General features: G+C 41.1%; 2 protein-coding genes across 3 annotated transcripts in view; both read right to left on the bottom strand.

Moving 5' to 3' along the window:
• Positions 1 to 16,315: 16,315 nt before the first annotated feature.
• Positions 16,316 to 47,227, bottom strand: TXLNB (taxilin beta). The gene is made up of 9 exons (XM_013958927.2): positions 46,846 to 47,227; positions 44,847 to 44,938; positions 39,462 to 39,632; positions 32,363 to 32,557; positions 30,570 to 30,689; positions 24,805 to 24,879; positions 19,795 to 19,887; positions 18,254 to 18,349; positions 16,316 to 17,134 (listed from the first exon to the last, which is right to left on the bottom strand). The coding sequence occupies exons 1-9, from the start codon at positions 47,039 to 47,041 to the stop codon at positions 16,316 to 16,318; spliced, it is 1,857 nt and encodes a 618-aa protein (XP_013814381.2). The 5' UTR covers positions 47,042 to 47,227.
• Positions 47,228 to 70,220: 22,993 nt separating this feature from the next.
• Positions 70,221 to 72,089, bottom strand: part of CITED2 (Cbp/p300 interacting transactivator with Glu/Asp rich carboxy-terminal domain 2) — a 2,912-nt gene continuing 1,043 nt past the window's right edge. For both annotated transcript variants that reach the window (XM_067294767.1, XM_067294768.1), the window contains exon 2: positions 70,221 to 72,089. This exon is cut by the window's right edge and continues 112 nt beyond it. In XM_067294767.1, the coding sequence (XP_067150868.1) occupies positions 71,490 to 72,089 (600 nt within the window). In that variant the 3' untranslated portion in view covers positions 70,221 to 71,489.

Genomic DNA, 72,089 nt, shown 5'->3' with positions numbered 1-72,089 from the left:
CAGTTGCAGGAGAGGGAGCCTCAAATCTTCACTTCCTGTGTAAGGTTTTCTGCAGTCTGACTAGTCATCTAATCATGTGTTTTAGCAAACCTTTCTACCTACACTTACAGCAAGGGTTTTCAGCCTTTGCATGTTACCACAGAGAAGTTCAGGAAGGATGTAAATGATCAAGGCAATACAGATTTGCAAAAGGTAAAGCAAATACTGCCATGAATGAAAGAGGGCCACAGCTCAAGAGAGGTGAGATGGGATTTGGAGGTTGGAAAAACACTTTAAAGAGCTGACAGCAGCTATTTATATTTACTTTTGGAAGCAGATACAGTGGCTGGTTTGGGTAACCTTTAAGTTGAAGAGCTGTGTATTGTGATAATTGTGAAAAGCACTCTAGATAGCTGCTTCTTAAAATAAGTAAAGATTTGTTCATGAGGTGGAAATATGAATAAGCCACAAAAATCGAGTAATCACAGGTGAATGCAATGATTCCATATTATGTCCATTTATATTTTGCTAAAGGGATCTTAGGTCATGATTAAAGGCTTAAGCCAATGTCTAGGTGGGAAAACCTGATGAGAGCTAATATGAAAGGAAGCCTGTTCCCGTAGCTTGCTTACTGCAGTCTTTATCACTTTTTGGGGAGGCATCTGTTATTGACTACTAAACTGCAGAACTTAAGGTTTGATCTGGTATGGTAATTACTCTGTTGCTAAAGGAAACTGGATAGCGTTGTGAGAATATGGAGGAAAGAAAGAGTCACAGAAGAAAAGCTTTTCAAGCTATTACATGATATAGTATGCAGTTAAATAGGGGTGGCACAAGGCAAATTGAGTTATAAGCATGCCTGGGCTCATGTTCCTGCTGAAGGCATCCCTGATTGTATCAGAGGAGAGGAATGAACTATTCAAGCTGCATATGTATGTGGGCGTGTGTACCTAAAAATACATGTCCAGGTTTCACACAGCTGTATTCGCATTTGATTTCCATTCTGACAGTATTCTGCAAAACAACTTCTATTCAATCTGATGCTAGTAAAACATGGCCATATAAAACGAAACCTGGTTTCCTGTTAAGGCTGCAGCTGCTGCATTTTGTCATGACTTGATACATTAGTATTTTTTGGCCTTAAATACGGGGATTAGTTGTTGGGGTTTTCTGCGTATTCTTTTCATTCAGTGATGTCCAACTAAGATCAATGGGACATGCAGAGAAATTACAGCTGCTGCTATAGCTCATTAATCCAGAGGGACAGCCTGATGCAATGCTCACGTGAGTAAAGCTTGCAAGGCTAGACCAGCTGTGATGGCATTCAGGAGTAGCACTCAAACCATGTTAAGTTTTCAAGAAGAAATTTGTTCCTTCCTCCTCATGAACGAAAAGGTTTCATTTTTCTAACGGACATGCCTTGAGTGCTATATATTCAAGAATTTACGTCTGGCTCCCTTATATAATGTAACCCTGAAGCTACTCCCTTTTGTTAAACATGCACCGCCCTTGTTTTCATGTGAGAAAAACATGTGTCCAGATCACATCCATCTTACTGCTTCTCTGTCCCATTTTCTTGGCTACATACTCATTTAACAAGCATCTCAAAATAAAATAAAAGCTCCAGCAGAATCTTTTCAAAATAAAAATCTCCTCAGTTATCCAGACAGAGTTACAGAATAACAAATCAGTGCTGCCCTTTGTGTAATGCCTGCATGACTCTTAACTAATATAAGAATCATAACTCTGGAATAGAGTCTTTGGAGATAGAAGGTAATCTGACCGTAAAATCAAGCAGACTTGAACAGCAATATGGAATTGCCAAATAATTCAGTCTTTTTTTCTTTTTTATCAATGTCTGAGCTTTTAAGTGAGTTGGGCTCCAACCTAACTAATACCTTGTTTGGAATGTGATTAAGTAGTAGGCTCAATTTAATTGCTTGAGACTTACTCTAAGAAACATCACTGCTAGCAGATTAATTGTATGGTGTTCACAAACCTCTGAATCCCCATATGACAGCCTGATCCTTTTGTGTTTGTATGTTTAGAAAGCATAATTCTATTAGCGAGAGACACGCAAATGCTAGTTGAGGATATTCAGTGGCTCTGAGCTGAGCTCTTCCTTTCCTGTGTCATCCATACAACCTGCAGGCAGACAGTACCTCTGAGACCTCACACAATAGGAGGCTCAAGAAACTGAATCAAAGTCAAGGATCAACATTTTAATAACAAGGGAATTTTTTCCTTAAAGCTTTGTTTAAATGATCACTATGGTTACAAGCTCTGTAACCAGGATACTCTAGTTACACAAATAGTAATTGAGTTTAGCTTGCTTTTAATCTCAATTTTCTGCCAAAGAATATATTGAACTGTGTGGGAGCCTTTCCTCACTGTTGGGTAATCTTGCCATTCTGTGTAGTCAGTGGTAGATTAGCTGGCTGAGCAGACAGCAGAAAGGGAGCAGCTGAAGACCTTGGCATATATTAATGAAGGACATGAGAATCTAATGGTTAAGAGCAAAATACTGCACAAGCTGGAATTCACTACTTAAGTCAGTGCAGCAGCCAGATTTGTTCAGCATACAAGTCAAGTGTCTAGCAAGGGGCATTTCACAGAATCACAGAATGGTTGAGGTTGGAAGGGACCTGTGGAGATCATCTAGTCCAAGCCCCCTGCTCAAGCAGGCAGCTTTTGAATATCTCCAAGGATGGAGACTCCACAACCTCTCTGGGCAACCTGTGCCAGTGCTCAGTCACCCTCACAGTAAAGAAGTTTTTCCTCATATTCAGATGGAATTTCCTGTGTTTCAGTTTGTGCCAGTTGCCTCGTGTCCTGTCGCTGGGCACCACTGAAAAGAGTCTGGCCCCATCCTCTTGACACCCTCCCTTCAGGTACTTATACAACATGATAAGATCCCCCCTTGGTCTTCTCTCCAGGCTCAACAGGCCCAGCTCTCTCAGCCTTTCCTCATAAGAGAGATGCTCCAGTCCCCTAATCATCTTAGTAGCCCTTCGCTGGACTTGCTCCAGTAGTGCCACATCCCTCTTGTACTGGGGAGCCCAGAACTGGACGCAGTACTCCAGACGTGGCCTCACCAGGGCTGAGTAGAGGGGGAGAATCACCTCCCTCGACCTGCTGGCAACACTCTTCCTGATGCACCCCAGGATCCCATCGGCCTTCTTGGCCACAAGGGCACATTGCTGCCTCATGGTTAACTTGTTGTCCACCAGCACTCCCAGGTCCTTCTCTGCAGAGCTGCTTTCCAGCAGAAAGGAAGGGAATTTGTACTAGTGCTTCAATCTAATTCCTGTACATCAGAAGTTCAGAATACAGATGTTGTTGAGACTAAGCACTGTACAAATTAGTCTAATCATGTGTTTGGGGGATTTCTTATTAAAAATCAATTCTTATTCATTAATAAGAATTATAATATTAATGAGGACTTAGCCTCACAAATTCCCTTCAGAGCAGGAAAAGAATCAGAAATCTGATTCATAAAGTGAGGTGAGGACATTTGGATGAACACATGCAGAACAAAAGAGGTGATATGAGAATTAACATTTCACTTCCCCTTCTGGATTGTGTACAAGGGCAAATGATTAGAGGGAGGTGTGTTGTCATTTAACAGATTGGGGAAAGATGGAATTAGGATTTCAGCGAAGACAGGGAGAGGTTCAATCAAGGTGTTTGATTAGTAATTTACTGGCAAAATAAAATTTGGCATGGGAGGAACACTGTTGTCAAGTACGAAGGGCTTAATTTGATCTGTCTTCTCCATTGTTACTGTTGTTGGACTCCTTATGAGTCAATACATGTAGTATTAGGCAGAGCTCCATGCAAGAATGTCTTGAGAGAGGAGTAAAGTTGTTATGTTTTATTCAGATTTTACTCAGGAACATGACTGCACTCTGCTGATCTCCACCTCTGGGGTGGTGATGTTGTTGCAGTGTTACTGAAGTTTGTTATTTATGAGGGTTTTGGCATGCTCAGAGTCTGACTATCTCTGATGAAAATGTCCTGACAAGGGAGGAGTGCTGGCTAGCCCAGCCCTGCTCTGCTCCCAGGGTGTGTGAGCCCACCTGCTCTGTTGTCTGGCTCACCTCACCGCTGCCAAGTCTGTGCAAACACACCTATATCTTAAACAGCTGCGCTTTCCAGGCCAGAGTGTTATTCATCCTCTTTCCCTTCTGCTCATAGCTGTTTATTAGTGGAAACTTAGATTTGCAAGCCAAGGCAGAGAAAGTGGGCCAAATTTAAAAGTGGGCGTGCGTAATCTCCAGAAGAAGTAATGTGTAACTCTGCAAACTCTCATTTTCTTCTGATTGTTTTGACAGAGGTCAGGGCGTGATAAATGTGCATGTGAGAACTTGCATTGGTTTAACTGCATTGACTGGGAAATGGAAAGGCATGAGCAAGACCCAAAAACATCTGCACTGCACTTCTGAAAATCTGTAGTGTGGTAGCAAGAGACTCAGAGGAAGCCTGACTTTCCTCCACACTACCCTAAGTCTCTGTGACTGCACTGGCTACGCACTGCATTGGCACAGTGGAAGGTACTTCGGAGAGGCTCCTGCAGCCCATAGAGCAAGGGCACAAAGCACATGAACTTACCCATAGCTTCTTACCTTGCCTCTGGCTTTTGGGCCCAAGTGGTAGGCGCCTCACAAGTCTTTGTAGTTAAGTATTAGTTAATTACTGATCATCAGCATAATAATGTGCTGCGAATTTTAGCAAAGTTATTTCAATAAAAGTTTTTAAAACAAAAATGTATATCCAACTGACTTCAAAACAGTTGTCACACATTTATTGTTCAGACTTTGCTGGTTGGAATAGCTCTGGGAGATGCCTTGTAGGATACATTTCCTACAGTGGCTTTGCAGTGATAGGCTGGTGTGACAAGACAGTCTTTGCAGGCCTGATTGATAGCTTCTTAACCTTTGAGGATTAGAAAAGTTTTTTGCTTGTTTTTTTTTTTCTCCTGTTATATTCAACATGTATGCATGTGCTTTAACCAAGTTCTCAGTGGTGCTGCCTTTTTATTAATCTTTGTAACATTTTGTCTGGAAAGTAGGAACAGAATACGTGGACAAGTTCATACACCTGTATAAATGTTATTGTTAACAATTACTGCTCTGCTAAGGACGTGGACAGATTTGTCAAATCCTTGGGAGAACTTTATCACGTGTAGGAATCTGAGTTTATGAGAGTTAGAGTCTGGATAAGTGATGGTGTGCCACACACCCTGTTTGAGCTGCAGCTGCATGGGGTGATGGGTTTGCATTCCCAGCTGATCTGGACCAGCCCACCCATTTGCCAAAGATTGTTCCTCTACTCCGCTGGCCCAACTGCCCGTGTAATCATCCCCTGAGCAAAGTCAGGTCAAAACGATATGAGTTTGTTTGAGCATTTTCATAACTAAATCTGAAGTCACTGGATGCATTTTCATCAAGCTGGGTTAGGAAATGAGCAGTTATGCTGGCAAAGTCAGTGGGGATTTAAGCTGCGATGGAGTTCATGGCAAGACATGGTGAAGGGGGGGTGAATGAGGAGCGGTAGTGCTCCTGTTGGCGTAGTGGCAGCTGGAGCAGGAGGTGAGCGCTCGCTCCTGCAGTTCAGCCTGTTTGTGGGTTCCCTTGTCATGAAATCAGCCTGGAGGTGGGAAGGCTTGGGGGGAACAAACTGTTGTCTTCAGCTAACAATGGGAGGCTATGGAGAAGACGGTGGTGCATGTGGCAGGGTGACAGGCCATGGGCATAGGCTGCACCAAAGAAGGTTCTCGTTAGACAGAAGAAAAAATTCTTCACTGTGAAGGTACATGGGAACAGGTACCAGAGATGCTGTGCAATCTCTGTCTTTGGAAATATTCAAAACTGACAGTACAAGGCCCTGTGCGACCTTTAAAACTGGCCCTGCTTAGAGGTTCTTACCAACATAAATTATTCTATACTTCTCATTTTTATGGTATTTTAAATTAGATCAAAGTGGGTAATCCTACAGAGAAGTAAATGTTCATATGCAAGCTGGCACTGAAAATAACCAGCAACCAAATTCAGTGTCCCAATTTTCCATGCAGGAAACTGAGGCAGAAAGAGAATTGTTTTGTCCAAGGCACACGGTCCCAAGAGCAGGGATTATAATGCAAAGGTTGCAAAGGTTGCAGGTGCACAGCCTAGTGTTCATACCATCTCTCTCCCACTGCTGTGTACCAGTGATGACATGGGATTTACCAGGGCATAGCAAGGATCCCAGCTCCTCCCTGGGAAGAAGAGCACTAAGTGAAGCAGCAATGTTCAAGTTGCACTTTCTGCTGCTACTGCTGCCTACGAAATTGGAGAACATCCCTGTAGTTGTGGTATTCTGAAGCTGACAACATTAAAATGTCTTATTACAGCTCTGCAGGTCTGTATATTTTATAGATATAGTATAACATATACATATGTTATGTTAATTTATTAGTAAGATGTTAAAATGGGATATGTTAATTCACAGCTAACTGCGGATGAAGCTATGTTCCATCAAGAGTTTTGACTGGCATGTTTATAATGTAGACATAGAAATAGATATGGCAGAAATAAACTGAAGAATTGGAAGGCCTGGGTGGGTTAATAGAAACTATTCTGCATGCACAAGGTAAATGTGATCTTTTATGGAAGGAGCTGTTAAATCTCCTTTTTTGGGCAGCCAGCTGAACTTACCATGCTGTTGTGTATGAAACTTATAAACTGAGGTTATTTTCATCGGGATTTTAAAATGATGTGGGTGGATTTAATGATTCTGAAAATGATAGGTGAAGAGGAATGGGTTGACCTAGGCATGTGCAGGGACCTGTGACTAAGACATCGCTCATGGTGGCAAGTACATCTCTGACCCTACTTCATGCTGCTGCTTCTGTTGTCACACTTTTCTGAACAGACTTTCTAGGTGTACAGAATAGCACAAGTCAAAAGTGTAGCTTTGTGTGATAGTCTAGCAATCAAACAGCACAAACTTAAAACCAAAATTTGTCTGCTTCTGATGTAATCCAGATGTGACCACGAATTTCAGGAGGTAAAGCTGCATTACCAATTCTCAGAAAAGGCTGCTTCCAATAAAAATTGCATGGACCACACTGTTCTTTCCTTTCTTTGAAGCAAATGTCTAATTTTCTTTCAATTACATTCAGCATTTGATGTAAGGGAGAGATGGATCTTTTGTATTCAGGGATGTTGTCGTCTACAGACATTGTTGTAATAACCTTTTGCAGTATAATAAGCAAATAAAGTTACTCAGTACATTCACATTGCTGAGGAAATTTGCCAGTTAGAATCTGCTAGAATGACTGGGAAGATAAAAATAATCCTTAAAGTTTGAGCAGTCACCTTGCTGCTGAACCATGATCTATTCTCATGTTTGAGAATCCATGGCATCTGTATCAAAATACGACTGCTTTTATTTTTTTTTACCAGCAAAAGGCATAATACAGAGTTCCAAACTGTGGAGCTGGTCATTGTCACAGTGTATTGTATATTGTAGCTTCTTTATCTTATGAGTAGAGAGTCAGATTGAGATTTAAAGTATGACTTTTACTCTTCAAATTCTGTTTTCAGTCCATGAGTAGTGGAGATTTCTGCTAAAACAATCAATGGAAATGCTAGCATTAACTTTGAGAATAGCATTATGCTCCAGAGTTAACATCCAAATAAAATGAATGGGTTCATGTCACACAGCTACGTGTATTTGTCTCTTTACCATATAGATTCATTTAAGAGCAAAGTACTGATGAAATTTGTTTAGCCATTATTTTGACCAGAATTTAGGCAATAGTTTTATGAGATGCTATCATAAGAAACCAGCTGAATCACTGAAATGATCTGAGTTTAAAATAACCCTTCTTGGTGGGGGATATTTTAAACCTGAATCATTTGAGTGACCTGGTTCAAGTGCAGTCGCATAGTCGTAGCAGCACAACCGAGAGAGCAATGGGCTCAGTGCCTGGTGGGTGTGATGCCTTGAACCGGAGGTAGGGTAAGTCATGCTACTGCTAAAGCTGGCATTGTATTTTTAATTCCATGGAAACTGGTGGAAGCACTAGCAAAGAGATAGCTGAGTAAGTTGATGACTAGCACATCTTGACTCTCCCCTTGAGACTTGCTTAAGATTGTGTGTATGACTGCTGTGACACTTCAGGTGTTTAGCTTGTGACTTTGATTTTCAGAAACCAAACTAACTTGCAGTTTGTAGGCTGAAGCTTTCTGGTGTTTGGTTACCTGAGGGCATGGGGACCATCTAAACAGAGAAAAGCAAAATTCCAGAAAATTGACAAGTCTCAGCAAGTGCTGATTTTAAAAAAGCTATTGCTTTTTTTTTTGTAATACCCTCCAAAGGAATGGTTTGAAAAAGGGACGAAGCATTACAACACCCAACTTCAATGTACCTGACACCTGGTAAATCACAAAATGGTAAAGCTAGAAGGGATCTTGAAAGGTTCATTTGGACGGTCCCCCATCTGTGCGAGGTCTGGCTTGCTCTGTGTGCCTGAGTCACTCAAGCTGGCTCTCCCAGCCATTTTACCATCTTGGTGCAGTGCCCAGCCCTGTGTCCATGGCATGCTTCACTGAACATGTGTGTGTGATGGGATCTCAGGAGGCCTCGCACCAATTCCTTGGTACCTAGTGTACAACCCTTTTCATAATCAGCCCAGGGTGTGTTGTAGGGCGTCTTTTCCTTATGGCCACAAAGCATTTTCCTTATGCAGCTGAAGATGCAGCCTGCTCTGTGAGGTAGCTTTTTTGGTCTAGAAAACTGCTGAGCTTTGCATATTGAAGGTGATGTGAAAAAAGAGTGATCTGCCAGAGGAGCTCTTCATGGCCTTTCATGGCCTACAAAAAGCCTTTGGCTCTTCTCAGCTCCTGCACCGAATGAAACACTAGCATGCCAGCTGCATTGTAAGCCAGTTTTGGGACCTACATGGACAAAAAATTATTCACTTTTTTGCAAGGTTCATTTTCTGACAGATTAAACCCCAGACCTGCCCACAGATGCATCAGACGGGTGAGAGCACCAAAATAAGAGAAGAGGCTGGGATGCACAGCAGAAGTGGGGGGAGGAGGACTTCTTTAATGGTAGCTAGTCTTTAAGAACATAAAAACTGCTCTGCTGGTCATACCATTTCCTTTTGGTCCAGTATTCTGCCTCCAACTGTGGCAATAGGAAGATCAAACTTTAAGAACCTCTGGGCTAAAGCAGTATGTGAGCAGAATTTTGATATAGCTGAACTGACCTAGTAGCTTACTTATGCCAGAGTAAATATTCCCACTTTATCTGTCAGTGCTCTAACATGCTAGAAAATAATTCATTTTTCCTTAGTTGGATTATTTTTCTGTTGGCTTAGTGAGTTAAATCAGTTCATCAGTGAGTCTGACAAGCACCAGAGCCAGTGCAAGAGAGGGAACAGTCTGCAGATCTGTAAGCTGGGGAGAGGAGAAGACTTGTTATGGTGACAGTGAACTGTTGCAACAGCTCAAATTATATTGTCAGGCCTGACCTAAATCTTGCATGAAACGAAACCTGAAACGAGTCAGATTTTGTTCTATTTTTAACAATGTATGTTCAGCAAGCTGCAGTAAGCAGAATAGGTTTAGACTAGTCATTGAATAGGAAAAGTCTGAGAAACAGCGAAGAGCTGCAGGAAGTGAGTGAAGTCGTTCAGGAAATGGTTTTCTGTCTTTAATCCTTTTTGGGGAAAGGATGTTAGCTGGAACACTAGAGCACTTGATGTTTGGATGAGCTGTAAAGCTGAGGCCGTGGCCACTCGTGGTCAATAAAGATTGCTTTTTGGCACTTTTCCCAAAAGTAGGTTCATTAAATGCAATGTGTTGGCCAAATTCTAACTGAGTAAATCCATACTCTCTCTCTCAGGGCCCCTGAAATATCAGCTGGGTAAAATACTCACTTCGTAGGAAGAGAGGACTTGCTAATGGTCCAGTAATTCAGTACCTTGGACTGGATTCTCATTTGATATTAATGTGAGTAGCTCAGCTGACTCCAAAGGAGCTACTCTGATTTACACCTGCAAAGAGTGGGACCTTTATTTTCTGCTGATTACAGTGCCAGAGTTATCAGGGCAAGATACAAAAAATAGGCAATTAGGGAATAAACTGGTCATTGAAAAAGTTCCTATTACCAGACATTTAGTGGCTGGATTGTGCTCTGAAGGTTTACATCTAATGAAAGCCTTTGCCCTAACTTTCTGTACTACTGCTGTGTTTTGCTGCTGCTTTACAACCCAGAACAGGTGGCCCTTCGGCCCAAAGCGAAGTGATTCCTGCACGTTTATAGCTTGCAAAGCATTTTGAGATCCTCTGAGAGGAAAGGCAGTCTTTGTGATATATTGTGATGATCACTGTATAAAATGATTCATTCAAATAAGAGAGCTTCCTGAACATCTTTTTTTTCAGAAGAAGGACTATTTTACTAATTCAGGATTTATTTGCTTGGATTTAAAATTGAGGTGTTTTAGTAAAATCAGTGAACATAAGGTATTTTCTTCATCACTTGTTTGTCTCATAGCTTGTGGCCTCAAAGTGGGACGTCTTGACTCAACTTCAGTGTCTTCTTTTGTGCTTAGCGTAGCATGCTTTGCTAAGGCTAGCTTACTTTCAGGGTGGATTGCAAGTGTTTCAGCTGCATCTCAAAACTGAATCCTAACAACTTTGTCAGAGACAGACTTGCACTTAAGCCTCCTCCTCCTCCTCCTTTTCTTTCAAGCATAAAAAATATTTAAAATGGGATAAATAGAGAAAGTCACCTCAAATCAGAGATGCATGAAGAAAAAAAGCCAGGACTCAAATACAGGGAAACATGAAGCTTTCCCCAGTCTTCCGGTCAGGCTTGTATGCAGCCGTGACAGGGTGGGAGAGTGGTGTAGCTGTTCGCTCGTTATATGACACAGAGCACATGCCTCATTAAGCAACACTAATGGGTGTATGTGCATGCCTTCCTGACATCCACAGGGTGAATCCAGGACTGACCTAGCTAGCCATGGCTGCATTGCTTCAGTTCCTCTAGCAGGGCATGCTGGCACTACGTGGCTCTCCTGAATAGGGTCAAAGAGCAATAAATACTGTATAAAACATTCACTTTAGACCCTTGTCTATACATATGTGATACAGATATTGTAAGAAGTGGTGCTCAGCACTTATTTCCAGATCATTGCCTCTTTTGGCTCTTCATACACCTTTTCTTTCAGACCTTCTCCAAAGATATGAAGGAATGTAGAAACTTCCTTGCTGACGTAGAAACAAAATTGCTCACAAATGGTGTACATCCCAGCATCTTTCTCTGCCACCCCTCTCACATGGTAGTGGCCAGATGCGTAAGAGTCTCTGCCAGTTTTTGTTGTGCTTGTGGAGGGGCAGTTGACCGATGGCTTGGTCAGTCATCTGCATGCTATGAGCTATTGCTGTTTGGCTCCCTATGTTGGGTCAAGCGTGACAAGTGGCTGGGGCTCTGAGGTTATCTGAACTCTCAGTCGCGGGAAGCTTCAAGGCAATGGGCACTGCTAATGTTAACACTTATGGGTTTCTCTGGGGTTTGAGCGCTGGCCCAGCCCAGCACTGTCCTGCCATCACCACAACCATCGTCGCCTCCTGCATCTTTGAAAGGGATGTGGTAAGTCTTTTTTAAGTAGAAAAATGGCATTGCACAATAGTGAACCCTGTTAGTGCAGAAAATTAAAGGGAAGGGGAAAGCGCTGGTGCAGCAAATGCCCATTCTCCATGTCTGCCCTTTCCTGTCCTTCTCCCTATTTCATAATCCAGCTGGCTCTTGCTGACTTGTGCTGCCTCAGCTGGGCAGACTGACTCGGGGGCAGAGCTAGGATCAGTTTATTTCCATTCCTTATGTTTGCCCCTTGAATAAGCAAAGGTCATAGTTGAAAGTTAGTATGAATGACAATACAGAGACAGTTTGGAGGCCTAAGAGAGCAATGAGTGCTGTTATAATTTCCTTTAAAGTAAACAGAAAAGTCTAAATTCAGTACTGATGTGTTGCCCATGCAATGCTGTTCATTGCAGAGAGAGAGCAGCAGGGTGAATCCTGAGACTGGTGCGTATATAGTTGATTGCAATATGATTGACAAAAGTGAATTTAAAGATGGCATTAATAGTGAGGCTTATAATAAAAGTTGTACCACATTTTATTGTATGTCCCTGTTTTGAGTTGCTTATCATATTGCTGAAGTTCTGTCATCTGGATTGAATATTTCCATGCCTGTTTCTACTCATTTATTTTTTGTGAGAAAAGTGAAGTTAAAACAGATCAACCATTTCTGAGAACACAGAAATAATTGTTTTTGCTGGGCTGAAATGTTTCTTATTGCTCTCTCACCAAGAAGATTTATCAGTACTGTGGTCTGCCACAGGGATCAGAAATTAGGTGAGAGGGTCATATTAGCATTACGGATATAATTTTAGCTGTCATCATGAAAATCCCCTCGCACTTGGCTAAATTATGGGTTGTTGAAAAATGTTGTGTTTTACATGTTCAGCAGGGGAGCTGTTAAATTTTTGAGGTGACAAAGGTCAGAGATGCGGAAAAGGGAAATATTTTGGTTCTTCGTTTGCAGCTTTTGCAAATCAAAGACTGTTGCTAGTTGGAAAGCACCACAGCAGTGGATGGTGTTATCATCACCACCTTTCCTGACCCCACCCCAATAAATCTGTGCCTGGTGATATGGGAGCAACTATGTGAAATAAAAGCAAGACTAAAGGAGGCAACCACAGCACACACCAGGATTGACAAGACTGACAGTATTAGTAGGAGAAGGATGACAAGGATGAACAGCGAGGAGGACACATGTATCTGCTACTGCCTTTGAATGATCACTGAAGCATTTTGGAGTGACTGTGTCTTGAGTGCAGAGGTAACTGAGGGAGATGCAGCAGAGCTGATGTACAGATGGCAGTCCCAAAGGCTTTTCATGAGGACCCTGCTACAGTGCAGAAGCAGCTTTTGTATTGGGTACCAGTACAAAAAGAAAGCAAGAGGAAGCCAGAAATTAATGTTGAAGAGAGAGAGAAAGCAGGTTAACACACATATCTGTGATGGTGATGGTGGCTTAATCTGCCAGTCTGATACAGTGGATGAAAAACACAGCTACAGGATTAAATTTTACAGAGCTTCTGCCTGCACTGAGGGTGCTCTTGCCTCCCACAAGCAACAAGATGACATGTGTACCATCCCCATAGTATAATTGGGGCCACCCATCCTGGGATCAGCCAGGATTTTCCTTCTAATTTCTTCACCTGTCTCTTGCAGACCACACATGAGGCCAAGTCCTGGAGCTAAAAGCAGGGAGATTCTCTCTCCTTTGTATGTGAGGCTGTATGTATGTATTGAGAAGGAGGAGAAAACTTCCATGATAACATGCAGATAGGTAAATAGTTTGGGAGAACAGAAGCAACAGGCACCTGGGTAGAAACTCATGGAGTAATAGGTTTGCAAGTATGAGGGTATGGAGCCAGATGCAAGAATTAAGGGGCCAAAATGAGAAAGGAGGAATAGAGTGGGAGTGATTTTCCCAGACAGTTGTGTAATTATTCACAGGGGATGATGCTATAAAAATCAATCATGATTATGTAGGAGAATTTTATCTGTAGGACCCTTATCTCCTTACTTGCTGAAGTTGTAAGGTATGAGGCAAAAAACGCCACTATAGTGACTATAATGATTATGCAAAAGGGAACCAAGAGAATTGCAAGGACATCCTGAACCATGGTATTTCCCAGTTTCTGAGTGCTTGTCTTTACAGTTGGAACATACTAGATTATTGTTACTATGTATTTGAATATTTGAATGTATCATAAAGTACAATAATTAAGGGCATTCTAAGGGCCACTTAAAGAAAAAGAAGTTGGTTACACACAAGCAAATATTAAAATGGTAACAGAATCAAACAAGACCAAGAAAAAAAAAACATTTAATAGGTATATAAATTACATTAAGTTAAAAAATCACCCTAACAACAAACAAAACTTGTAGTGGAAACTAGATTTGAATCAATGGAAACTAAAGAAAGTAAATCAAATGGGTATAGCTTTTCCTCTTAGTAAGGGATTAGTTACAGGTTTACATTTTTAATGCTAGACACAAAAGTGGCTTGATTTTTGGAGATAGCCGTTTGCTTAGTGCCTTAAATATGAATGTTTGACAGAATTAATCTTGCCTAATTTAGACATCTAAGAGTTTTCATTTAAATCTAAGCTATTCGTATTAGGCTGGCTCTGGAATCAGTAGAGAGAAATAGCATCTTCAGAGAGTAAATCATTTCCTCTATCGTAGATGCCAGTCTTACCATCAGATGACTTGATCTCAAAAGATGTCTATTTTTCTCCATTGCTGATAAAGGATCTTAAGACAACCAAGTCTTGAATGATCCACTTTCAGGCAATTAAGAACATGAAATGAATCCCATCAGTCTTAGTGTCTAAGATAAGGCATTGGAAAACTGTAGCCATAATAGCTACTAATAAGGCCATATCAAAACAACTAACTGTTGCAGATTGTGCTCTGTATACTTGAATGGGTAGCTTTCCAAAAGGGTGGGCCAAGCAGTGCAGACACAGAGAAAATCAGCCAGAGTGCAGACCACGTTGGTAATAAGCAAAAATCCAAAACTCCGTTTTGGAGGGTCACATGCAACAAGGACTCTGTGACCCAAAGTCACCCAAAGATGTCATGCTTTCTCCTGGATCATCTGTATTTCAACTTCAGTTTGAATGAGTCTTTTTCTAGAGCTCTTCAGGGGCTTTGGGGGATTTGTCTATATATATGGGTTGGTTTGATTGTAACATTTCTCTTTTCAGCATCTGGACATCTCATTTAATCAGCCTTTTCAGATTCTTACTCTCTTCAGATCAGAATCTGAAAGGCCTAGACTGAATTTAGAGGAAGGGGATGAGAAACAGGAAATGACCCAACAGGATTTATTAACCTTCTCCCCAAAAGCCTTCGTACTTTCATTGCTTGAGACCATAGAGCTGTCTTATTCCCTTCCTTCTTCATCTTTGCTTTTGGTGCCAGAATCAGCCAGTTTCTGGTTTGGCAGTTTTTACAAGGTGGCTTAATTATTAAGCAATGGTGTGTTGGCAGGCAGATAAGAAGAGCTGGTTAGACGTGAGAGTGGATGAGAATGTAGCTGGTCCCTAAAGGTGTCCATAAGAAGGATTCCTGCTTTACTGGTACCTATTTGCTTCTCTTCCACTCCAACAAATGGGCAACAAGCAAGTGTGCTAGCCCTGCCCTGGGGTGCATCAGTACATGCAGCAGGGCCAGAGGAAAGTTTCAGTGAATAGAGGTTCATATGGCTGTGACCAGGAGAGACTGCGCTGTATTGAAGCACAGTCTCAGGGGTGTCTTCTGGGATTTCTTCTGGTGTAGCTCCCCTCTGCTTTCTGCTCTTGGCCTACAACCAGGATCTGCACCTAACTTCTGAACTTCCAACTTCTGAGCTCATTTGTGGGCTGGAAATAGATGTGAGCCCCTCTGTTGGGCTCATGACCCCAAATGATATGATAAGCTGGTAGGTTTCTGTTGGATGCAGGAGAGTTGTGACCCTTACTTTCAGAATTGCCATCAGTTTGGAAATTGTGGTTATCTTCAGTCATTTTGTGAGGAATCTAGGAAAATTATTTTTCCTTCCCCTGTGGTTCTGTTGAAAACTAAACCACTTTTAGAGCACTAAACAGAGACGACAGTTCAGGGTAAGGCTAAGAGTGTGTGGGTGTTCAGTTCATATAGTGTCAAGTGGCAGTTTATTCTTACAAAAATACACCTTTTGTTACTGCACCTCTCCTTGAATATGTCTGACCACATAGATGGTTTCATTATTTTACCTTGTGAACACAGATTCCTTTAATCTAATTTATTAAAATTGCTGTGTGTCCAAGTATGGCATCTTTTGTGCAACATCATACCAAATTGATACAATTAATTAAGAGACTTTAAAAATATGTATGTGAATTGCAATGAATTTTGAAACATGAAACTTCAATAATTTATAGTTATTTTGTTGAATGAGATGACTCATTATGCCTGGGGAAAAAAAGATCATGTAATTTTGTTATATTTTCTTGTCATTAAGAAAATACTATGCTTCAAGCAGATGAAGGATATCAAAATTTGCAGACCCATTATTTCTGGATAGTGGTAGCAAAGAGTAGTGTATTACTTATGTCTACAAATATATATGAGTGTTTTAGCATCCACTTTTTACTTTTATTTAAAAAAAAAGGTTTCAGATTTGGGGACAAAGTAGAGCTGTGATTTGTAGAAGACAAGCCTGAACACACCAGTATCTTCAGTCTACTGCTTCCATGTCTGTATTGCCTGCTTGCTCTGTGGACTGACCTTGAACAGGCTGCTCTGCTGGATCTTCCACACATTCTGCAACTTCTGGTACACTTTTTGTGGACACTGACACATTCCCAAAGGGAGTGGACCTGTTTTGAGTGGGTGTTGGCATGCTTTTGGCCACTGCTGGCATGTTTTCAGTGGGCTTTGGCATATGCCCAGTCGATACTGGCATGCTCTTGGCAGGCACAGGTGCAGTTTCTATGGGTGTTGGCACTCTTACAGGGATCATGGGCATGCTTTTGGTGGGCTTCGGCACATTCTTGGTGGGCATTGTTATGTTTTCAGTGGGTGCTGGTGTGCTCCCAGCGGGCGCTGGCACTGGCACGTGTTCAGTAGGTGTTGGTGCGCTTGTGCTGGGCTGCTCAGAACAGCATCTGGCCTCTGACCATGGGGTGACATGAGAGGCAACCTTGGGTGCCATGAGAGAAAGATCATTACATGTTCGAGTGTCACAGGTCTCTGCAGTGCTGTTCTCACTTTGGAGGGACTTCTCTGTATTGTGGGACACCATGAAAGCTTCAGCCAGATCCTTCAGCGTGTTCTTGTCAGTAGTGGGCAGCTCAACACTTGCCTTCTCGGAGGAGGAGGGGCTTGTATCAGTGTCTTCTTCTGAGATGTCATTTTCATTCGTCTCTTCAGGGAACTGGGCTTGTTTTATTTTTTTGTACAGTTCATTCCTCTCTTCATGCAGAGCTCTGCAAAGGTTCTCTAGCCTCTGGATTTTCAGCACAAAGCACTCATATTCCTTGGACCTCATGGCTTTCTGTGATCAAAGACATTCGATAAAGGCACAGACTGAGTTCCTGCACATGCAATTCAGTGATGGAATTGGCAATTAGGAAACAATTTCAGACCTGGGCAGCCCTCATAGAGCACTGAAAGGTAGTGCTTTCACAAAGTACTCTAAAATAATTATGATCTTAAGTATTGAAGTTTCAAGAGGAAATTCACTGCTGTTACCATAGTTTATTAGCATTCTCCATACAGATTCAGATCAATTTCACTCAGAAATATATGCAGGAATACCTGTTAATGATCTGTAGAGATGCAAGAACATACTGGATGTTTGTCAGAAAAATACCCAAAAGCTTCTCTGGACTTCCAGTGGGACTGGGCTGGAATTATGAGAAAACAGGCTGTATCATACTTTTGGTTTCTCTTGCTTCTAGGTTCGGTGACAGCAGCCTGAACTGAAGCACCTTCTTGCTTCTACACCCAGTGAGAAATCAAGAGATACAGATGTCCAGAGAAATAACAATAGCTCAGAGCTACAAAGCTAACCAGAAAGACCTGGTCCAAGTTCAGTGTAAGTTTGGGGTGAAACTTCAGGCAGCCTCTTACCTTATTTGAATGAGTTCCAAAATGCTTACTAATTTCCTCTACAATGCCTCTGTGACAGCATGTTTAAAACTATGGTGAGCCATAGTACTTGCTTTTGGCTCTTAGAGTTTGCCTACACAGAAAGTTAACAAAAGGTGTGAATTTATAGTTCATTAGCTGGAGCACATTAATTCCCTGGGTGGATGCTCTTATGCAGAAAGAAAGCAGCATTAAGTGGACTAATGCCAATTTACTTCAGCATAAGAGCATTAATAATCATGCATTTTTAGAGCACTTAAAATTCACTTAAAATTCAAAGTGTCATTCTTGTGGACATATTGAATGTCTCTACATACAGTCTAAAAGTCCCAGCAGCTGATTGTAATTGTGGTTTTTGTCATTTTCTTTGAAGACATCTCATTATCAAGATAGATTGAAAAAGGACCCTTAAACTAAAGAACAAACTTTTCATTGACTTTTGGCAATTTCAGGTCATCTCATCTCCCATCAAAAGCATTATGTGGCAGAAGAGGTGCATCATGAGAAAAAAAAGCCTGCTCACCTCTTCAATCATGTCCAGTAATGCTCTGTTACAGTTCTCAAACCTGGATTTCCATGTAGCAGTATCCTTTTCCAGCTTCTTCATTTTCTTTGTCATCTACAGAAGCAGGAAGAAAAGCTGATTCACAGCACTAGTTCTACACAGCAGATGAAATTAGGGCAGCCTGTTTACTTAAGTTTTTGGTTGTACTCATAACTCTATTACCAGCAACTGCTAAGTAATAATTTATGTTAAAGGATAGATTTAGTTTTAAATCTCTGCCATGCAACTTTCAGCCTATAGTCCAAAGTCCCAAAGTAGGACCAACTGATTATGTGGTTAAAAGAATAGCCAACATCCAGAGTACAAACTATTGCAAAAACAAAAGGCAAAGAAAAGGTGGCATTATTTTGTTTGTCTCTTTACCAGACCAGAGTGTTGGATTGCTGTGAAGTTAAGGAAGGGTTTACATCTTCTGAGCTGCCATTGTCAAGGAAGTTTCCTCTGGATTAGTCACCTCTGTACTACTTTCAACAGGTATCACTAGCTAAATAGCAGCATCTTCCCCTTTGATATTTTGCAGGCCAAATTCTCACTGAAGATAATTAGAGGTTGGCTGCGGCATCAGGGCATCAGGATTTTGGGTCCTGGTACCAGAGCAGAATGTTATTTATCTGAAAGTGGGGGCAACATGTGGATGCCTTTGGTTTTTGACTCCTGTTCCTTTATTTATTAATAAGTATGCTGGCTACAAGGAGACAGGCAGCTGAGCTTAATGGTTTATGTTGATTTATGTGCAGCATTAATTGGCCGTCACACACTGCCTTGGGTGTTTTGGGGAGTAAGGGGTCGTATCCCTCCAAGGTAAGGAGTCTCTAGTACAGGAGAACCTCTGATGACTCTTGAGCCTGGAGCTCAACCTGCATCATAACCCCAAGCCTTGTGATGCTGGGAGTGGTGTTGGTGGGTATCAGCTCTGCCCTCGCACTCCAGCGGGAAGACATGTAGTCAGTGTCAACCTTTCTGTACTGGCATGAGTCATCCAGGAGAGTCTCTGGGGACTCTGATTCACATGGGCTGACAAGTGCAGCTCCAGACACCCCCTTCAGTATCTCTGATGGGTCTGTACCCAGCCATCAGATTAGGTTTTAGGTAAAATGCTTATTCTTTCAGGCAGTTTTCATTTTAACTGAAGGGGAGAGTGAAATGTCCACCCTGCAGTGCTACAAGTTAAGCTGCTGTCAATCAGCAGAGGTTCACTGCATCAGTGGAAGAGGTGGCCCCAAACTTTCTTGGAGGAGCAGTTCCTGGATTTTTGCTACACTCTGTGTACATTATCCTTTGACAACAGAGATCAGAAATGTATGCAAAATGTCAAAATAAGATGTTAATATTTTGACATGGCTGAGTGTGCCTCACATCTTATTTGGACATTGATGAGTTTGTTGTTCTCCAAAACGGGCAGAAATGTCCACACCCTGGATAAAATTACTGCAGTGAGAAATGTCAGAATCTAAAAGGAGAGTTTCAAGCACAGAGTTCAGAAATGGGCTTTTACTCACTTTCTCCATCTCCTGTTTGAAACTGGCAAACACTTCATTGCTTTTGGTCAATGTTTTCTGAAATTCTTCAAACCTTTCAGAGTAGAGAGTGATCTACATTAAAAGGAAAAAAAAAGAAACACAAAATAATTTGAGTCTCCAGGAGGGCAAACTGAATGATGCTACCTTATTTTGGTAGAAGATGTCATGAAGCACAAACATCAGGGAACTGAAACTCTCTGCATCTTTATAAGGCTGCAAACTATTATGATTCCTCTGTTACAGAAAGGTAAACTGAGGAAGAATAGAAAGACTCAGGTCAGTGATTTTAAAAAGACCAGTAATTATGACGCACAATTTTTTCTGAATGTTGTACTTTTGGTGACATGTGGGGTGTCCAGAAGTGAAAGAATTCCCCAGAAGTGGAGACTTCTGAAACTGTTCCCCTAAGTAACTCTGTGGAGACTTTTCAAGAGAAGGCCAGCAAAGTCTGAAAAGATTTCCAGTCCCTTGCTTTTCTCACAAGCCCTGTATATTTTTCTGTATACAGTTGTGGCTGACAACTACAGGAAAGGACTATTAGGAGGACCTGTAGAACGGAAAACTCTAATGTGAGGCGACTGAGCCATCTCTGTGAGTGCACTGGGCTGCCGAAGAGTAGGCAGGGACTAACACAAGCTCGTCTGACCACTGATGCTGTGCAGGACCAGGCAGTGGGATCAATTTATGGTAAGAATCAGGGGAGTCTGGTGCCTAAGCTAGAAGTCAGCCTTGCTTGGCTGTGTAGACATATCCATACTCTAACTTTAAGCTGGGGGGTGTGAGCTCTGGCAGGCTTTAGGCAAGGAGCTCGATACAGCCTAGCTGCTCAGCTATTTGCCCGATTTCTTGGGTACACAATAAGCCAGGTTGGGTGCTGTGTGCTACCCTAGGTACACTGCTTTTGGTGTCCGAGCAAGCTGGCTTACTAGGGTTCAGGCATCCCTGCATCACACTGCGGGCACAGTTTCCCCTCTCACCACCTTTCCAATCCCTGCTCCGTGGCTCAGCATCATGGCCAGGAGGGACATTAGGCAGCACTTGATGAGCAAGCAAAGGGGCTGTAGCTGCATCCTTCCTGTGTTATCTGACCCGCAGGGCAGCCCCACTGCTGAGCAAGTACCCACATCGCGCCTCACGTGGTCACGGGTCTGCCTTCGAGCTGCATCTCTGAACTGCGGCTTGAGTAACTCTAGAGGACATCTTGTCAGCTCTGTTTTGTAGTGCGCGTGTGGCCCAAAGCTGCAGGCAGGGCCAGCAGAGGCAGAGAGAGCAATCCCCTGGCAGCCTCCTGTGCCAATTCCACTGCACTTCATGAAGCAGAGCAGAAAACAGATCTGTTGCAATGTGCCAGAATGTAAGACTATTACGACTCCATATTTTGCCATCAGTTTACCCCTGTGGTAGCCATACAAAAGTTCACCTGCGGCTGGATTTTGTCAGTAAGCTGTATTTTTATATCTAAAATCTGGGGATACTTTTGAAAAATGGAGTCTAAAGATCTTAGCTTAATTGTTCTGCAGGATCCTCTCAGTTTCCACTTTTCTTTTTTTTCTGGGTGGGAAATCATTTTTAAAGTGCCAAAAGCATACAAGGTGCTAAATAAATAGAGTGCAGTTATCTGCCCTTCTAAAAAGAAAACTGGATCAGATTCTAACACTTCATTCTGATTCCAGAGCAATGGACAATGTCCCCTGACAACGCTTAGATGATCAGACAATTCATCTGTCCAGCCTGACAACTCTCATTAGAAAATGAGCAATGGGTGTAATGTACACTGGTGGAGGCAGGGTGGTCACTGAGCAATAGGAGGTTCAAAAGCAGCCTGCAGAACCCAAACATTTGTCTAGAAGCTGGCTGCCCTTTCCTATACCTGCAGGGAGCTGACTAAATGATTAACCAGGAGCTTTTGTTTTATTTGGTGTCAGCCAACATATACCGTTCCCTGACGCTTCTATTCAGTTAGTCAGAAAAAGAAGAAGATTTAGAAAATGTTGCTGATAATGGCGTGGGTTTAATTCTGATTTTGAAATCAGATATATTATGATTTATGGTAATTCTGGTTAGTTGTTACAATGCCCTTCAGAGTACGTCATTGCGGTAATTGCAGTGTAATGTGGATGTGCCTGTGCTAAGTTTACACTAGGTAGCTTAGGTCTCTGCGGCCCTGTGGCTGCGGTGGTGGGGAATACACCACCGGCTGCAGCCCTTCCCCACTGCACTGGGTAAACCCATAGGAGGTTAAGCTGTGCGGAGCTCTGTTGCCAGTGTTGGAGCCAGCTGACTTAAAACTTGCATGCGTGTATTTATACTGTGCTGTAGCCAGAGCTGTGACATATGCATAAACATAAATTCAGAAGGATTTATTTTAGCAGCCCGAGTGCCACAGTGGAAGTGGGACACTGATACAAATTGAGCCCTCTGGAGTATGAGAAATGCTTGATGGTTCTAATGAGGGGGTGAGGAAGCGGTGGGGGGGATCATCAAACTGGGGCTCCTGGCCTAGAGCTGTGGTCTTAAAAAATCACCCCAATTCCCTGTCCCTGCTTTTCCCTCCCAACTTTTGCCTATTCTTTCATTAGATTAAAAACCTTCAGGTCTGAGCAGGGCAAGCTCTGATCTCAGCTGGGGCCCTAGGCACTACTATAGTACAAAGAATAGCTTCTGCAATTTAAATTTGAATAATAAATGAGTGAATGTTTTTATAGTGGCTGGAAAGCAACTGTGGGAGCCGTCTCTCATTGTGAGCATGTGTTTGTGTTCCTCCGTTAGGGAGACAAGGACCACTTAGCCGCGCTCTGTCGTCCTTGCAGTTTCCTTCATGAGGGAGCATGGGGAGCTCTGCTGGGCAGGTGAGAATTTAAGTGTAAGGCTTCAGGAAAAGGGGGCATCTTAACGTTGCCCTGCTGTGAAGGTGACCTCCAGGCTGGCGTTACAGTGAGGACTCCCCTGCAACCTTTTTACATTCTTTTCAGTTGTGATATTTGAGCACTTATATTATGCTGACTACCAAAAATTAAAGGCCTCAGCTAACTTTTATCTCCTTACTTTGTTTCAAAACGCAAAGCTAAAAGAGTCAGCATAAGCAATGCGCCCAGGAAGGGTTTGCATCATCTTGGGAAGCACTACCACAGTTTGGGTGTAATCCATGAGCTGGTGCCAAATCCCCGTAGCCATTTGGAGAGCCGGATTCAGCCATGTCAGGCTCCCTGTGCCATCCAAAGAGACTGGCAGGCAAGAAGCTAATGCTCTCTGGTTCCTTTCAACTCAAGGAAGTGTAGGATGTTCACCATCTCCTCTAAAATGGAGTGGTATCTCACTTGCTATAAAACGCTGTGAAGACTGTATTATGGCTTCTCCTCGTCATGTTGACCAATATCCTCTCATAATTTTCATGCGCTCTTTCCTCCATTAATATCCACTGGTTGTTTTACACTCTTGGTATCAAGGACACCCTTTTTGTTTTGCATTTGCACAGCAACTTGCACAGTGGCATCTGATCCATGAGGGAGGCCCTTCAGCGCTACTGTACTGCAAATAATAATAATAATAATTCCCAGTAATTCCAAATGGAGGCTGCTGTGAAAGTGACAGAGCTCTCAGACTTGAGCAGAATACCTAAGTACGTGTTTCATTTCAGCAAGTAAATACCTTCATTTTCATCTAAGCAAGGCTGCAAGGGGCACGTGTATTATCAATGCCTTTGCAGACTTGTTTGACTGAATTTTTTCAAAAACAATTTTGCCATTTCAAATGTATGCTTAATATACTCTGGTTTTTATCAATACCTTCAGTTTCATTAAACTGGCTACAGAGGTCTGTCTGCATACAAAACTCTTTCTAGGTGAACAGAAAAGTTTAATTAAAACCACTCTGAGAAAATTGGGAGCAGGTTTGCAGTTGGGACTGACTCAGCTGGAGGCCTTTGAGGTTTGATTGCAGAACCTGTCAAACTGGTGTCAGCAGCTGTTTATGTGATGTTCTTCAGTGTGCTACCTGCTTATCTTAGCCTTTGAAAAACCCCATGAAGAACCAAACCCCTCTTACCGTATTTCCAGATTGTCAGTTTAATACTAGCCTTACTTTATTGCTTGGCAGGCAGGAATTAGCCCATCTGCAAGGGCAGAGCTGGGACAGCTCCCCAGTAAGATGCCTCATGAGCCATGGGTAGGAAGGGGATGCAGTGTGGGAAGGGGCTTGGTTGACGGGTGAGGAGCTGAGTAGCTGCAGAGGGGGCTGAAGGACCGACTGTTCCAGAAGCTCTGCTGAGGGGTGGCCATTCTCAGTGACATTTAGAAGATAAATCTCCATGACTGTTTCTGTAAATCTAGGGAAATCAACTGATGCTGTCTCTTTCCGATATGGAAGTCTGGCATAGCACCTTATTTTCTCACTCGCATTCAAGGTTGATTACTGTGGTCCTACTCAAAGTGTAGTTTCATATTTGCTGCCTATTTCTTGGTCTTTACTGCCTTTCACTTCAGCCTGACTTTTAACGTAGTTTTGGGATGTCATTTTATTTTGACTAAATACTGAAATCCTAGAGGGCCATTTGAAACAGTCCTCAGAAGACAAATTCCTGCTGAAGCTAATGAAAATTCTGCCTTCAAACCCCAGTCCAGAAAAAAAAAAAAGAGCTTTTTGGCTCTAATTTGGCAAATGTGTTTCAAGTTATGTATATACTTCAGTGCTTGCTGGATTAGAAATCTGCCTGAAGAAAAGTTATGGTGAATAATCTAGCCCAGGCACCCACATCAGTGTGTGGTTTAGTACTGTAAACACTCATAAACTCCACAGCATGATCTGCAATGTGGGGCATTACCTTATGATTGGCTTGAAAATAACCTGCTTCCTTTACTATAGTCTGTGTGATGTAGAATGAGGTTAGAAGGAAAACACAGAAAGCAGTTTGGATACTTTACCTGGAATGTGTCTCATGGGTTAAAAATGGGCAAACAAAGGCACACCATGCAATCCACTCTCCTACGTCACCTGTGCCTGTAGGATAGTCTCTTGTTCCTTTAACATTTTGGCCTGGAGCTTCCACTCGGCAGCTTGGTTCAGGAGCTGTGTTTCAGGCAACAGAGAGAAAATTGTTAAATCTCTGGCTTGTCAGTTGTAAATCCTCATCCTCCAATTACACATGCTTCTGTCACTGCCCACCTCGATAAGGAGTGATCTAACTCTCACATGAGTGCAGCAAGAGGAGTTACACAAGACAATATTTAGTGCTATCTGGAAGAATGGATGGGGCATTTGGCTAGAAAAGGCATTTCTGAATAGGAATTCAAAACCTACTTGGAATAAAGTGTGCAGTATATTTTGCTCTAAAATGTATAGTATTTAACCATATCTCCATCAGACTTCTAGAGACTGGTTACAATGCCTTCGGTACTTTCACCTCAGCACAGCTCAGGCCAAATTCCTGCTCTTGGGTAAATGGCAAACTCACTTTTGCATTAACAATCGGGACTTACTATACTGAAATGGTTATAGCCAGCAGCGTCTCAAAAAATCCTGCGAGCTTTTAGAAAGGGAACTAACTCTGGTGTCTGTTATCTTAGGGATTTATTTGCATTAACGTGCCACCAGCAGAGAATCCCACCTCAGTGTGACAAATGCCTCACTTAGATCAAAGAGGCAGCCCGGGAAGAACCTGATTGCAGTGTCATCCCTGGCTGCACCTGGGAAGACGTTATCCCTAGTTCAAGGTCTTTAGTAAAATGACAATCTGATGTGTCACTTGCACATTGGAGAATCAGTTGAGGCTGAGTGAGTTGTAGGAATGAGCTGTACAGACACTTTTCTTGATGGAAAAAAAAAATGCTTAAGATTGCAGTTCTGAATCAGCACTTCCAAAGTGCACAGTAATATCCTAGCAATTGGTTTCATCTAAAAGCAGGAAACACTTACTGAAGTGCTAAAGAAAGGGTTTGGTTCACCTACTGAACATTTATTAAGCATTACTTTTACTGATGAGGGAAAAACTATTTTAGAAAAAAATGCTAATGATAGCTTGAGAAATGAGATATAAACAATTTAATTTACTATAAGACTCTTTTCTGTGGGAATAAATTGCACCATTTAAAATAGCACAGATGGGCTCTGAAAAATATACTGAGAGTAAGAGTTAGTCTAATATATAAGTCAACAGATCTCACTCTTGTTTTGGAAGTGAAAGGTGAGTAAAACTGCACACAGAAAGTGTAAAAACCTTCATACTAACCATTTTATTAGAAGTAACACAGGAAAACTACTTGAATACCACCTGACAAAAAAGCTGAGGGTGTACCTAAAAATACTGATTGAACAAGTGAGATATAGTGAATTCTCTCCCTGTCCTATTTGCAGCACAGAGACTATCTGAGTTAGATTTGTTGCCTATATATATTTTATCCCTACAAAAATATTTCTCCCAACCATTTGGCCTTTTGATTTGGACCCATTAAATTTTTAGCATCTACAATTTCCTGGACAAGAGTGCTTTACAGCTTAACTAGGCACTGTATGAAGAAACACTACATTTTGTCTGTTTTTTACTTGCCACTTGATATTTATTTTGGTATTTTAATTTGATGTTTAGCTTCAGTGAAGATAAAAGTCAAATTATTGAGTTTATATCTTGTTGACTAAAATCTCAAAATTTCAAATAGGTGGGGTCAGCATGTCATATCCGGTATGACATAAATGAATAAACTGAAATGAGTTTTTGAGTTTCTTTCTTGGGAGAGGGTATGTTTTACACACACGCACAAATCTTTTAATTTTTTGTTAAGTTTGGATGAAGTCTGTTTTGTTTTTGTTTTTTTTTAAGTTTTACCTTTCTTTGATATCTATTTGTTTGTTTTGGGGAGAATTACAGGGTGTTTTGGTTTAATGATTTAATGAAAATGCTCTGAAAACCTTCAGAGCCACGCAGTCTCTAGGGCAGTCATTAATTCCAAAGATTGGGTTTTGATCTTTGTTGCTTAAATTTCCACTAGAGTTACTGCCTGTGTGTGGGATAGTGAAGAGGTCATCCCCTTTCCCCTTACCCCATGTCTTCTGCCACAATACGATAGCTGTAAGACAGACAGATGGACAGAGAAGGGAAAGAAAAGTTACTTCCTTTGCTTGTCAGTGAAATTCTTCTTTCCTATTGACCCACATAACTGCTGTAGTCAGTTAAAATCCAAGAGTTAAATAACCCTTCTGTAATGGAAGCAAGACATAGAGAGGCTTGCTCAAATTAGCATGTGATCTTATGCAGCCTGAGGCCATCCGCAAGCATCAGGCTGGGAGAAACTGAATCAGGAGAACTGATACATTTATTAATAGTCTATGAAGTGGTAATGAGGAGGCTGAAGTATAAAGAAATGGATAAATATTGCATGTGGTGTTTACAAAACAACACTGCAATTAAGAGTGGTGATGCTACACTATATTATTAGAGCTATGACAGCTGCTGGAGGCACAGTCACATCATGCTCAGGGCTGAAAGAGCCAGCCCCAAAGAATATATACTCTCATTTAATGACATGCATCTAGGGACTGACTTAGCAAAAAGGGAAGCCTAATTTTCACTACCAGAGTTTGCAGATTCCAGTTACGTAGACATCTGATTGATACCTTCCAGTCACATACTTGAAAGCCACAGGGGCTCTAAACCACAATTAACTGCACATAGAAGTTTGTGTTATGAATGCCAAAACGCGCTGTATGTTGAGGATGTACAAGTAGTGCTGACCAGTTAGAGGATGGTGGTGAAGTCACATCCTTAGGTCAGACTGATCCTTGAGGAAGGCCACACAGTATGAACCACTGCTCCTTGTCTAGAGAATCACATTCTTTGCTGCATGAATAGAGTGAACAGTGCCAGCACTGAGATGCCCTATCTGACCACAGCCTGTTAAGCTGTGATGTACTAAGGCTGCAGGAGGGGATATCTCTCCCTGAACGAGGTAAAGAAGTTTGTATAGGAGCAAAGATTCCTACATGGAAGAACTGCATAGGAAGACATCAAAGTGAGCCTTCAAGGAATAATCAAATGGATAAAATAATACAAAAACTTTCATTTAGAAACGTTTGAAAAATCCTGCAGCAAAGTCATGTTCAAGGATGTAAAAAGTGGTATGGAGAGAACTGTTATACAGGGCTGAAGGCCTTTCCCATAAATGCCAGGTTGCTGAAATGCTGAACTGAAACAAGGTACAACTATATGAGAGGACTGTCAAAAACACCTCAGTTTCATATAGATATACACACACACATACATGGAGTAGCTGGATGGGTGGAACTAAGAGCTCAGCAACAGGATTCAGGTGGGAGACAAGTGTAGGCTAGTTCTCTGGGTGCTCGGCTACCAGTGGTGAATCATGACATGCTAATCCGGCTTTGATACTGACTCATTGCATGGCTTTTGGCCAGTTGCTTAACTTCTTTGGCTAAATCTACCTTGCTCTGAGGTGATGTTAGTAATACATTACCAAACTACCTCAAAGGCAGAGTTTTTGAACATTAGCTTAGGTAGTGTGCATAAAATTATTTGAACACAAGGCATATTATATGCCCACTACTTTATGGCTTTTTAGCTTGTTGTTGAACCTATTATTTCACAGGTCTTAGTCATACATACAGCAGAGCCACATAGAAAATCTCCTACTCCCGAATTTAGATGATGATGACTTTCACTACTTTATAAGAAATGAAAAGAACAAAACTGTGTATATCAGTTCTGCCTAAAATATACAGAGGAAGGTTGGCTAGAAACAGTGACAGTCACAGACAACAGAGACAGTCCCAAAGCTCATATTCTTTGGGGTCTACTGGTTCTATAAGCTCAATTTCCTACACCCAGCAAACACTGGGTGATTCACTATAGCCTCCTCCCCAGGTTGTTTTGCAATTCTTCTGGAGACCTTTCCAACAAGCAGGTACAAGCTCCAGTGTAGCACATGGAGTGGGTCACTGCAGCATTTGAGGCAATATCACAGGGAACAAGAAAAGTCGGTGATACAAGGCCGCATATGTTAATTCTCTACAGAGCTGATGTCCTGTCTTTGACATCTTTTTTTCTCAGCATATGAAATCTGGAACTCAGTAACAAAACTCACAGTCACGCTAGTAGAGTAAGCCCAAACTTGCCTACTGTGTTATATTTGTTATCTGGAGTAATACAGCACTCGGAGACTGAGTTTTCAGGTACAGCAAAGAGTTTTCCATACCAGATATTGATGGCTTGTAAGTGTTACTGGCAGGACAGGCTTTCTGAGCTCATTAGACAGAATACCCCTGAGAGAGAGGTGCTCAGATCACTTGCAAAATCTGCGTTTTGCCAGATGGTTGTAGTAATGGGCAAATGTAACTAATTGCTTGCCCACGACCGACTAGACTTGAGTCAGAATGAGATGGTTTATAGCTATAAAAAGCTACAGGTAACTCAGTGATTGCAGGGGATTTCTTGGAAATGTTTCCTGGGGTTTGAATCTACTAAGGATCAATTGTCATGAAGGAAATTTTGGGTTTTAGCTTTATGTAGGCCCCTCACTGAAAGTGAATGCTCAACTAGGACCACAAATGGTCCTGCAGCGGCATGAAGATGTGGAACTGGAGAAATCCTGACTCCTCTTCCCTCTTGATTTCTAGCTGTGAGTAAAGCTGAGCAGGAGTGTGTCTCCCAGCCACAAGAGTAGTACAGATAAATGGAATAAATGTTCTTATGAGCCATTTTTGATAAGAGATATTAGCTGTGTTTCCCTTGTGCTCTATCCACAGTGTTTAGAGCCCCACATTTTCATCCATATTTTGGGATACTTTGACTATGCCTATAGTGACATATCTCTTCCCAGATATGGGGAGGGGATAAATATCCTCTTTAGAGCTCTGTCATGCTGCTCCTGATGCTCCCCCTAAGCAGACTCAGCTGCTGTCACTGCTGAGAAAAGGGACCAGATGTCAGTATTCACCATTGATCCTTGGAAGATGTTCATATTACTATGAAATTACCAGGCAGCCTGAGGAAATTACTTTTTGTCTGATTAAGTCAAAATGTGTGAAGCCACAGACAGGTGTCCCCCTCCTGATCCTGCCATGCCTGGCAGGGACATCCTGCCTGGACCTGCTCCTTGCTGACCCCTGCTAGGGGTTATCACTCCCACCAGGTAGCTTAGAACAGCAAATTAAACTGCTTAACTAACCCAAGCAGTTACTGCCTCAAACATCATTGACAGGTTGACGAGGGGAGGATAACGTCTGCAAAAAAGAAGGGGAGGCAAGCAGCTTGTGTAGCCTCCTCTCCTGGCAAAACCGGCTCCATGGCAGGACATCTGGGGAGGCTCTGAGCCTGGGCAGGTAACTATTGTCAGCCCTCTGAGGGATGCTGGTGCTCACTTTAATAACATGGTCTTGTTCTCCCCTCTCATTGCTTAAATGTGTTCATTTATCATATGAGGAGATGGAGTATCAAGCATCAGTGCAGTTTGAAAACTAATGGCATCATCTGACCAAGCATATTGGTGAATTAACTGTATAATAATGGCAAGTAAGCTAGAGCAGTCTTCAGTTTGCTTTAAAAACTGTAAAGGCTAATGAAAGCAGCCTTTCAGAGGATGTTCCTTTACAGTAAGCGTTGACAGTAGCAATAAAAACTTCTTTTGCTTCCCTGCTATTGTATCACAACTTGGACCTGAAGAACCAATATATTAGTGAAATAGCATGCAGGGCTGATTTTGGCCTGTTGTTAAACTAAAGACAGACAGACAGATTAGAAAGATAGGTACATATTCCTTCTCTTTCTGGTGTCGCTCCTCTGCTTCCTTCATCATTTCCTGAGACTGCTCCAACTTGGCATCCACCAGTTTCTGTTGAAGTTCTCTGTGCTTAAATATTTTATCAAGATGCTGTAAGAAAATAAAATCTGCTGAATGTGCAGGTTCAATTATGTACACAGGCTTTCATGCTTATACATGTACAGCTATCTACTGGAACATTCATAAGACAAAAATATTGCAGAACAGTAAGACTCCTAACCTATTGCATTTTCTAAAAAACTGCAGTACTAATAAGAACTAACTATTCCAGAATTTGCATAGGAAAGAAAACCTGTTTATGTTACTTATTTTGACTTACAATAACAAAAAAACCCACCCACAACCTTTGTCAGTGCTGGGACCTATAGTATCATCAGTATAATTCAGTATAATCTAAGCTTGATTAATTGCTCACCAATAATAAAACTGCAGAACAAATACTTTTTGGAGGCTGTTAAGTGGCCAGCAGACCTAAGCCACTGTGCAGATAAATGTGTGAAAAGACATACTGTGCCTGCATCTGCAGCACTTGGGAGTACGCGCAGGGCTCATACCGTCCTCTCTGTAGATATATGCCCAGTTTATCCCATTTGCTCTGGCCTCACACACATAATGGAGGCCTGGAGTGTCTGGGTGGAATTGTGTGACTGGTGATGAGCAGGACATCAGGCCTGATGAACTGGGAGTCTCCTTTACCCTGTAAAGTGTCTGGCTCCACAGTGACCTCCCTGCAGTGAATCTTGCTGATAGCCCTCACTTTTGCTTCAGTTGGATAAAATTCATAGGAGTAAATATTCTGAGCACATCCCTTTGCTTTATACTTTTCTTCTGATAGAAACCACAAAATGGGAATGTACATTTCCGTCCTTCAGCACAAGATTTCATACATAATGTAACAAATTTGGAAACAAGTGTATCAGGCATTCCAGATTGTAAGGACAGATTACTTATGTTTTATTCAGTATGATAATGTTGTCTGGTTGCACTGAGACTCACAATAAACATATTTAATAAACAGTAAAAAGACCCACTGTGCTATTTGCTAGGGTTTGTCATAAAATCAAAAGAAAAAAATGTGGTAGTTTGGGGTTTTACTGGAGGTTTTTGCATGTCAAAATTTTCTGACCAGCTCTAATGTTTACAGAAAAAATAATTTTCCATCTGTCTGTTATCTGCTAGATTATGGTGAACACTGGTCCTGCAAAAAGGAATCGATTCAGATGCACAGGGCCTCCTTTATCCTTGTTATTAATCTTCTGCTCCTAGGGAAGGGTCGAAGCATTTGCATCAGGTCAGGGCTCCTCAGCAACCCGTGTGTGAGGAGCTGAGAGCTGTGCTCCCTCTTTCCCCCCATCCCATAGCTCCCTGCATCTGCGCTGGGGGCCCCCTCTGCACCCCCCGGCTGTGGCTCTGGGGTTGGGAAAGGGCCGTGGGGGAGAGGCCTGGGGACAGGGGACAAGGGCAGCGAGCGGCACCTCGTGTGCCTGAGCCTGGCCTCAGCCCCACTCCCCAGGACTGACAAAGTCATCACCTGCCAGGCCGGGCCCCTCTCTGCCCATTTTTGCCTTGCTGAGTCCCCTTGACTTGCTTCTAGCGTGCTCCAGATCAGGCTACAAAGCGCTGTTAAGGTCACCCACGTTACTGCCACGAAATACGGAAACCACAGCAGATGGGGAGGGCAGGAGGGTGCTGCATGAACCCTCTTCCCTGGGAAGGCTGCATTCCCGCTCTGCCTTTTCGGGAGGGCCGCGTGTCGCTCTCACCTCTTCCCTGAGCTCGTACTGATCAATGATGCTTTTCAGCTTCTCCGCCAGCTCCGTGTTTTCCTGGCACAGCTTCATGTTCCTTTCGCTTTGCTGTTCGATCTGAGCCTGGATTTCGCTAAGTGTGCCCTGGAAATGATTAGTTATTTCTTTCCTCTTCTCGTCTTCCTCCCGTGCTCGTTGAATCGTTTCTTCCTGTTGTTAAAATTGTGGAGAGCACAGAAATATAAAACGCATAATAAGCAGTTGCAAAAAGATACTGTTTCAGAGTACTGTAAGGGCTCTTTTTGAAGGATTATACATGTTTGCTTTCCTCTTTGGAGATTTTCTTTCTTTCATGTACTCCGGCATTAGGCATGATTCTAAATTTACAGAACAAATTACACAGTAGTAGTCTTGAAAAAATCAGGGAACTGAGAATTTGCATTTATAAAGATGGATGTAGAGCAGAGTTCTCAGATCAGAGCAAACTCGGAAAAGAAGACATTCATGCATGTCTTGACTCCTGATACTGCAGCAAGTTTTTGCTTTGGAAGAAGATATTTAGCAGTAGTAGTCAAGGGCTTTTTATCAAAACTCTTGTTGATTGAATTGAAAATTCACTCTTTAAAAATGCCTTCTGTTAACTAGAAATCCTCATATCAAATTTATGGTCTTTGGATTTCAATTTTTTAAGAGAAATTCATTACTTTCTATAGAACTCCTCCCAGCTCCTGAGTTTTCCTTCCCTACTATTTTCTAACTGGAACTAAGGTTTGGACTATTTTAAAAGGTGGTGGAATCAAGGAAAAACTGTAGGCCATTTCTTAGAGTCATGACAGAGAATCAGATTTTTGCCTGGAGAAATATTGATGGGTTACTTTTTTACAAATTAGTGAAATTCTGGTTTGGATTTTTTAATATAAAAGAGAATGCTGAAGGAATCTGGATTCATAGCTTTTGATCAAGAAATATGGACTATTTTTATTTCCTACTCGGTTGTTTCCAGGGCAGTCTCTCCTTCTGGAGAGATAACCATTATATACAATGTTAGTACCATAGCTCCTGTAGTTACAAATCATGCTGGAACCATGTTGAGAAAACACTCTATAGCATATATGTGGCATACTCTAACAAGGTTTCAGCTATCATAGTAATTTAAATAAAAACCTCTGATAACACTACATATGGATATTTTCTATAAATATATTTGAATAAAGCCTTAGCTGACTCTAATGAAGCATAATTTATATCGCAAATGTGACATAAAAGGTGATGATTCAGGTCCTACTTTCAAAGTAATATGAATACTAAATGAGACAGTTCCTACTTAGCATGCAAAACACAAGACTGATCCTGAACAACTGCTGTTCAAAGTAGAGGACATTTGTCCTTTTGCTGAACTGGAAGTGATAGAGATGACAATGTCATAGATGTCAGGAGGAAAGCTATTGGAGCTATTATTAGTGCTAATAATACAGTAGTGCACAATACTAGGAAACCTAGTTTCCCTAGGAAACCCTGCTGTGCTCTGCATTTGCACAAGAACATATGTCCATATTCGCAAATATAGTGAAGTAAAGTACGAGCCCAGAAGGACTTTCACTCTTAAAAGGAAGAAAGCATTACAGCTGAAGGTGGGCAAATGATTTGAGGCTTTTTGGTTTGATATTTGGGGAAATTAGACACACAAAAAATATGCATCAAGATGAAAGAGAAACTCTCCAAGTTTTCAGCAAAAAATATTAATAATAATTTTGAATTAACCTGAAACATGTTGCTTGACCAGAAATTAAGCCATGTTCTGTTTCTGATACTTTTTATCTCTTTTTAGAGCAATTTTGAAACAAAAAGTCCTGTTCCAAAATAGAATTTAAAATGCTACTTGGAAGGTGTCTTACATCAACTGTTTTAGCATTCCCAAAATGAAAACATTTATCTTTTGAAAGAGAACGTTTACAAAAAAAATTGCTCCTTTTTATTTCTGCTTGAAACTTTGCCAAATTTAACTTGAATTCTTAAGTAGTTTTGATCTAGTCAGGACTCCATTTTCCAGCTAATACACTGTTTAAAAAATGGCTCGTTTCTTTTTGTTCTCCATTGTATAGATGTATGACTTGCACAGGCAGAAGAGTGGCCAGGTTCTTTCACTTCAAGGAGTCAAAGTCAGAGTAGGAAATTGAACTTGCATGTTTGGAGTCCTATTCCAGGGCTTCAAAACACCCTTCCTCAAAAACACATTATTGTTTCAATGCACCAAACAGTGTTATAAAACTATGACACTGCTGTGATTTAAAGCTCACTGGAGTAATAAATCCAGCTGAGTGTAAAATAAAAAATCTCTGTGCATTGTATGTAAATCACACCAAATAGTTTTGTTACAAGGTGAAATGAGACATCCTGAGAGTAGTGATCATGCAAAAAAAAAAAAAAAAAAAGTGCATGTGCTAACACACAGGACCTTATTTTCTGCTCATCTTTTCTTCAGAGGAGGAATAATTATACAAAGCACAAAGAGAATAACAAAAAAGTCATGGTTAAAGATGCTGAGGGCCATGAAGCATTTGCTGCAGGCCACAGTCCTTTTCTCCTTAGGAGAGAAGCCAGAGAATATTTGCCTGGGGAGGCTGGGGAGTGCCCTAGAGAGCTCCTCAGAATCTCTCATAAAATAGTAGCAATTTCTTAAATCCTTGCAATCACAGTTATGAATTAAGGGTGGGTATGGATGAGAGGAGTTGGCTGAGAAGAAAGACAGCTGTGTGGCTATGGCACTGTGCAGGGGCCTGCACTTGTTGCCTCTTCACTGGGTGAAGGAAAGTAACTCTCTGTGTCTTATTCTCTGTCCATGTAGCAGAGATGACTGAGATGCTGCTGTTGTCCATCCAACTGTACTGTTGAATACTCTGTCATGTAATGTGCTTTCAGTCCCAGGGGTTTCTAGGCGTTACTGATAACAGCATCAGAATAGTGACTGGTCTTTGGAGGCATGTGCTTTAAATCTGAGGTTTTACTAGCTGTATGGGCATATGGTTGAGACTGTACCTGTGCTAGAGCCACGGAGGCTGGTGGGATCCCTGCAATTAAACTTGCAGAGTGCTATTTCTTCACCCACCTGCATATGGTCAGATACAGTCTGACAGACCCCAAATCACTTCCCTAGTTTTTGTTATCATCAGTCTGCAGCCTAAATATTTGCTTATACCTGTCCCAATAACCTGAGAGGATGCCTTTCTTTCCAATAGATCCCTTAGTCCTTCCCATTTCAAGACCCTGTTCTGTAAAGTAATATCCTTAAAATTTTCCGTAAATTGGAAGACTGAAGACTGACTTCTCTTTCGTGTTATTGTTGTTACTCCTGAAGTAAATGTGCAGAGTCCAGATCTCCTGGCCTGAGCTGCTGTACTGGGGAAGAGCAGAGGGTGTTTTAGAAGGTTTCGTCTCAGCATCATCATGATGAATTCATACTGTGCAAACCATGCTTGGCCTTGTTAACTGCTTCAGCCTGTGCTTATTCTGTTAATAGTTTTAAAATAAGCATTCAGTTTCAGTGAGGAAAAAAAGCACTGGAATTCTTTTTAGATTTCCAGTTGTGGAAGACTAAAATCCAACCATAAGCTATTGTTCCCTTCCCTCCTTTCCTCTACCTTTTCTTAATCTCTGTGTGCTCTATTTCTCTCCTGTTAAAAGGTATACTGTCATATCCTACTGCAATACTGATATCACTCTCCTGTGTTTCATTGCTAAAATATAAAAATGCTTTGAATAAAACCTTGTAAAATTATGACAATGATATTCTACAGTTTGGGATTTATCACTGAAATGCAAAATAATTTGCAAATAGAAGAGCAGGATTATCTCTGGTCCTGATCTCTCTCTGAAGTAAATCAAGAAGATAGTCTGCTGAAGTCATATCGGCAGAGATGATATGAGTGCAAACACTACATTTTCAGTGAACCATTCTCACCAGTCCCAGGCAGTGCCATCTGAGCCTCAGTTCTGCAATTTGGAGCTGAGCCCATAATCAAAGCTATTGACTCTTGTGGCATTTGTATGAAAGTCTTTCATTGCTTAATGTTTGGTAGCAGGAAGGGCAAGGGACTGAGATAGTCATGTATCATGTCTAAGTCATGGCTAAGTAGCCACCAAACTGTCAGATAATTGGCAAAACATGAACACAATATAGAGAAATGAGTTTCTATTGGTATTAGCAGAGTTATTCTGTATTGCAGTGGGAATACATTCTGTTATTTCAAGGACTTTTATTCTGCTTTTCTTGGAGGGAGAATTATACATCTGTTTTCTGCTGTGAAGTGTAACCACAAGGAAATAATCTGAATGTCTGGACTGTAAATAAGTAAAATTTTGAGGCCAGCATCCAATATTAACCAGAAATTTTCTTCTCTGGTCTGCGCTGCAGACTTTCAGTGCAGCTCTGCATTGCATATTCATCACCACTTGGCTGCACCGATCTCCAGTTAATGGGAATTCCACGCACCAGATGAGTGAAGATGACATTTACATGATGTGATGTGCATATAATGTACCACATGGCAAGTCAAAGGAGATTCGTAATCTGGATAGGCCAGGTTTCTCCTTTGCTATTTAAATGACACAATCTCCTACAGTTTTTATTTTCCATGCTTTGTAGAAGTGCTAATCCCAAGTGCTAAAAAATTATGAGTCAGCTTCTCTGTCCTGCCAAAAACAAAATAAAAATTACTTAAGCATGAGATTTTAAAAATAACACATGTGGATTCTCCTGTTTTGGGGCCTCCCAGTACAGTCATAAGCAAAAGAAAATTACACTTATTTAAATAAAGAGAAGATGAGATTCTGAAGATTCACAAATCTCCAGAATCTAAAGCTTAAAGGCAAATATTCTGAGAACCATGGTACAATTGTTAGAGACAAAACTGGACAAAGATGTCAAATGCCTTTGTTTATTAATTTAATCTTTATTCATTTTGCAAATATATTTTGTCTTACTGTCTTATTTAACTTTGCTTTCTTATGCTGAAAGCACAAGAACCAGAGAAAGGCTAATATTCTGTTTTTCTTAAAAGGTCTCCAGCTTCTAAGAAAGAAGTGGCCAAAATTTAAACATTTCTTCCTATTAAAAGATCAGTTCAGGTTCCTTTCCTGATATGTGGTACCCAGCTTAAGAGTATAACTGTAGTTTATCTGCTCTCCTGGCATAGTGAAGGGGAAAAAACAGAACTGAATCTGAAGTTGATAGAAAAGATTTATTTAGGTGACCTAGTCACAAAGTAAAACAGCTCGACAAATGGAAAGATGTTGCAAAAAGACTTGCCTAAATGTAAAGATGAAATGCATAATGAACTATCTAAATGCAAAGACAAAGGAAAAATGATGTTCCCTAATAGTGAGATTCATAAGCATTTGATTACTGGGAGATGGTGTAAGGCATTCAATGAAACCTGTTCCACATCTTTTTTCTCAGTATAAGTAGTTTTTCTCTATATGCTCATTTCTGCAGATTCTGTTTAGGGCATATGATTTGTCTGTTTTCAAAAATTCCGGTTAAGTGCATGTGAAGCACTGAACTCTTAAATCACTTTAAAACACATTTGTATTTCTGTTGAGAGCTTTTGCCCAAAGATGGTCCAGTAAATCAGTGTGGATCAATACTGAAGTATAGCTCAATTTGCACCAGGTTTGGTACAAATGACAGGCACAAATTCAATTGACACAACCAGTTTGGAGCTACTATAACTGGACACACAGAGATTTGCTTCTAGCTTTCCTAAGTATCTGCTAAACTGCTTTTGTCCTATTAGTGCACAGTGTGTGTTTAGACATGTCTATCCCCTCTCACAGCTATATTCTCAGCAACATACAAGGAAATTTAGAGCTAGACTCTGAAGACCAGCCCCTGGGCTGATGGAAATGAAAGAAAATCTATTACAGTTAATGGAGGTTAAATTAGGTGAGATTCTTGCTTCTGAGAATTCATATATGTAATTCTATACATAGCTATATCCCCATAGAGAAGGGTTTTGAATAAATCAGATCAGATGCTTTTTGTATAATAATAACAATAGCCTCATTAACTTGTACTCCAAAGAGGGAGATCACAGCAGAAATATACTTCTTGAACCTAAAACTTTTCAAAAAGCATAATAATATTATAAATTTCACTTTTAAATGGCATGATGCACCAAGGAATTGGCAGACATGGTATGGATCCTAGTCCTTTGACATGCCTGAAAAGTTCCTTTTCAAACTGATACTCATAATCCAGACAACTTCTGCTAACTGTGTCAGCAACCTTCCTGTCTTGAGGCCTGATGTCTTGAGGCAAATATCTTGACTGATTAACCCTCACAGATCATTTGCAAATGCCCAAGTGCTCAAATTATATGAAAATACCCACCTGCCTCCTGAGAGTTCTTTATAGCAAATCACTAGATTTGCTCATATTTTGTTCATATTTTATTTTTATTTGTTCATATTTTATTTTGGCCATGCACATGTATTCACATGTACAGTCTCAGAGATCTGAAAAGATAAGTTCTGGAAAATCTAGCTGCTATGTCTTAAAAGATGAATTTCCCCAGCTGTCTGCTCTACCACTCTGCCCCAGTTTGCGATTGTTGCAGCAGTCAGCACAAGGGAGCATGTGCCTGTGCCCCAGCCTCCCCGGTTTTTGGTCCTACGCCTTAGATTAAACTATTGATAAAGACAGGCTTGAGTCGGACTGTGAGCTGGAGCAATAGGTGTACTTCTCACAGCCAAGCCTGACACACAGTAGTAATACTTGGCAGAAGGGAGATGGGAACTTGCCAAAGCAAATTCACCAAAACTGGTCTGTTAGTATTACTGACTTTTTTTACACTAAGCTCCCTGATAATATAGGAAGGACTTACAGCTAATGTAGGTGAACTCAGCATTCAAAAGTGCTTGGATATTTCCAAAGAAGGAGTAAAGGGGCCTTGGTGTAAACAGGCCTGAAGAGTAGACTGAAGCCTGAATACTATATATAATTATATCCTGTATGTGCAGATGTAAATGTGCCTTTCGATTTGATATTCAGGCCACATGGTGAGGTACCAATACCTTTCCCCAGACTGCTGGGCACCTTGAGAAGGCCACTACTAACCTTGAGGGTTTTGTTGTGTCTCTGGAGCTCCCGGCACAGGCTCTCGAGCTTGCTGCGGGCGAGGATGGCTCGGCTGTGCTCGCTCTGCAGCTGGTCCTTCTCTTTGATGACCTGCGCCTGTCTCTGCTGTAGGTACTTGAGCGTCTTCTGCTCAGCACGATGTTCTTCGAGCTAGGGATTAAAACAAAACAAAGCAGAAAATGAAAGAAAAGAAAATGAGCTCTCTGGTTTCAGGAAAGCCTCACACTTTCTTAACCTCTTAGGAAGTGTTTTGTATTTATCAGCACTGATGGAAAAAAAGTTAGTGACTTGGAGGAAAGTCACAACCCTGCTTGCTATGACTCCCATGCATGATATAGTGAGAGTGGTGAAGGTAATTTTTAATACTCTTGTTATCTCATTTCAGCCTTTTCTTCTTCAGCTTGTGAAATCTGAATTTATTTTGAAGGGCACCAGTTTGTTTTTATTTTAATGTTTAGAGCTGGAGCAGGAGGTAGAGCTTTATGCAGTGAGATTTCTGCAGATTGTGACATAACTCAACCACTATTCATTTTGTTTTGCGGCTTCATGAAAAAGAATTCCCCAGACTTCCTAGATACCCGGGAAGCTGTTGAAAACAACAACAACAACAACAACAAAAAAGGCACTGGAGACCAGGAATATAGTCTTTCCAAGGACTTTGCTGCCATCAGAGACAGAATGCTCTTCCGAAGGGCTGATCTCCCAAAAGATGTGTGGGCGCCTTGTCTTTGCCCGGCTCCTTTTGCCCCAGGAAGCACGTGGGGCTTGCAGCTGTGTTTCCGAAGGTGCTTGTCATCACTGGGAGTTGATTACATGAATTAACAGTCTTTCAGGCTCTTGACTCTGTGAAATTTCTGAAGAAAATATGGATGGGCCATGAAGTTTACTTGGGAACTTGTTATTTCTGCGGATGCATAGCTCCAGTTCCCTAAAGAGATAGCAGGGTATGCATATTTGTGTGTGAGGATACAGAGGGAGAGTAACAGAACTGCTAATAGCAGCCCCACACAGACTGGTCATTTCTTCTGACACATGTCTATTATTGGCTATTTTGAAAAATCTGGTGCACTGCAAATGAATACAGGAACAGAAATGTCCAAGAAGCTTTTCCCCTCTGAAGCTTTTAAACATTTCTTCTTCTTTCATTCCAGCCCACAGCAGGCCTTCTCTCTGTATTAAAGGCATACATATACTTTGTAAAACGTTTATAAAGACCAGATATATTCCAGTTATTGATGGCTGCAATATGCAAATCCTAATAATAATGTTATTATCAGCATTACATCATATAATAATATCGTGTCATTGGTATTAATTATTACCTACAGTACAACTGGGAAAGTTTGTGACTGCAGGTGAATGATATGCAGTTCAAACAAGAAGACAGTCATCAGGAATAATGTTTTATACTTTCTCTGCTCGATGATCTGTTTTCTGCAGATGTTCTGTAATTTATGCCTACACTATAGAGCTCTGTGTATTATCAGTCAAATCATAGCTAGTCATACTACAAAGCAATGCAATCACCAGCTTGAAGTATATTTGCAGTTTATGCTCAACTTTCAGCATGTGTATTGTTGTGTGGTTTTACCCCTGGTAGATAGAATAGGGGCTTTTACATCTAATCAAGCTGCACTAGCTGAAACCATTTTCCTAGTATTGTAGGGAAAAAATAGCCTCTCTGTAATTAAGGCTGAAATTTGTTTTCCTTTATAAGCTTGATTTTGGCCCCTTCCCCTTCCCTTTTAAGAACACAAAAAAGGTTCTTTCTGCTTCACATTTTGCATGCGCAGCCTGTGCTTAGCAGATAATGCTTTGTCCAAATTTTAGATGATTCACTCAAGCTGTGCTTGAGATAGCAGGCTGAGAATGAAATAGGTCTTAATCATGATGTGAAAAGTCTTCCAAGCATTTTTTACTTTTTTTTCCTTAAAAATGACTTGCCCTAGAAACTTGTATTTGAAAGTTCCCAGGAATATCTAAGGTATGATGTTACTTTTGCACTGAAGAAAGGAATTCATTGGTAAACAGGAATGACAAAATGGTTGCCAAGGGTAAATTATGAAAAACAATTAATGAAACATTAGCTAAAATTAGCTACAAATAGAAGGAATCCTTATTTCTGCAGGCTGACTGAGAGAAAGAAACTCTCAGTTTAGGAAAAAAAGTTTTGTTTTGACCCCATTGCAGACAATGACAATATTCACATTTATTTGTTACCATATAGTTCTTGCACCCAGAACTTGCAAGACCCTCAGGGGCCCTGAAACTAAACCAGTCACAAGGAATTATGCAGCAAGTGTTTGCAGGCAAAAGCTAAAATAAAGCACAGTCTGCTTTACTAACCCCAGTCACTCTGGCTACATCGCTATTAGTGAATAAAACATTCTCTGCTGGTGAGTAGTGTGGCACGGCTTGTGTCCAAAAGCCTAAACTCTCTTCCTCTTCTCTCCCCATAGGGCATAGCCTCATTCATGCTGACTATTAGGGAATACAGCCCCTGCTATTCCCTGATGCCTTCCCAGGCATTTTCTGGTGTGCTCATTGCTATAGACTGTGCCAGGGCATGGGCTAACAGTTAAATAGCATATATCTAGGTGAATGTGTGAAAGTCCGGGCTTTGCATAGGATCCTATTTAGAGGTAGCCTCTGAAGCCACAGCTAACAGCACTACTGTTTAATCTGGCTGAAGCCATTTTCAGCACCCATCTCAGCCAAGCACCATCCCCTGAGCTGTGCTAGAACAAGTACCCATGCAGACACGTGGTTAACCAGAGCAGGGAGCTGATTTGGCTGGAAAATAACTCAGCAAAAGCAAAAAGTGGCCTGAAATGTGCAATCTGGATGGGTAAGGGGGTGCAGGCAGAGTGGCAACTGCTACAATTAACTGCTGACAAGCTATTAATCACACTACACTCCTCAGCCATGCTGAGTGAGCAGTGTAAGCATTTTCCAACAAGCTTTTAGTTATATTTATTAACTGATTTATTTTAGTGACATTACACAGATTTACAAAGCAGAATGCCCAGTGTTCTTCTTTCAGCACCTTTCTCCTGCATGGGTTACTGGCAGTATGGCCCATGTTTTATACCCTACTCTGAGAATGCTTGAATGCAGCAGAGAATACATTATAAAAGAAGTCCTATTTCAGTTAATCTGTGGGCATGAAGTCCCTTTAAGCATGGGAAAAAGTACAAATTGCCAGAGACCAATTTATAAAATCAGAGGATTTTATGCAAAAAAAGGAAAGCTGAGTTTAGTATTATGGTGAGACATGGACACATCTGTGCATAAAACCAATTATAAAGTCAATGTTCTGCTCACACATTTTTCAGTACTCCACGAACTGCCAAAATACTGCAGTCTTTTCGTTTGTAATATTTGTACAAATTATGGTCATATAGCCCTTTAACTACTTAGAAGAAAGTCCTTGATCTGAAAATATCCCATCTTAAAAAGTGTGGAAAGAACAGAGAAGGGGAGTCAGGTAGCTGGCATGGCTATAGAGATAATATTATGGTTGTAGGGGCTTTGACTGTTCATTTCACTATGTTTTGGTTTCTCTCATGATTAGTCTCAGTTCTCTATTTTCTGATTTTCTACTGCCCAACATTTTATACTAAACCTTGTATTATTTTTCTTCTCATTAAATTACTGATATATATTTTAAATTAACAGACTCAAATACAGAGTTATTTAAAACTTGCAGAATGAAAAGGTAAGAGTGCCAGCCATCCTTAACAGCTGTGGAGTGTCAAACTAATTTCTGAAAGCAGAGATTCCACTCATCTCTATTCTGTGTTGGCTTGATAGTGTAGAATCCCCTCATATCTCCATTTTTCTTAACCTCTCAAGGAAGCAAACAGTGAAGGAACTGCAAAAGCCTAAGGCAGACCCATTTACAAATTACTTGCTATTAATTTCTATTGTTTTCCTCTCTACCTGAGAATAGTTTAAAGCACAAGCTTAACCTGCTGTCTTCTCCAACCGTATGAAAGTTTTTGACGATATTACTGTAATTCTTACCTCTACAGCATTTTTCTTCCACCATGGTTTTTCTGAAGAGTAACAGTCTTTTTAAACAGGGGCATGGCTGCAGTGCTCAGAGTCGGGAAGGACGAATAACACAAGTACAGATTTGGGGTTCTCTGGCATTCTTGAGTGTTGTGTTTTAGAAAATGCTACAGAAAGGCTGCATCTATCCTGTCTGTATTAGGTCTATACATGCTACCCATGCCTGAGTATTGGCTTGAATGCTGTGCTGTAAGATTCAAGCTTGTTGCATCCACATTGCCCTCAGAGGAAAAGTCTGAAGCCACTTTCCTTTGAGATCTCAACACCTTCTGAGCCAGTGGATTTACCCCAGACAAGAGTCAGAGTGTGGGCCAGGATGAAGAAGGTTTGGATGATCGGGGGTTTCACCTTTGCTTGGAGCTCACTGTACATGTGAGATCTTAGATTGCAATAATAGGATCCAATTCTCCGCTGCTTAATTTTATGAAATAATGTATATGTGTATAGTGTGAAACACTGTTGAAGAGTTTGCATTACCTGCTTGGTTTTGCTGTTGGGAATGATGTATGATGCAAGGAAAAGGAGAATCATGCTCTTTTGAAAAGATGCTGACAGAGAAAAGGCTTTCCATGTGTACCTTATTTAACTTACCTAACCAGGTATCTTACTTAAAATAACCACTGTTTAAAAGGTTATTGACCTATTGCAATACCTGTTACATCAAGAATTGGGATTATATGAACACCAGTGAATGCACTGGGGATACATGAGATGAGAATTTGGTGTAAAATAATCACGGATAATCTGTTAATGAAAGCAGTTTGTATGACAGGAGAAACACATGGATCTTGAAGAAGGGAGAGATATTTAGAGGATTAGAGTAAAATATTCTGCTCCCTGAAAAATGAAATTACACTCAGAGTATTAAAGACATATATAAACTTATGAAAAATATATTAAGAATAATGGTGAATAAACAGGTTTAATAAAGAGGGTTTTTTTTGTTATGGCTGTAGTCTCTCAACTGATTGATGAATCCATGTCATCAGTTATGCTCCATTATCCCAGAAGTATTTACTTAGGTTTACCTTGAACTACAGATATATTGCCTCATCAACTTTCCAAGTTCCCCTTCCAGATTTAATCCAAAGTCACGCCTGTCTTCCTTACTTTTTACTTTTTTGTCCTTCTCATCCATAATTTGTTATTTAACCCTCAGAATTATTTGGGAATACACTTTACAGGACAGACTCTACTACTAAATTAAGTCTGACTATGCTGCATGGCATATGTTTTTCACACCTTCCTGTACAGACAGTTTGCCCAGAAAAGAACTGATGATATACTAACCAACTCAGCATACTTCTTAAATAACAGGTCCAGCTTTTCCTCTGGCGTATTCAGCTTGTTCAAGCTTTGCATCAGTAGGGTGGCTTCCTTCCCTTAAAAAAAGAAGCAGACACTTAATGGTAGAGGCAGATTGTAGCTGATGTTGCTATGGATTTTTGGTGCCTTTCTTCCCACAAGAAAAAATGTGCTTGAATTTTCTTCTATTCCAGAACATAGTTATGTGCTATCTTCTAGCTATGAGGGTGGATTCTTAAAGGTGCTAATTGCACATAGACATCTAATGCCACTGAAAAACATTGGCTTTGTCCTACATTATCTGCTTTTCATTTAACATTTTTGTAACATGTCTGGGTCATGCATGTGGTACATTTGACTGGTATATGACAGGAAGGGCCTGGACCCAGAAGACCCCAAAGCCTGATCTCTTTGCAGGTGCAAACTAAAGCTGGTGTACTCGGCTCCTGTGCTGCTCAACCTATATAAAATGTAAAGAAGAATAAGTTAGGTACGGAGACTATGGTGAGGATGGAAACAATCAGACAGTAGCAGGTATTGCTAACCAGGTCTGGAATACATGATAGTGGTGTAAATCAGTTCCCTGACTTGGTGAAGAGATTCTGGATACTGGAGACAATACATTAACAGTCTGATAACTATCTTGATATACATAGCTAAATCACTGTGTAGACATTGTTCTGCTTCTGGGTTGATACTTTTGGTATTAATTTCAGTCCTGAGTACAAACTGGAGCTTGAACACTACTTGTTCTTGGACTCCAGAAGGTCCCTGGCATCCCTGGAGATAAGGATAGCTGTGGTGAAATGGGCTTGACCATGCTTTTCCAAATGGCCCTCTTCCCCAAAGGGCTGTGAGGGCCAATTTGCTTTCTTCTTTCTAGTGCACTCCAGGAGTACTGCTTATGGAGAAAATATACTATCTATCTCAGACTAAGTTCTCCCTACACCACCAGTATAAAAAATTCAAGACAGCTAAAATAAAGCCCATGAGTGCAAACTTGTTGCAAGTACAGCTGGAGAACTGTGTTTCAGTAGTGTTTTCACTCATCTTGGAGAAGTACCAATAAGTGCATCAAAGCCTAGCCAACTGAAACTGAGGAATTTTCTTTCTCCTGGACATTCAAGGAACTTGGAACAAAACTGCTATGTCCTATGTTTAGTCCCTTGTCTGTAAGAATGTCCTGCGATGGCTTTTCTGCAGGCATAGTCTGCTATTGGATTTGAGTTCTCATGCAAATGAGATGCTTGAAGATTGGTAGGAGTTAAAGGTAAGAAGGTAAATAAATTACACATAGCTAGACTGGGATGTAATGATATTGCTCTCTAGTGGCTGCCAAACAGAAAGGACAAACTTTACAAAAACTCGTAAAGACTTCTTTCTAGCTCAATTAATGGAGTCCTGCTGTGGCCAAGGGGACCAGTTTCTATGCTTAGAACGAACAAGCATATGGGCTGTGATGAGTCCAGAGGTTTCCTGGATGAAAAATAACCTGGGCATGACAGAGAATTTATTCTGTAGCTTCCCTCTTGGCCATTCCACATAGTAGCACCATTAGCTCAGTTATGATTGGTGAAAAGTCATATTTGAGGAGGCAGGGTAGAAAAAATATACTCACCCATAAACAGGATATCAGATTTTCCTTAGTCTAAGAAGCAACTTCCTTGTCAGACTCACAGCTTTGGCTAACTATTTTGTGTGGCCCAGTATAATATAAGAATCATGTGATATAATACAATCCTAAGCTTTCATCTTTTTAAAAAGACTGATATCTGATATAGCCTACATGTATTTTTTGGGTAAGTGCTAAAAAAAATTATTAGAGAAAAGTTGCAGCAATCATGATGCTTTTCATTGGTATCTAGGAAGTTCCTATTATCCAAGACAGGTTTAACGTGGGAAACAGCAAGGACCAAAGTGGTTTTATTTCTGTCCTAAACAATGACTCACAGAAGGGCTGCAGTGCTGCTGCATAAGTACTTGCCTAGTCCTTTCAGGATTTTCTTCTCCAGCTTTTGCTCCTTGCTGCCACTGGGCTCTTTTGCTCTTGAAGCATCTCCAGGAGCTGTCTTTTCTTTCTCACTCTCCTCGTTTGCATCTTCATATTCGGCATCCTCATTACCGGCTGATTCTCCCTTTTCAGGCTTGTCAGTTCTTTTAGCAGTGCTTTGCTTCTCCATCAGACTAGCAGCAGACCCATAGGTTTTAATAATGTCCTCCAGCTGCCGGCTCAGCTCCTCCGAGATGTCACTAACTGTTGTTTCAGGCCGGATGCTCAGCTGACCCTCGGGAGATGGAGCAGCTGGCTGGGACCTGGAGGCAGGTTTCTCCCTGTTTGGCTCCCTGAGGCTGTTCTGCTCAGGCGAGGTGGATGCACTGTCTGTAGGAGCGAGGAGCTGCTGCTTGGAGCAGTGATCACACGACTGGTCCTTCTCCATGTTTGGTGTAGTACCTAACAGTAAATAAATGGAGGGTTAATTTAAACACATGAAACTGTCATCTAACCATTCGCAAAGTTCGTCTAGCACATGAGTGCTTTTGTGGGGAATTTAAGGACAACAGCTTATCCCTTGGCTCTGGCTTGATGAATATGTTACACTTTTAAACAAACAACCAAGGTGATTAATCTTCAGGGAGAAAAGCAAACTTCAGACCTTCCAAGAGGAAAAGCCTGCACAAAACCACTAATTAAAAACCAAAGCTCCTATTCTTGTTGCCAGTGATACACAAAATGACACCAGACATTTATACCATTTCTCTCCCCGAACACACTTTTTGCCATGTGTTTACTTTTCTCAATTTGTTTAGCTGGGATGCTGGCTATTGACATGGGCAGCTTCACTTTACATTTGCATCATTTTCATTTTCTATTTCTCACCTGTTGGCACATTTTGAATCAATAATCACCAAAAAGGAGTATTTGAAATCAAAAACAGTGAATTAAAAATTGTGCTGTGCTTGTGAAGAGCCCAGCATGTGCTTGATCTGTGAATGGCCTGGCTTGGTACTGTCACAATAACAGCAAAGAACAGTTTGCAATAAGATAAACAACTGTAAACTACTCTTCTCTTGTACTTAAAGCATGCTGCTGACAGCTTGTTTGGCAAAATACAAAATACAGAATAAATCATGGCATTGTAAAACCAACCAGGTGTAACACGGTTGATATTTTGTGGTGTCTTCCCGTGTGAATTTCATATAATTTGTTACCAGTTTACAATGCGAAGTTTGCATTTTCCTGTCCTTTTGAAGAGCTACACTCAATCAGGCGGATCGAGACCCTTGGATGTACCTGAGTTATTCTGAAGCTGCTCTAACTCTTCTAGGATGTGGTGATGAGCAAGCCGGTGAGAGCTTCCCAGGCACTTGCTCTCCAGAGGCCGGGTCCTGCAAGGTGTGGGGTAGCAGACCAGCATCTTTGACTGTGAACAGTTTGAAAACTCAGTTCAGAGAAGGAGCAGCTCGGAGTACAGGCTGAGCTGCCTTTATCGCTGCATTGCCCTCCAGCCATAGTGCAGAGGAGCAGTGTATGCATCTGTCTTCTTACTGGAACTAGTCCACACTGCTGCTTGACTACAGACTTGATACTATTTATAGCCATGAGCCCTTTCTTTCTTTGTCTCAGTCTGATTTTTGTTTATCCCTTGAAGTATATGATTTATAATAGTGCCAGTCAGGTATCCGGTGAGGAATAAAGAGAGGAAGATTGCTTTGTTGCTTCTGCTCCAGTATGTAAGGTGGTTGCTTTCTTACCTTTGAAAAGACAACTTGCTTTGAAAACAAGGAGCTAACAGAGTAACATTTTGTTCCCTGTTCAGTTGACAGTAATGTATATTTCCATGGCATCTAAATTGCTGCAGTTTTCAAAATCATAAACTCACTTGGCCAAAGGCAGTGTATGATGAGAGAGATGCAATTTATTGCAATACGTGACTCAGTGTATATTATTAAACTCTTAGCAGTCAAAGTGATGTTTGGAATTGCAGTGATGGCCATTACTAAGGCAACATATCTCAAGATTTCATTGTCTAGCTATTTGGTACCTACTGATAAGATAGTCGGATATCTGTGTTTTATCATCTCTACCAGCTATTAATTGTGGACCCATAATTGAAAGCTTTGAGTGTGACTCAGGATGTGCCTGTTGCCTGTAAGATGTCAGCTACAAAGCCAGGCCCCTGCAGTCCTTCCATAGGTAGAACTCACCTCCATTAATGGATTGTGCAGGTAGCTGGAGCTCATCTCATGGACACTGTCAGATGGATGGATTTGATTCTTTATTTCCTGCTTTTGGCATAGTCATTATACTACTGCAAAGTGAACTTAAAATTCTATCAGTATGATTTGATGTCATAGTGAGTCTAATTTCTATTGAAAAATTAGACCCAACATGTGCAATTTAGGTAAATAATTCCAGTTAGCATGAATGTTAAACTACAGTTTGTGATCCTGGTTTAACTAGAGTTAATTGATTGCCAATTAATTCAAATTCAGTGTCATTATTGTAACTGCTAAACTAGAAGCTCCACAAAATACATGTTTATTTCTGACACATTCAGACTAGTATTTACAATTGTATTCATTAATTTGAGCTAATTAGCAATTGCTTATCAATCAAGCAGAAAAATGTCAGTATCACTGGTTCTTGTCTAGACAAACTCAGTGTCCATTTCAGAACAAAAGCTTCATAAAGTACATTCCTAATAAGGAATAGTCATTTTTGTAATATATTCATCACAGAAGGCAATCTGGATCACTGAATGCTCTATTTACATATATGAATTTCTCTTCTGCCTATCTCCCCATTGTATTTGTAACAAGGCACAAGTCGACATGGTTCTTGCTGCCAGAGCCTGAAGCGCATCCCACTCCTAGGAATTCAGCTGGTTAAGTGAAGGAGTTTAGCTGGCAGAGGCCAAAGACAGCGCCTTCACTGCTAACAGCTGTTGTGAAGAAAACTAGAAGTGAGGGCCTGCCCCTCCTTTCCCTTGGAGCTTGTTTTCAGCTTCACTATTGGCCCTGTCCATCACAGCTGGCAGCGGCAACGTCTGCCCACAGTCTTGGACCTCCTTGACTCTGGCCCTGAGCCAGACCCGCCAGCTTGGCTTCCCAGCTTGCCCTCGGACCTGCCTCATCACTGCGGATGTGCTGGGTGATCGTCGGACTGTGCCTGACCCTGATCACTGTCTGTGGACCCCATCTGACCCTGACGTTGCCCCACATCCTACCTCCTTGTCAGTGAGGCCCTTGGTCCTGCTGGCTGTGTTATGCTTGGCTGTCCCTTGCAGAGCAGCTGGCCCTTGCTGCCCCCAGACACTTTGCCTTGACTTCCTTCCCAAGTCCTAATGGTATCACTCATATATCAGCACAGGCTGGTTAAAATTTTCTCACTAAGTGAATCACTAAATCTGCAGCTACAAACACAAAATACAGTAGGCTCTAAATCAGTGATGGCTATTGATTCATATATCAATCAACTGTGTTTCTCAGTAATAAATGAAACACACTGGTGAATTAAAGAGGAACTAGATGTTTTGAATCAAGGACACAAATCATCTAAAAGTTGGCCTATGAGGAAATATTCTCTAGTATAATCTATATCATTCCTAACTGGAAAGGGATTGTTTATAATCAGTCTCTGAAACCATGGCAATTTACATCTGCTGACGTTTAGACCAACAATCTGGAGTGGTAAGTAGAGGTGAGCCACAGAAAATACCCAAAGTGATGAACCTTTAACTCAAGGGTACTCACAGCTTGTATCATGCTGAAGTATTACACAGACAAGAAAATATTTTAATATTTTACTCTATTCTCTTTTAGTCTAAATTTCAATCAGAGATCTGATTACTACTTTCAGTATAAACACAATGTCTGTTAAGGCTTCTGCATCTTGTTTTGTGTAACAGCTTTCATAATGTAACAGGATTTATATTTAGGTAGACAGAGCAGCTATTGTCTGCTGAAAAAAAAAAACACTTACAGCCTTTGATATTGGAAAATTTTACTGCAATTGGCCCCAGTCCTCCTCTTGCTCCAGCCTGTTTAACCTTGATGTATATCAGGAATTCTTTCTTATCAGGCCATAAAAGACTTACAGTGCTAAACTCAGCAAGCCCCAAAGTGCTTACATTAAATGCTGTCTTAGACACAGTATTGTCTAAAAATTAGGTGACTGAGCACAGCAGGGGAATTCCTTGGTTCATTGACTTCCAACAGACTGAGAGCAGGATGACCGAGCTCAATTTTGACCATCTGCCTCTTGACTTCTGCGACTCCTGCTACCATTACTGTTGTCTCCAGGCTTCTAAATGTCCAACAGGGCCTTAGTCTATTTTATGCAGTGAGGCAGGGGAACGACCAGTTAGTTGACTGAGCTTGACTCTTGGATCTTGTCTACTCTTTTCCTACTGTGCTCACAAATCCTGGACCTGTTCCATGACCCTCAGATCAGTATCTTTCTTGACCCTGTTTTTTGGATGAAAGCTAGATCCCAGACAGTTGTAGTTGCTACCTACAGATATTCACTCCAGATGGTTAATAAGGTTTCATTTTCATTGGGAAATAGAGTTAATACTATTGCAATGCGTTGTTCCTACATCAGCCATGGCATTTGGAGTTTTAGCCACCTCTGCTTAAGATAAAGCTAGACTGAATTTCAAGCCCAGATCCCAGGTGTGTGTTCCACCTTGATTCCCAGCATAATTTTAAAACTCTAAGCCTGTCCTGTCACCAACAAAGTTAGAACAAACCAGGCTACTATGCTGGACTCTAACGTGTAGCCGGAACAGAACCGCAAGTCACTGCAGAAAGGTGGTTTGGGAGTTGCTATTAGCTGCGCTTCAGCTCCGGCTGCCACAGACTAGCCAAGACCCAGGGCCTGGCTAGAGAAATGTTCCTCCTCTCTTCCACATGCCAGAGGTGGGAAACACCTCTGACAGCAAGAGGGTATTACTGGGCCAGTGCTGGCTTGGGGATAGCGGCCTCTCCATTCACCTCCTATCACAGTTAAAATACTTGGCTTAAACCAGGAGAGCAGTGGAGCACCCTGGGACACAGGCAAGCTCCAGTCTCTGGAAGTGGCAGACACTCCTCTGAGGGTGATGCCTCTCTGCAGGAGTATGCCTGGCCATACCTGCTGTCTTGCAGTCAGATTGATGCTTGGGGGCAACAGCAGTGAGTGGATCTGCCCACAGGGCCAGAAGACACCAAAATGGGCTAAGTACATGGCGTAGCCAGAGCTGCAGTCAGAGGCAAGAGAAAAAAAACGTGCTGCTAAGTAGGGTCTGGCAACACATTGAGTTTGTTAGGCTCTGACAGTATCCCTTAACATTTCACGTTTATGGCACATTTTGCATTCGCTGTGCTTTGAGGTCAGTCAGTACTTCTAAAGTAAAAGGTCAGTCAGCAAGAGCCAGAGCCTGATTTAGCAGAGCTGCGACAGCCATTCCTCTGCTGCTGGAAAAAGTCACGCATGCAGTGCACCGTGTCAGCCAGCCTCTCCCACTGCAAGAGTGGACACTCTGCTGCTGTCATGGGAGACAGTGTCCCAGCACGAACGGAGCACAAAATAAACGTTCTCTTCTTAGCTCAGTTTTGTATATTGTCATAGAGTTTTGTTTATCTTTTTTAAAAAGAAAGCTTCCCCTTCCTTCTCAAAGGAATTTCTTTATCCTTCCCTTCTTGCAGCTTGAACTTCTAGAGGGTTTACAAACTTGTCTATATTTAGTTCTTGCCTCCCCATGTATCCAGCAGAAAGACACATGGCACCTGCTCTGCAGCCAGAAGTTATTTTAAGCACTTCTAAAATGGGTAATGGTATTTAGCACTTTATGCTCAAAATTCACATACACATACACACACACAAATTCTCTAAAACAAATAATTAGACGAGACAGCATATGCCAATAAAATCTAAAGCATTACCCTGACATTACACCAGACTGAACTACAGCACAACTTCAAAGCAGCAAATGTTAAATTCAGGAATGGCCTATACTAGTGTAGCTCCAGTTACCCTTCAGAAAAATGCATGTGCCTTGTTACAGTCTAGACACTGTCCTATATATTACTTCAGAAAGCAGTGATAAAATCAGCTTTATTAATTACATGCCACACTTGAATAGCTTTAGAATTCATGTACAACTTTCTAGTACAAAAAAAAACAAAGAAAGATTTGGCGGTTTCATGGCACATTTTCATACAGGCATGGAAAGAATCCAGATTCAGAGACTTTCTGAGGTCATTTGCCTCATGTCTCATGTGGCATCTGAACCTCAACCATTTATTGCTGTAGAAAAACAGCCATGGTCCCTATTCTCGCATAAAGGCAAGCTCTACCAAAGACATCTCAAATGTTTTTAATCACTCTTTAGAGAAGCATTTCTCATATTCACCAATGCCCTTAGATACTTGCCTGTTTTCTTTACATGTGCCACATGGTACTTAGGTTTTTAAGGCTATTCCTAGAAAACGTGGGCTGACAATCCCAGAGGGAAGCACTTAGATTAAAGCCATTGTGCCATACCAACAAGCAGTGACAGCAAGGAAGCTGTTCATCAGACTTACCAGAGCAAGGAGAAGAGCTGAGTGGAGAAAAAAGTCAGGCAGAAAGCTCAGACAAGGGCAAAACAGCAACAGGACACTTGTACTATAATCCTGCCGCTGAGAGAAGAGGGACAGGAAGACCAAGTGAGGGGGGAAGGACGGAATGACACAGCAGGAGAAAAACACTCCAGAGACTGAATGCAAGCTTTGCAGCGGACTGGCTCTGATAGGCGAGCAGAGAGGCTGCCTGCTAGTTGGCAGTGTGACCCAGCTATGTTGGCTATTCCCTTCTCTGACAGAGATAGGATGAGTGATTAGAGATTCAGGCCCTTAGAAAGAGAATAAAGGAAGGATCCTTATGCAGCTGCTATCCTTGAAAGTTATGTCTTAATCCTTCAAGGACTTGATGGACTGTGCTGTGTGAAATCTGCCTGTACAGACCATGGACTGGTCAAACTCGTAATTCTTTTGTCTGCACCAAAAAGACTGGGATGGCTTTTCAGGATGTGAGCTCTCAGCTGTGTCTGCCCTTTGCAACCTGGATTTGGGTTGGATTTATTATGAACCAGACTGATCTTTGATCATAGACTCACAGGATAATTCAGGCTGGAAGGGACCACAGGAGGCCTCTAGTTCAACCTCTTGCTCAAAACAGGCTCAGGTATGAGCTCAGACCAGATTGCTCAGGGCTTGGCTTTAGTTTTGAAAACCTCCAAGGACAGAGACTGGACAACCTTGCCGGGCAACCTGTTTTCCTGCCTGACTGTCCTCAGGTGAAAAAGTTTCTCATTATATCTAGCCTGAACCTCTGTTGCTTCACCTTATGCTCGTTTCCTTTTTTCCTCCCACCTTGCACCATTATGGAGCATCTGGCTCTGTCTTCTCGATAATCTCCTTGTAGGTACTGGGGAGTTACTATTAGGTGCCCCTGAAACCATTTCTTATCCTAGCTTAACACTTCCCTCAGCCTCTCCTCATGGAGAAAGTGCCCCAGCCTACAGCTACCATGGTGCCCCTCAGTTGAAGGTACTAGCTTCTGCCATTGAGCAACATTGCTAAGGAGATGGCTGGTGTAGTTGTTCCTCTGAATCCTGTAGCCCTCAAATAAATGCTCTCATTACTGCCAAGGTAACCTGTCTGACCTACTTTCTGCATATTATTGTGTCGGTTTGCATTGTCCAGAAGTTGTCTGTATAAACAGCGGAGCACTCATCAGGCAGCTCAATTGCATGCTGTTTCTCAGGGACCAGCATCTTCCACTTCTGTACTACTCATGCAGCATCTTGAGATATCAGATGGCCTAAGGACCCTCTGCTGTGCATTCCCTAGAGAGAGGTGCAGGTCAGTTTAATGTGCAAGTATGCAAATAAGCGAGAAGCAATAGGCAGGTACCGGAAATGGTGGCCAGTGAAGAAATGGGACTTTGGCTACAAAAAAAAAATAGTAAGGCTCAGAACAACAATAGGAGGAAAAGCATGTGTACGCTACAATGACTTGGGAGTATGCCCTCAAGCTCACCAGTGTTGCATGGCACTAGAGGATCTAGAAATGCTTTGCAGCTGATTTATGAGGGATATAAGAGAAAACAGTACTGGATAGCTCAGCATCAAGGAGTACTGGCTCAAGAAATACTCCATATGTTACCAGCATCCCAGACTTTCCTTGGAGAGAACTAAAGGCCCTGCAATATTTGTGGAGACAGTGTATGAGTGGAGGAAAGAACACACACAGAAAGACTTTGGGTGGTTTCTCATTAATAATTTGCAATTTCTAGTAATTTGTCTACTTGGAAAAAGCAGCTCATATTATCTGGGGATGTGTGGGCATCAGGGCTTAAGGAAAAATAAATTCTTCATATCTTCTTTAGACACTGGTGGTGGCTCAGTAGTGCTCCTGAAGAAGTCACAGATTTAAGAATAATGAAGGGAGCTGACAAGGTTGGAAACTTCTGCTGAGAATGTTTTGGAGGGGGTTAGAAACTGTCTGGACGTGTTTTGAGAGAAGATAAAACTCTGTGGTTGTCTATGATATGGCAGAATGAGTGAACAAAATACAATGGAAGATAAGAGTATTTGTACAGGCTCCTTGTGCTTCTTCTGTTTTGACTGGAGAATTCTTCCGTTCTTGTCCCTTGTTGATTTTTCTTTTGAAATAAAATCATCTCCAGGGTTTCTGGGATCAAAATACACTACTGATCTACCAAGGAGCTAAGCAACAGCTGAGTTGCAGTAAATAACTGAAGGATATTCTCACTCCTTGGCAAACATGAGGTAAGACGTTCAGCTTCACCCTCTTTCACTGTAGTTGAAGCTTATATGTGTTAGCTCATCTTTGCAACAGGCTAACAGCATGCACACAGATCGTTAGCACAGCTCAAATGACATGCAATGATACACTGGGTGGTAATACCTTGGTCATATGTTTGGGACATCAGAGGGTACTGAAAACAGGAAATTAGTTGGCGTCATCGTTAGAAAAATTTGCCACAAGAAATCCAGAGCTACATGTCCTGAATAGTTCCTAAAAATGCATGTAAAGAAAACAGTTTCTGATACAGTCAGGAAAGAGAAAGGGCCATATAAAATCAGTGTTCCTGATTATGTAGGTAGTATATATATGTAACTACAGAAAATTAAGTGGGATCTGCTGGATTTTGGCCAAGAGAAGCCTGTGAATTGAAACAAACATCTAAAGAATGGGATAGGAAACTGAGACTGAGAAATTTAGAGTCTGTGTTGAAACTGTCATGCAGCCAATTTATATACTGAAAACACTGGGCATTCTGAATCTGCATGCTGGGATGGTTACACCTGATGAGCTGAGACTAAACCAGAGGAGTGAGCACACTGAAAATGCTGACTGTGAAAGCTGCATTGCTGTTGAGGTTTCTGTTTTTGGAACGCTTTGGGCATTTCATGTCTCTGTTTAGGGGAAGAGAAAGAAAAGCTTTCTCTAATCCTCAAGAAAGAGAAGAAATGTAACTTCCCCACATTAAAGCTACACCCACTACTTCAGAGTTTCCTGCTACAAGGTGGAATTTCTTTTCCAATTGGGTTCTATGAGCTGAATTAGAGATCCATAACCATATGCTCTTCATGGCGCAGTCAGTGGGAATGTTACATAGGAATTGCTTGTCTTCTAGCCTGTTTCTGGATTACACATGGATAAAAGCAACCTAAATTGACTGAAGAAACAGACTTTCTGGGGAAAAAAATAATTTAACCATAATTTTCTACCTATATTTATCATTTGCTCTATATGATATTCAATGCATTCAGCCCGCATGGAAGGACAAGTTTCTCATTAAGTCATTGCTATTCAAGCTTTTGGTTTCTCTTCTTGTCTTTTTTTGATGTATCTTTTCCTTTCTTCCCCCAGGCCATCTCCCTCAGCTGCAACATTCAGCTCCCACCTGCTGATGCTCCCCCACCCCCACCCCACTGCTAATGTCATTGGCACTGAAACTCTTATTTGTGGGGGTTTTGTGTATTCTTTTTTTGTGTCATGGGAAGGTTTAGGTGAAAGACCTACAAGTTCAAGTTTACAGTCTCCCTCTCAGATGCTCAAGGGCTTACAGAAATGCAAATTCTATCTGCAGGCAATACTGCATTTCACCATTGAAATACTCATTTCACCATGAGCAATTACAAGTCTTAATTTCTTTTTCCTACTAAATGAAGGTTTAATTTCTGCAGAAACCCTAATATCCCTTGGAAGCCATGCAGATTACTTTGGCCTGCTTTCCAGTCTCTTTATAGGAGGTGAAGAGTCTAAGGTCTCCTGCCTTATGCATTGTCCAGAAGAGAGCAGTCTGCACCCCTCTGAAGGCAACCATAGATGCTCTACTCCAGGAGACCATGTCTGCCAGCAGAACAAGAAAATCTGGAGGCAACCATTCCTAATCACATCATACACCTGGATGTTGACTGCAGTGGACTGCCATGGCTTGGCACTTCAGTGCCAAATTTGCATCAATAAGAGTATAATTTTTGGATTCTAGCAAGGAAACCCCTTTAAGAATCTGGAGGAGTTCCTCATGGTTTTGCTGCTGAACAGTTTTTGATTTAGTTTTGAAAATATATAAGTGTTTCAAATTATACTGTAGCTGGGCAGAATCAATTCTTGTAATACCTCTACTTCCATTAATTATATTGCAAATAAAATTGGTCCGTTCTGTTTAAACACACACCATAATATACTTATACCATAATACACTTATATAATGTACCATAATATACTTATACCATGATAAACTTATGTATATTAGATATACAATGAAAGTATAACATATCTGAATAATTTTTTTTTCAGAAATAGCCTTCATAAAGGCTCAGTGATGTGTAAGCAGTGGTCTAGAAGTCAGAAGCTTGCTGAGTCTGGTGGTGTTTCCCTGCTGTGTGCAGCTATACCTGAATGAGTGTTGGGAGAGCCTGCAAGGTCCCACAGCTAAGCTTGTCAAGACTGATCTCCACTGGGTTTAATTTACTTCTATAGAAATGCTGTAAACATCTGGACCAATCAGACATTTGGTATGGTGAGCTGCTCAGGAATCATTTCTCTCTTGCTCAGTCCTGTGTCAAAAAGAAAGGGAAAAATAACATATTTGCATTTATTTGCATACGTAAACCAGGTGTTACACACTGCATCAAATTTCTACAGATTTCCTAGTTTCAAATCAATCTCAACAGAGTTGGGAGATTATGATTTGCCTTCTAATAAGATTTTATGACCTCAAGGGTTTCTCATATACCCAAGGTTTGCCAGGTTTTCTCTTCTACTATTCGTAGATCTTGGCTACAAATGGCAGTTAATAGCACAGTCAAATTACCTGACATAGAAAATCCCAATAGGTAACAGACTTAACTATTTTAAGCAAATAATTTAATTCTAAATCTACATCAGTAAGAATATAATTTCTGAATCTTAGCAAGGAAACCACTCTACGAATCTGGAGGAATTCCCCACGGTTTGCTACTGAACAGTTTTTGATATATTCTTGGAAAGATTCAAGTCCTTTGAAACCTTAAGGGCAAGCAAAATCAATTATCAGGGTTTCAATTTTCTACAGGCAATTTCCATCACTTCAGCTTGCCCAAGAGATAGACTCGCCATAAATACATTATGCTATATGCTATTTGAAGAATTTGGCAAACTGGTGAATAGCTTCATTTGAAAAATCACACATAAGGTAAAGGAATCCCCCAGGTGAGGCATGCAGTCACACCTGAATGCATCTCTGCAGCCTGGAAACAACCCTTGTCCAATATATACAGGTAATTTATTGGGAAGAAAAAGAGCAGTATTATCTGTTTTCAGTTAGCCTGGTGCTGCAGTGACATTACTGCTGATTTACACCATTATGAGCTAATGTAAAATCCAGTATGAAATTTCAAAAAGCTACTGAATCCCAGGATAATTTTTCTCTGAAACTGTCTCTTTTAGTCCAATTTTATTTAAAAGTGATGGTCCTCCAGCTAAAAATGACCTTCTATCAGACTGTGGGAAGAGAGTTGGGCCAAGTCAAGCCGGGATATTTTGTGATCCTGCCAGGGGAAATCTCTGGGCCCAATTCAGATGTAATCATGCTGTAAATTACATATCAGATGTAATTTGGAAGTAATTTAAATGCCAAGGGTGCATTGGTCAAGGGGAAGTTGTAGAGAAGAAAATTAGCTATTCCAGTAGGATAATGTAAACTGACTTGCCTTATATAAAGCTCTCTCCCACCCTTTTTTCTCTCTCCCACCCTTTTCTAGCCCCTTCCATTTGCTAATGATATTCACTTGCATCAGTTTCACTATCAACATGCAACATTTTTTAGACTGTTGCTAGAACTGGCTTGTAAAAATTAGAAATGAAAAAGACCTATTAAAGGCTCAGTCCTGCAGCTGCTCCATATGTGGAACTCCCATTGATTGCACAAGCAACACCTGCTAGTGAGCAGACTAGAGAATAAAGCAAATTAGGAACTGAAGGCTAGCCCTCTCAGCTGTATGGGCTGTACATGGGTTGTAAAGCATCTCATAATTAGAACCAAGCATCTTTCTCTAGAAAGGACAAGGTCCAAATTCCGGTGACAATGATAAGTAAGCTGGGGGCGGGGGGTGCTGAGCAACACCAACATTATGACTAACCTATCTAAGACTACAGGAGAGAAGAATAGAGACTGATACAATGGGAATGACATAGATTGAGATAATATTTGAACAGAGCTTGTAAATGATAGGGACATTTGTGCTGAAAGACAGAGATATGTAGAAAGAAAGGGAAAATAATAGACGCAGTGATGGTGAATTAAGTCATAATGAAAGCCCTATTTTACAGGACAGAATGGCTGATGAAATGTTAGTTCGGGAAGAGCTAACAGTGAATTGAGGCCTGGGCAGTACAACTGTGTAATGTCTAAACTTATTGATGGTGTAAACACCAATGACTTTTTTAAGACATGCATGAAAAGAGAATCACTACAGGAAGAATGTAAAAGGAAGCAAAAAGTATATTGGCATTAACAGACTAACGGATCAAAACTGTGAAACAGCTTTAAGTGTACATGTGGATAAGGGTTTTCTAGCTGTCTAGGCAGAATCACCTTCTCAAACATGCCACATTTGGGGGATCAAATGAGTTAAGATGGAGGAAGAAAATAAAACCCAAAAGATGAAGGGATGAATAAAGAAAAGAAAATCAGACTGACTTACATACTTTATTGAGCTGAAAGACAAATATGACAGAGGTGACACCAATGTCAATACTTTCCTTAGAATATAATAAATATTCATTTTGGGTACATAAAAAGCTTATGCAAGTCATATTTATTGTGAGAAGCAAATTTGGTCCCTAATTTAGATCACGGACTTCAATGGGAGTATACAAATATATATGTAATATATAGTCTTGGATACCTTCAGATATACCTCCAAAACTCTACTACTGCTATGAATTTTAAAAGTTTTTCCCTCTAAATGCAGTGCTCTGAAAGAGAGTATGGTTTAGATTGCAGTGTTCCTCAATAACCTCAGAGCAATTATGTAGACTGAACACTCCCAAACCAGTTGAGTAAGGGGAATTGCTGAAGCAGGGGAAAATCAACTATTTAGCACCCCTCTTGGAATCAGTGAGAACAATTTGGTTTCACTCTGATACTCTAAAATCATCAGCAACCATCTGTAATATTGTTTGTGTTCCTATGACATTGGAAGACATCCCTAATTACTGTTTCCCTTATTAAACTTTTTCTTTGGTGGTTCGTTACATTTTATAAGCCAAAAATATATTCTACTACAAATTCATGGCTTGCTGGTTAAAATATTTAATCAAACTTTTAGAATTAAAGATGTAGCAAAAACTTTTGTAACAGCAATTTCCAGTTGTGTAGTAGCTTGCATGCAAGAATCTAATATTATCTATTAAGCAAGTTCAACATCAGGCAGCAACAAGCTACAAAGCACACTGTATTCATTATTTGAAAGGGTAAATTGAGGCATAAAGTGTTATATGTTAATAAACAATAAATAATGACTTGCCCAATGTCATGCAGATGGGAACAAGATGTGTTGGGATTATTTTCTACTTTAATTGTGGCATGCTTGCCTTATACATGAGGACTGGAATTAGAAGCATACTTAGAAAGAAAGGGAGTTCTACCTCACAGAAATGTTGGGTAAAGCCCTTATTGCAAAGGGCTTTATATCTGTTGTGAATTTCAGAGGATTCAGCTAGTCAGCTTGAATGAAGATGCTCTATAAACTGCATTGTTTTGCACAGAGTGGGAGGGCTAAGTTAGGTAAATGATAGGACCAAGGGCTTAAGTGTTAGCCAGTATAATGTACTCTTCCCTATTCAAAAGAACTGTCCACAGAACATGACCATGGAAAATCGAACTTGGAAATTTACATGAAATCTGTGGGACCTCCAAGCCATTTGAGAGGTTGTGACTATGACAGCTCACAGAGGACCATGAAAATAAAAATCTGGGGCTGTCATATTGTCATTTTAATAATTAATAAGTGTTACCTTTTCTCAGTATGTTTTCTTTTCTTTTTTTTCTTATCATTTGGCCTCCTACCTTCCTTCCCTATCTTATAACGTAGTAATTGTGTAAGTTCTCCAGGGCCAGGGCCACCTTTCTGTTGCATGCTTGTACTGTACACTCCTGCTCTCTGGTTGGACCACTGTGTGCCACAGCAACACAAAATAACAAGCCATTCACCCTCTTTAATATTAGCCTCTACTTTTCAATGAAGAGACTCCCTTAAAACTCTTAAACCATAAAGCTAGGCAAATTTTGAAAAAAGAGTGGGGTAATAAATGGGGTTAAAATAAATGCATTTAGATTTACGTTCATTCTATCAGCATCTCTTCTATGAGCTTTGTTCCCTTTAACAAGTCTCAGTCATTTCGGAGCACTGAGAAAGACAACACTGGCTGTAGTGGCTGAGAGAGTGAATCTTTATCTCAATAACTTTCTTACCAACCTGCCAGTCACCCTTAGCACTACATTGAAGAATATCCTTAGGGTAAGAAACACATTTACCCAGAGCTATTTTTTTACAGTTTTTCTGTTGGAAAGAGACTACTGGAGAGTATCCTTCTACTCTGGTAAGCTTCACACCAACCTTAGGGCCACTTTTATGCAATATAAGCAGTAGGAAAACAGCCTGCCAGTGACCAGCAGTACTAAGTGAAGAATTTTCCTTGTATTGCGGAATGCATGTGGAACTTGAAAGTTCTCTCTCTGCCTCCACAGGCTGTATGGAGTAGAGGAAAAAGTGCTTGTTGTGAGCTTTAGTCACTGGGAGATCATCCAGTAGAGTAGGCAGAATAGTCGCTATTTGGAAGGTTGTAGATTGTTTCACCAACCAGCGCATGGAAAAAGATCTGTCCTTAGTCTTATCCTTCTTCCTCATTTATTTGCCAAACAAGCGTAAAAAGGAAAAAGTCATTGGAGGGCATATTGAGCAATAAGTTGCCCAGAAACTTCCTGTGTGTCAACCAACAGCAAACAAAGAGAACATACAATTCCTTTAAATCTGGCCTGTGTTCTCTTTCCTTTTATGTCACCAGCTAATGTTTGACTAGCTGGGTCCTTCTAATGCTTTATCAATGTCAAAGTCCTATTCTGCCATTCTGTTCCTTCCTAGAGACCCACAGGTCACGGATCTTCCAGGTAACCTTGATCAAAAAGTAGAAGAAGAGAGAAATGCAGCATTTTAGCATGATCATCCATCTCAGGTAACAAATGCTGAGGAACTGTGAATCTAGTAACTGCCTTTGTATAAGCTGGCAACTTGCATTTCTAAAGGAAAGTATGAAACCCTCCCTGCTAACAGTGGATGCTTTACTGGCAGTCTGAACTGGCTGGATGATGAAATATAATATACTTCTATTTCTTCACTATTTAGGTAGAATAAACACAAAGAGGAAAATATCCATACCCCTAAGAGGTAACATGCATGAATGTAGAGAACTCACACTGCATATACTTAAGTTTCCTTAAAAAGTAACATGCAATTTCCTCACAATGAAAGAGGCTGGCATAAGCCACTGACCAAAAGCAGTTTGGAGTTTTCAGGCTCTTCACTTTTGGGAATAAACATTTTAGGAAAAAATGGTCAATGAGATTTAGCAGAAAGTATCTAACTCTGCTTTCCAGCTACATTCCTTTCCTCTTCAGGAGTTACAGGTCACCTGCTACCATGGTGATGCAAAAAAAGAAAGCCAAGGAAGAAGATACTTTCAGGTTATTTCACCTGATGCTGAGGGAAGAGGTCATCATAAAGTCCCATTAAAGCATTATTAGAATTATGATGACAATAATAAATAACAATATGCTAATGACAGAGGAAAACATGGACTGGAAAATATTGCAATCCATTCCTGACCCAAGCACCACATTAAGAATATACTCAAATACATGATATTATTTGTGAGTGAAGTTACTAAGGACCTTGAATTGGCACCTGGTCATCCTAGTGACTGTGAATCCTGACCCATCTTAAATTATCATCATAAGCCAAGGGGTTGGGAGTTACAGAGGATGGTTATTATCTGCACCTGTAGTGCTATGCTCACACAGTATTTTAACTTTTTCAGTTGGGGACTCCAGCTATATCATTCCAGATTCTCAAGAAGGATTTACAAGACCTTCGTACTCTAGCCAAGCAATGAACAGTCCTGTTAAAATGAATAATGCATTATTAGGCCCACTGACACAGGTGGGATGACTTAAGGGAACACTGCAATAACTGGGTCAGACTTACAATATGCAATGCAGTTTCAGCATTGAGGACTGCCTGCATTTCAAAGGGGTCTCCAAGGGTACAGCTATCCTGTGTAATCTGTCAGTCAAGCCTTGATTTTTTGACTTAGACACCACTAGCCAAGCAGTTATCTGGGTCAGAACTTCACCTTCATCATCAATCTAGATTTTGGTGATGAAGGTTATCTGGGCAAATCACAGTGGACAAAATAATTTTAATTCCTATTAACCTTCGCAATTCATAAATCAAGACCACTGCCTTTTGAAAGCTAACCAAAAAAGAAACCAAAAAATGTGTCTCTTGAATGTAGCTTACACACTAAGTCGTTTCTTTTTTTGAGGTCCCTTATCTTCAGCAAGGGATGAGGACATCATTTAGGGCAAAGCTGTTAGATATAGCAAGAACTACAGAGACCTAAAAGAGAAGCAAGGAGGCAAAATATTCTCCTTTACTTCTTTAGGCCAGAATAATAACGGAGAGTTCAGCTCTGGAATTCAGAAGTGCTTCACTTGACAGGTTTCTGTAGAGCCAATCTCCTCTTTTAAATAGAGCCTCTGGCAATACTGCTGGGGTGGGGGGAGGCAAAATAAAACAAAACAGAAAAAAAAACCCAAACCAGCCTCCCAAATCTTATAATAGCTTTCTATGGAGAGGACTTCGTTGCTTGTGATATTTACAAGTAAAATGAACCGTGTCAAGAAGAATCCTGGGCTAGAGGTTGGGAAACCGTGTAAAGAGTCCTTCTGAGCATATTAATCTAATTTTTGTGATGGTATTGTGGAATTCTTGAAATATAAAGAATTGGGAAAAGGCTCCAGTCCATAAGCATCTATCACTGTTCATTCTGACTACCTTTCATTTGGTTAAAATGTATATTATAAATCAAATTAAAAAGCTGCTCTTTTAAAGATTTTTTCTCAAATCGATAAGAAATGCAGAGTTTCAGCTACACCTAGTGGACAAACGCCAAGTACTGCAGCTTTTCTGCAGCCATATGTATATGTTTTTGTCTGTCATCGTAAATTACTCCAGCTCTGTTTCAATATATAAATTGAATTGCAACACCTTCAAGTAAGCTTCACAATTTAAAGAGCTCCTTAACAAAATCTTCATGACTATCTGTGCACTGTTGTCTTTAATGTAAAATGTTTGATTAAAAGGTCTGGAGAGAGGATCTCTTCTCAAAAGGCAAAAGCATAAGAAAAAGAGAAAGCAGGCATGTGATGTGGTCTGCTGGCTTGCAGCACAGTGCACCAGGCTCTTCTGTAGCAGGTCCATATCTGCGGACGAGGGGACGGGGCAAGATGCCCGTCAGAGGTTGCTCTTGTCCTTACAGGGGAAAGTTACACACAAGGTGACTCGTGACAGATCAGCTGTTGCCCTCCCCTACAATGCTAGGGCATGTCTGCAATCAACCACCGCACAGACCGATGGTACATCCCAAAGGCAAACACACTACTGGCTCAGAACACTTGAGACAGCTTATTTTCATCCTGATTAAGCTCAAGTGAGGACAAGAGAAAACATGAGGCCTGTGAGGCTTCTTGGCTACTGAAAAAGAATCTTGCCAGATGAGCCAGAAACAGTGGATTAAAGGGGATTTAAAAAGAGAGAGGGTGTTTTTTATAAGGAGGATTGAGCAAAGGCTTCAAGTCTATGTTTTGACTAAACCAGCTTTTAGCATGGTGACAGACTGAGAATGGGAACGTTCCCTAGTCAGCTTGTGGGAGCAAGGACATGGCTCCCCACCCATCCTCCACAGCAGAGCAGATGGGACACCTGATTGCGGGCTTAAGCTGCTCCATTCAACAGCAGTTTTGCCACTGACTTCAGCCAGAGAGAATTCAGCTCTGTGTTGTAAATAATAGTCTGTGAAGAAGGTTAACATGTCATGTTTTCTTGAATTCTGCATTTCTCTGGCCTACAATGTTGTGTCCGTTCAGAAATTAAAAGCAAAATCAAAAAGTAGTCGTCATCATTCCACAAGTGGCCACTTGCTTATATTTTGTGCGTTAGGTTTGACTATTTTCCACACCTATTCCCTAAAACTCTCCCTGTGATGATTGCAACTATTCTTTTTCTGCAAATCTGCCTACCACTTAGATATGCTTCATATCCATTTCCATACCTGGGTCCATACCTTGCTTTTCACCTCATCAGATCACATGCTAGCCTTAATGCAGCCTGCCTATAAGCAACCCAACATACTGCCTGTAATACAAAATATAACTATTTAACTTCTCTATCATAGCAGCTGTGTTCAGAGGCTTGGTTTAATTTTCTATCTTTGGAAAATTCCAGGAATCCATTCCTGCCTTCAAGTACCTACTTTAAACTTTGTACAGAGCTGATGGAGGACATATAACTGTACAAGCTTTGTAGACAGAGATAATATCAGTTATTAGACCAGCTAATGTAGTTGAAAAAAAACAGAGAAGATTTTGAGCAACAAGCCCTTAAACACTTATCTGGACAAACAGAGAAATCTGAAGTTCTCTGTGTTACTTCTGTTTGAATAGCAGCAGATAAGACTTTTTATAGACTTTCATAAACTTCACGCTCTCCTGTGCAATGCTCTAATATTAGCTAAGCAGGCTGCAATATAAATTTCATAGTGGAATTTTTGGGCTCTTTGTCAAAACTGCACGTAAGCAGGTTCACCTTCAGAATCTTATTGTGACAAGTATCTGTTAAATATTTAGATTCTGATTTGAAAAAACGCTGTGTACTCAGACTCCTAACTTGAGCCACAGTTTTAGGATCTCGACAGTTCTGAAAGTTACTTTTATTTTACTTTATTAGTGATAAAATAGGGAATATATTGCCAAATGAATGCTCAAATAGAGTTAACAAAATGTCCTGGTGAAAGGAAAAAGTGAGAAAAGTGATTAGCATTTTATGAAGCCTGATTATCTGGAAAGCCTTTTGCTTACTTTTAATATGGTAAATATCTGTCTTTCTAAATCTCTTTTAGGCTTGTGATCAAATTGTCCAGCTTTAATTTTTTAAGGGGGGAAGGGCACAGCAGATGGACTGGGACTGAAATACCTGATCCATCTCTACTAGAAACCTGGTGTTGCAAATGTCTTTCTAAAATGAAGCAAAGAGAATAACAGAGACCATACAGTGTCTCATCTGTTCAGTCATTTGATGTATTTTGCTATTGTTACAGCTACTGAGACTCAGCTTTATCTTGTGTGTGAGCACAATAACGGCACCATATTGAAATGTGTAAATACATTTTCAGGAACTATGTAAAGCACCTCCTTTGTGCTGACAAAATGATGCACTTGGAATACATGAACCCCAGAGAAAATGCTACTGCCTTGGGTTCCAAATTCCTTTGATTCCTAATCTTAGTTTTATTGCACAGGGAGTGTTATCTGACAAATATATCTGCCTAAATATTTAAACAAATACTTTGTCTTGTCATTTAAACAACTCTTGTCAATGTTACTTAGTCCTTGTTCACACTTCTATCCCTATGAGTGATGATACAGAACTAGATCAGGTTAAGGTCGGTATGTGTTAGCCCAGATCCATAACAACACAGGCATTTCTTATTCCTGCCTGTGGTGGTCCCACAGTGAATATATTGGAAGAAATGAAGGCTTCAAAGAGGACAGTGTAAGGTCATGGACAAGAACTGCTTTTTAAACATCATTTGCCTCCCCTCTATACCACTCAGTTTTGCAGAGATTTCTAAAGCAAAGGGGTATTGGTCCTTTTGGTACCAGCTTACCCATTAACTCCCACTGAGCAGCACAGTCAGGAGAGAGTGGAGGCCAGAGGCCAGCAGGAACAGGATGGCTCCTGCAGTAAGATGTTGCCACAGAAGCTAACCGTGCCCTGAAGAAGTATTATGTATCATGACGTGACTCCACAGACATATGTCATTCATCGCCCTCAGTCAAACACCAATGATCCACAGGGTTTCAGCATCCAACTTCCCTAACCGATCTGGCCTGTGGAAAACACCTCCTGGAGAAAACGAAAAAAAAAAAAAGGAAGAAAGAAAAAAGAAACAAATAAAAGGAACTCTTGCAGATCCAGCTGTTAGAATTTTCCAACCCCCCTAGCAAGACAAGATAAGCGGGGGACAATCCCAGTTTATATTACATTAAAAAAAAAAAACGGAGACCAACAGAAACGTTTTCACGAGGTCCGCTCCCCAAAACCCTCCCGAGACCCTCGGGCAGGCGCGGGAGAGCGGCGCGGTGGCGGCCCCGGGCGGCGGCGGCGCGGCGCGGGGAGGCGCCACACGGGGGCGCCGTGGCGCCGCGCCGCGCAGGTGCCCGCGGAGCGCGCCGGCCCCGCGCAGGGGGAAGGTGCCGCCGCCGCCCCGGGCCGCCGCCCCTCTGCGCCGTGGGTTGCTCCCACCCGTGGGTTGTCCCCCCCGCGGAGCCGCCGGGCGAGGGTCCCAGGCAGCACCTATCTCCCTGCCTGCGTGTTTTGCGCGGCGGCTTAGGGCCGATCTGCCTGCCAAATAAAGCCGCGTGGCTATTTATGGACGTGGCTTAAAGAAGAGCAGACCTCATGGACTATGTTAGAAGTTTTTTTGAAAAACAGCCAAAGTACAGAGGTCAAGTTTCCTGTACTAAAAGCAACTTAATAGGACACAAGACTGCAACATAGTTCGCGAGTATCTGGCAGTAGCTGGAAAAGTAGGTCGTTGTGCATTTTTCATTAATCACTTAGTTCAGATAATAAATTATTTTAACATATTTATAAACAGTATAGAGGCTAGATAGACTCAACTTGAAGGCCTATTACTGCTTCAGCTGAAGCCATTGGGACTGTTGCCAGGGGGTTCACTTCAGGAAGATGAGGGTCAGGCCCCCAATATTGCTTGGTAGATGATATTATGAATAGGAAAATATATAGTTGCCATATCCACTGGGATATGACTCTTCATTAGAAATTAAGTGACAATGTAGGCAATATGATTGTTTTGCAAATTTCCCTGGGGTATACTTTTAAGAAATCATAAAAATCCTTGACAATGCCTTGCTCAAAGCCAGTGCTTGCGGTAGCTGCTGTTGTTCAGAGGCAGTGGCTCTTAGGAGTTTTACAAGGAGTGGTACACAAATAGACACCAGCATGCCTGTGAAACTGCCTATTCTTGGAAAAGCTTATATGCAAGGATTAATGCTGACAGACTTAAGTAGTGATGTCTCTACTGTGATAAATCTATTTAACCAACTTTATGAAGCAAAAGTGCTTATCATTAAAGGAAGAATATTCCCTTTTGTTTTAGGAGATCATGGAGGATTTAAACATCTATGCAATTTGGTATGCACACGGTTTGGTAGTCTGTTTTATAGGAAGTTGATTAAAATCAGAAAAATCACCCTCCCAAACTGTAGCAGAAGAGGGCAATGCAACATGTGCAGACCAAACGCCCTTAAAATGGGAAAAGGATTTATATAGCGGTGAGCTGGGCAATGACTCTTAAAACTACAGCTATATTCTAAACATTCTTTAAGTTATTGGTGAGTTGATAAATTATGATTCACTGCCATTTGATGTTAAATTTACTGTTGTAAAACATAAGCAATCACTGGCTGAAACAAGACGGTTGTTTTTTAAATTCTTGGGTGCTGAAAGTGTTCTAGGAATGGGCTATTACTAACTGCAGAGATTATTTTATCATCAGGTGTCCCCAGAATTGTATACGCTTCCTTAATTCTAGTTTTTTTAATATCTTAATACATGTATTATTTTTTACATTCATAAAACAAATTCACTATTTTATGTCCGTGTAAGGAAAAGAAGGCAAAGTACCACTTCTATCACCAGCTGGGACAATTTTAGCAATAGTAATCAGTTTAATTTCCCAGCTTGATTCAAAACACTGCTATTTACACTCCCATTGTGTGGCAATATCCTCCCCTGTTTACATGTCCAGGTTTAAAATTTAACTACATCCACCATGCTGTTTTTTTTCCTAATAAATGTGGAACAGAAGGCTGAAAAAGTAAGCGAAAAGAAAGCACGGTGCTGTCAGTCTTGTGTTAAACTTCAGAAGCGTGGCTAAGTGGGATTACATGTATTATTAGGGTCCTGATCCTGCAGTCCTTACTGAAGTAATAACTTAAGTGGGACCTTTGCCAAAGGCTGAGAGGGGGGAGAAGACTGCAACAGTTGGCACTGAATGAACAAGGTGTCAGTTGCCTTATAATAATGCAAATTTTTCTCCCAAATATTTACAGAATATCTGTATGAATTTGTCCCAGTGGCTTTAGCTGGTGGTAATTTCTGGGAGAACGAGGTTAGAGATGTCCCGCAGTGGAATATTTTAGGGATATATGTTAGTTATTGCCTTCTTCTAAGTCATTAGAAATGACTTAGTGTAGTGTAGTTGATTCTGATGTGATGCAGATTTGGACTGATGCAGCAATCTCCTGGGTAAACCATGCGAAGGAAGAGATACAGGACAAAACCCACCACCCTCCTTCCCCACGTTACAAATACTTATTTCTTAAACAGTTGATCGTTTACATAGCTCTTCCAGGTGAGATAATAAATATACAAAAGAACAAAGTCTACTATATAAGTGAAAGAGGATTTATAAAATTACAAGTTTAATAGATAAATATAATAAATACTTTATGCATCATAACTCTGGACAACTACATTTAAAGCAAGTATGTTGGCAAGTCACAAAAAAGTTGCATCTTGGCAACTTTATTTTTCATAAAACCACATTGACAGGCATATTACAATGTTACGTATGAGGCTTTATGCTGTAAGTATGTTTAAATCCTGCTCACCTACTGAGTTCACCATGACATATATATGGGTGCAGCGTACTTTCTATTTTGGAATGTCTTTTTGAACACCAACACAGTTGTACAGATAGATGTCCTACTTACCAGGGACAATGGGGAGTTTTGAAGAAAAATACTGGTAAATGACTTCTAGAAAAACTAAAGCATTTCTTAACTTTTTATTGACATTGGCAAATTAAAATAGAATAAATTAACAATATTTTCTCAAAAAAATGTTTTGTACAAAAATACTGTCAAAATTTCCTGAAAAGCTTTCAACACAGTAGTATCTTTTCATGTACTGAATAAACTATATTAGCACAGTGTCAAAATGCTGAAGACAGAAACAAAATAATTACAATTAAAAAAAAAAATCTGTGAAATGTTTGCCACTAGTCAACATTCCATCCACACCATATTATTGTCTGTACATATGGGGGAGGGGGAATCGGGTAGCAGACTTTAAGTAACAGTATTACTTTTCCTGATCCGGAAAGGTTTGGCCCACATCTGTTAAGCTTCCAGTTTAGCTTATTCAAAAAAAATATATTTATTAGTCTGCACTGCAATGCATAGTTAAAAATTAAGCAAGATGGCAGCATTTGTGCAGTAGGATCTGCCCTTCAAAGTACATGCAACCAACTAATGAAATTTTTTTCCCTGTTCACTCAGAATTTGAATGCAGTTCAAGTCATTGGAAATCATCATTTTCAAAATCCACAAGATTAAGCAATTTGCCAAGATTAATATCTAACAGTTCAGCACTGTGGAAATTATGGGCATGTTACTGCGAGGAAATTAAGAGAGAGAAGGGGAGGGGGAGGACAACATAAAAAGGCAGAGTTAGCTAGAAATTATTCCTACAGGAGGGGAAGTGAGTGTCAAAGCTACAAAAAAAAAAGTGGCAGCAATTAAAAAAAAATTTATACAAGCGCATAGTTTACTCTGCTTTCCAGATTCTCACCTTTTCAAGCACTGAAAAGTGAGACACTGTGTCTAAGGGAATGTTTTCATTCACACCGATAGAAAGTCCTTTGTTTGTTTTCAGTGAATCAGCAGCTCACCCTGCTGGGCTGCTGTTTGCAAACGAAGTCTGTCATGAAGTCAAACTCGTTCTGTCCCAACCACAGCTCGGGCAGCTCCTTGATGCGATCCAGGCCCATTTCGATGACTAAGGACATGAGGACCTCCTCGTCGATGAAGTCAGTGTCTATGACATTGGGGGGCAGCATTGCCGCGGGGCCGTGGGGGCCGGCGGGCGGCCCGCTGCCGCCGCCGTGCTTGGGGTCTCTGCAGTCCCTGAAATGCTGCCCGCTGCCCGTCAGCTGGTGGCTCGCCGGGTGCAAGTCCGGCATGTAGTGGCTGTGAGGGTAGGGGTGGTGGCTGAAATACTGGTTGTTCAGCTTCTGGAGCTGCATGCTCGCCGTCAGCTGCCCCCCTTGGCTGGCCACGGGGGGGGCCATGAACTGGGAGCCGCTAAATCTTGCGGCGGGGGGCATGGTGCTGGGAGGGTGCCCTCCGTTCACGCTCCCGGGCCCCATGGCGTGTCTGATCCCGCTATTTGCGTTCATATTTCCAGCTCCGTAATGTATATGGTCGCCCATCAAGGCGTTGAAGGCGTGCTGCTGCTGCTGCTGGTGGTGGTGATGGGG

Source organism: Apteryx mantelli, chromosome 3 (assembly GCF_036417845.1).
Source record: "Apteryx mantelli isolate bAptMan1 chromosome 3, bAptMan1.hap1, whole genome shotgun sequence".
NCBI classification, from domain to species: domain Eukaryota; kingdom Metazoa; phylum Chordata; class Aves; order Apterygiformes; family Apterygidae; genus Apteryx; species Apteryx mantelli.
Note: the sequence above shows the minus strand (reverse complement) of the source record. Positions and strands in the feature narration are given on the sequence as shown.

Bases quoted from the DNA above. Each gene is read 5' to 3' on its own strand.
- TXLNB (XM_013958927.2), bottom strand. From the start codon at position 47,041: ATGGAGAAGCAAAGCACTGCTAAAAGAACTGACAAGCCTGAAAAGGGA. The intron at 30,690-32,362 runs GTGAGAGCGACA...ATTTTCTTACAG, and splicing joins AGTACGAGCTCAGGGAAGAG to CATCTTGATAAAATATTTAA. The intron at 17,135-18,253 runs GTGAGCAGGCTT...CTTTGATCACAG, and splicing joins TACTGGACATGATTGAAGAG to AAAGCCATGAGGTCCAAGGA.